A 72,089-nucleotide genomic window follows, 5' to 3' on the forward strand; every position below is an offset into this window, starting at 1 on the left:
TAAAAGTTAGCGAGGAAGTATAAGAAAAATAAACTTCATTTTGGTATTTAATTATAAGAGAGTCTCATGAGTATAATATAAAGAAACAAAAATAAAATTTTTAAATAAATATGAAAGAATAATGTCACGAGGAGAATTAATCTAGAACTTTTAAGTTATCATACGATGACATGTGTCGCTTCCTAAGACCTTTTTTTTTCTCGGAAAACCTCACTTCTTTTATAAGTAAATAAGAAATAAGAAATCTCATGAAAATGAAACTAGTGAAATGAAATGTTGACTTCCCTACTTAAATTTACCATTTGCTCCTCCAACTCTCTTTTAGAAAATGCCAAAAATTATATATAATAGATGTGATACAAAATAAACAAAAAAAAGAAGAAAAAGAAAGAAAAAAAAATTGGACGGCCAGAGTGAAGCCTCGAATAGTTTTCGTCGTGAATTCCTTCATCTGCAGTCTCTCCTCTCTCTCGATTTTCTCATGTCTTTAAGAGAGAGAGAGAGAGAGAGAGAGAGAGAGAGAGAGAGAGAGAGAGAGAGAGAGAGAGAGAGAGAGAGAGAGAGAGAGGCTTCACCCCCAAAGATTAAATTCTTTTATTTTACACCCAATACTTCACAAATATGTCAATCTGCAGCGTAGGTTTACTACAGCATCCGATTGCTTTTGAGGCAATTTCGGCTTTGGTTCCATAGATTAACTTCGCCAAATCACTACAGCATTTCCCATACCGTCCACTGGATTTCTATTTCACTTCATGTATAAGTTATACGTGGATCAATATGGTTTACAAAGTTTTTTTTTGAAAATTCAGAAATTTTACATTGCTTAATTAACATAAAATCTAAGAATTCAGATTAGCCGCATGATTTCAAGCTACAGGTTGCATAAAATGCGTATCACTAGATCCCGTAGAAAACGGCTCGCCTTGAATATCACTGGATGTGGTTAAAAATCGGGGTTACTCTACTCTCGTTCAGTGACTGATTTCTTCTTTATTTGACATCGACTTTTTTTTAGGCACAAAACCTTTTAGATACTTGAAAGAAGTACAAGACATTGTACTCGATTTAGAGGTACTCGGACCGTTGGCTGGACCGTCTATTGTCAAACAAGATAAAAGGAAGATGTAGATAACTCAAAACTCGCTCCGTTTGGTTTTACAATCACGTTTTTAAAATTTTAATTGTAACTTTAACTCTACTCACTACACAACAAAAATCAACAACACAATTATTACTTTTTTCTTTTTCTTCAATTTTTAACCATTTAATTCAATTTTTAATATTAAATTTTTTCAATTATCCATTACTTTTTTTCACAATTCAACAATACAATCATTACTTTTTTCAACTATTCATTAATTTTTTACACTTTTTCTCATAATTCAACAACATAATCATTACAACCCAATTAAAATCAAAACTCAACTCTACTTAACTCTAAAACCAAATGCACCATTTACATTTTGTTTGAATAATGGGATGAGATGGGTTATGGAGAAATGGGGAGAGGTGAGTTATGGAGGGATGGGATGGAGTGGTTTATGAGGGGATTCTCTTGACCATTCGTAATTCATATTTGGATAGCATCAAGAAATGATTTGGTGAAATAATATAGGCATATTATTTTATCATTATACTCATTTCATATAATGCAATAACAAAGATAAATAATAGATGTTATAATATTTACATTTATACATATAGGTATATATACGTATGTATAGTGTAAATGTGTAATGGATATATATATAAGAACCAATGTAAATGGAGGTGGACGAGCAATAGATATAAAAAAATATGGGGTAAAAAGTAGAAACCTCTCTCGAGGTTTGTTGAAATTTCACTCACCCCCATTTGTTAGATGAATATGCACAAAACCCCATTTGACCAGTTTGACCAAATGGAAGTTAAACAAACATTAGCCTCCCCTTCTTTTATTTAGTCTTTGGGAGTAAATTTCTTAGCAAAAAAATAAAAGTATTTCTTTTTGAGATCAACAAAATGCATTCATAACAAAAAAAAAATCATAACAAAAGTAACTTTTTTTACTTATAAAAAAATACAGTCATAATAAAAAATAACTTATTGAATACGAAATGCTAATCATAGAAATTCAATAGAAACATAAACTCCACCAAAGTGATCATTCTGAACATAATTAACACGAGATCAGCAAAATGCATTCATGACAAAAAATGCAGTCATAACAGACCCCTAAAATATCAAACATAAATTTGGAAACTATATCGAACAATGATCGATCAAAATACAGTCATAACAAAAGTTCATAATCCAAATTCCTAGCTTAGTAAGTACGATCATCTACAATTCCATTAACTTCCCAAAACATGACCCCCACTAACCCATGGGAGTTTTTTTTTATAGTTGGATTTCTATGATTAGCATTTCTCGTATCGACTTAGTTATTTTTTGTTATGACTATATTTTTTTATAAGTAAAAAAAATACTTTTGTTGTGACTATATATATTTTTTGTTATGGCAGCCATTTTGTTGATCTCAAGAAGATGTACTTTTGTTTTTTGTTAAGAAATTTACTCCCAGAGATTGAATAAAAGAAGAGGAGGCTAACGTTTTTTTTAACTTCCGTTTGGTTAGAATGGTCAAATGGGGTTTTATGAATATTTATCCAACAAATGTGGGTGACTGCAATTTCACCAAATCTCGAGGGAGATTTCTGTTTTTTACCCAAAAATATAATAGAGTTTAGACAATATATACACACATATATATTTATATAAAATTGAGGTGTGTATAGATAAAAGAAAATGATTTATAATATTTATATATATATATATATATACCTCTAGGTGCATATATATGAGCAAAGGTAATATAATTAGAGAGAGCATTATTGTAATTTTGTGAAAAGAGGAATATTAAAAATGACTTTTGATAACTTATTCTTTCATAACACTCCAAATTGATGGAATAAAAATATGAGTCTTTAGTGGATTATGGAGGGTTAAGTAAGCCTACTATAACCGTTCATAATCCTCTATCCTTTAATTGTCAGACACGGGTTGCTTTAATCTCTCCATAAAACTCCCATTCATAGCCTTCTATCCAAACATTAGTTCGCATTTGCAACCTGACTGATCTAAACTTTAGGTACCGGAGTAGAATAAAACTAAACCTTGGGGCAGTGAAAATTACTGTCTAAAGAAAAAAAAATTGGAAAAAGAAATGGAGAAACGATCCGACCTGAAGAAAATAAAACCAATGGAGAGATAGAGAGAAGACAACGAGAGAAGTCTCCGTTTCGATCCAAATCACAGACGAGGAAGAAGAAGAAGAGAGCTTCGCTTGGTTGCTTGCTTGCTACGGACGGTGGCTATGGCGAGAGGTTCTCTTCTCGCGTTTCAGTTATGGATCTCCGCCTGCCTGCTTCTCGTTCTCCGAGCTTCCTCCTTCTACCTCCCCGGAGTCGCTCCTCAGGACTTCCAGAAGGTTAGCCAGGCCTTCCACTCTTTCCTCCTCCTCTCGCGCTGCATCCTCAGCTCGCCTGATCGGCTGCCCCTCCTGATACTTCCAACATTTGAATTTGATGTAGCTTGCTGAAAGAAAGGAGCGGTTATGGTTGAATGTCAGAGTTGAATCGTTTCGATTTGTTTCTTCCTTGTATTTGTTGGAAGCGTATGATGAGAAGGAAATTTGATTATGCGGTTTGTTCAGCTCAAATTATTGCAGCCGATCTGTTATGATATTTCCGTCGAATTGGTCTATCAGTGAAGATTGTTGCAAAATTAATTCATCATTTGGTCACATCTGGCGATGTATGCGCAATTTTTTTTTTTTTTTTATAATTTTCTGTCAAAGCGTGTCGATTGTCTGTATATTGTTCCAATGCAATCTTGGTTGAATATTGTTCTTGGAGATCCAATACCGATTTTTCATGTGCATGCAGAAGCTTATGATCTCACCAAAAATGTGTCTTTTCATATGTATGAACGCTGCAGCTTAGTTGGAGACTGGCATTTTACTTGTACTGTTGTGATTCTGCACTCTACTTTCTGTTTCTGAAGTTGACTGTTGCTTATGTGACCATTTCTTACTCGAGTCTCTTTTGGAAAATATATGTCATGATTACATTTGAATACCTACGAGATTTGTAATATGATATTGTATTCGTTTCTGTTACTTACGAACAATTTCTAATTTGTATGACTTTATAGAGATAAAGTTTATAATTTGCTGTTTCATTAGTTGAAATGGGAAATTATTACCATGAGTCCTACTTCTTTGGCTATGAACTGCATTAGTATCTTTCAGTTTATGATGGAGGTAGCCTATGGACTCCTCGATTTTCTTGTATTATATATATATATATATATATATATATATATATTTTTTTTTTTTTGTTTTTTTTATTCCGGCACTGTTTGGAGTGAGTATCCCCCTTTTTCTTTATTTATGGTTGTTGTGTATGGACTGTGTTAAGATGCTCTGATTGGTGATGTGCAGGGTGATGAACTGAAGGTGAAAGTGAACAAACTAACGTCCATAAAGACACAGTTGCCTTACACCTACTATTCTGTTGATTATTGCAAGCCAGATAAGATAGTTGACAGCGCTGAAAATCTAGGAGAGGTTCTTCGGGGTGACCGCATTGAAAACTCTCCTTATGTGGTGAGTGATATTTAATTCAGCTTCCTGGTCTTTCTATATTCAAATACGTATTGGCTTTCATGGTGGGTTTCTGTATTGCAGTTTAAAATGAGAGAGCCACAAATGTGTAACATTGTATGCCGAAAGACCCTAAATGCAAAAACTGCAAAAGACTTCAAGGAAAAGATAGATGATGAATACCGTGTAAACATGTAAGCACCCTGATAAAGTGCGTGTACACTGCTTACAGAAACTCCCATATGATTTGCCTGATAGTTTATGGTGCATTTGTTAGGATATTGGACAACCTCCCTTTGGTTCTTCCTGTAGCAAGGCCTGATCAGGGAACTCACACGGTGTATCAGCATGGCTTTCCTATCGGTTTTAAGGGACAGTATTCAGCAGTGAGTACCAGTCAAATAACCCTTCTTCAGTATGGTTATAAAAGGAGGACAAAAGCTTTGCTCTTTGCTCCTTGAAGCAATGCTGATTAATATTAATGTTTGATCATTTGCAGAGCAAGGAAGAAAAACATTTTATCTACAATCACTTAGTGTTCACTGTTAAGTTTCATCGAGATACTGTAACTGAGGCAGCAAGAATTGTGGGGTTTGAGGTCAAACCATTCAGGTGACAATTTATCGTTAAGCTACCTTTGTTTGGTGACATGTCTGCCCCAGTAGTAACATTGAGTTCTCTTGATATGTCCAGTGTGAAGCATACATATGAAGGCGATTGGAATGAGAAGACCCGTCTGACAACCTGCGATCCCCATGCAAAACGCACAGTTACCAACTCTGAGACTCCTCAAGAGGTTGAAGATAAAAAAGAAATCATCTTCACGTACGACGTTGATTTCCAGGTGGGGCTCCTTACAGAGAACTTCTTGGAATTGCACTGTGCTTGTTCGAGTTTAAAAGTTATTTTCTTCTGTAATAATGCTTACATGTACCTTGTCCATTCTTTACCCAGGAGAGTGATGTCAAGTGGGCATCTCGGTGGGACACTTATCTTCTGATGGCTGATGATCAGATCCACTGGTTCTCAATTGTGAACTCTCTTATGATCGTATTATTCCTCTCGGGTATGGTAGCTATGATAATGTTACGAACTCTCTATCGCGACATCTCAAAGTACAACCAACTTGAGACCCAAGAAGAGGCCCAGGAAGAGACAGGCTGGAAACTGGTACATGGAGATGTCTTCAGGCCCCCAGCATACTCAGACCTGCTTTGTGTCTATGTTGGAACGGGTGTCCAGTTCTTTGGGATGACCCTTGTCATGATGGTCTTTGCTGTCCTAGGTTTCCTTTCCCCCTCGAACCGAGGCGCGCTTATGACGGCTATGCTTCTCCTCTGGGTCTTCATGGGAATCTTGGCGGGCTACTCCTCTGCCCGTCTTTACAAAATGTTCAAGGGTACGGAATGGAAGAAGATCACTCTCAAGACTGCCTTTACCTTCCCTGCCACTGCATTTGCTATATTCTTCGTCCTAAATGCCCTTATCTGGGGTGAGAAGTCGTCTGGGGCTGTTCCATTCGGGACCATGTTTGCTCTTGTACTATTGTGGTTTGGTATCTCTCTTCCTCTCGTCTTCGTGGGAAGCTACGCTGGGTTCAAGAAGCCACCAATTGAAGATCCTGTGAAGACCAACAAGATCCCCAGACAGATTCCGGAGCAACCTTGGTACATGACTCCTGTTTTCTCTATCCTAATTGGAGGAATCCTCCCATTCGGGGCAGTCTTCATCGAGCTCTTCTTCATCCTGACCTCGATTTGGCTCCATCAGTTCTACTACATATTTGGGTTCCTCTTCATAGTCTTCCTCATCCTCATCGTGACCTGTGCTGAGATCACGATCGTCCTCTGCTACTTCCAACTATGCAGCGAGGACTACCATTGGTGGTGGAGGTCTTACTTGACTTCAGGCTCTTCCGCCCTCTACCTCTTTCTCTATGCGACCTTCTACTTCTTCACAAAGCTCGAGATCACAAAGCTAGTCTCAGGGGCACTCTACTTCGGGTACATGCTCATCATCTCATATGCCTTCTTCGTGGTCACTGGCACGATTGGGTTCTACGCATGCTTCTGGTTCACAAGGCTGATCTACTCCTCAGTGAAGATTGACTGAACGAAGTTCAGGAACTTGAACCCGATCAAGGGGATCCGCTCGTCCCTGCTTTGACCAGGTAAGAACGTTCTATTAGAGGCTGGGCAAATCTTTTGTAACGAGTTCTCGAATTAGATCATACGATGTGTTGTGATTAGGGTTCTCCATACAGGTCTTTTTCTATATTTGGCAGCTTTTAGTTCCATTTTTCCTTTGTGATCTGTCATTTTTGTATCACTATGTGTTGTCATCCAAAACGGCTCTGTTTAGAAACTTCAACTATTAAAAGTGCACTACTTAGTAATTCAAAATCGAAACTTCGCAATTCATTACCACTGCTTTACGGGTTTCTCGGTGTTGTTTCTGAGATTTAGTTATTCCGATGTAATGGGGCCAAATTTCCTTCTGAGATCAACTGTGGGCCGTTGGAGATGTTGGAACCACATTGATCGGTGATCCTTGTCAATGCTGTACATGTTAGATTTGTATGACATAGGACTTGACCTTTTTCGACGCTGTACGTGTTAGATTTGTTTGACATAGGACATGACGTTAACAGTGGGAGCAGGAAGCTCTGAAATAAAGGACATCTGAAGGTACAATGAGATGGATTTAGTCAGTGTGATGCTATTTTGAAATAAAGGACTTAAACGTGAGCGTCTGAATGTAAAAGTTGGTACCTCTCTACCAGGATTTTGGTCAAGGGGAGGCGAGTCCTTAGGAGGTGCAAAGGGGAAAGTAATTTTGTCGGTTAGGGAGCGAATATAAGTAATTTTACTAAAAATAGAAGAATAATTATGGTTTTTTATATAATATCAAAATTTTAAGGGAGTGACTGTCATTCTTTTGCCCATTGAATTCATCCCTACTCTCTACTCGTTTGTTTTGTTTTTATCCAAATGAATTCTGTACCTGTCTGAATTATAGAAATCTCATAGTGTCTAAATGCAAAGATGTTCACGATTCCGAAATTAGTATTGCTGGATGGAAGATTATGGAATCAACTACCCGTAAACTCATCTGACTTGTTGAATTTTAGCCCTTACATGTCTTGTTGGAACTCACTTGGTCATGTAACATGATAAAACTCCTGTACTTATCAATGGCATACGGATGAATGCTATTTATTTGCATGCATACGGTAAATGTGCGAATTTCAATAGAATCTCGTTGCATAAGATTGTCTCAAATCATTTAATTAAATTCAGCTATATTTAGAGAGAAAACTAGTTTAAAAAAAAAAATCTTTGTTTGGAGTACCATGTCCATATTGCTCAAATTGAGGCATTACCGTTAGCCTATTTTTACTCCGCAAGTATACGGGTCGCAATAAGTAATATAAAAGTGAATCGAGTATCGTCCCGCAAAGATTACTCTTAAAAATTCTACTAGCAGGCAAAATTATAGTAATCTAATTGAAGTCAAGCAGTCGATTAATTGATGGGAATTTTGAGAAAAGTAAAAAAGCAACTAAAAGCAAATAATTTAAATTATACCGTAAATTCACTCAATGACGACTATCTAAGACTGGGATTTTCCCCTAGTGCTTCACTAATTGAATTAATTCTTCCTATCACTAACTTGCCTAAGACTCAATTCATTAACCTATTTCGAATCACTCAAGAAAATAACCTAATACTAATTGATCCCCTATATGTCTATGGTTACCGAATTAGTGTAAGCTTATTAAGAATCAACCCTAATTTGGTTACGTGAATAAGTATATATTATTTCTATCATACCCACAAATCAACTGTAAACCTAAATCTACCGTCGAAACGATCTATCAAAGTTAATCTTAGGATATCTTTACCTCGATCTAGACCTAAAATTCCCCTTTCGAGTTCAAATAGATTATTCGATCAATTCAATTAGTGGCTAAATAACTGAAAGCATTAAGCACAGGTAAAGATAAATGAATCAAAATCAAAGACTTAATAGATCAAGAGGGAACAATAACTTAATTATGTGCTAGCTTCCATCACAATCCTAGAATAAAAATTTAGCCCATATGGACTAAAAGACCCATTGAAGAATTCATAGTATTCTTTAAAACAAATTAAAGGAGTTCACAAGGGAAGAAGAAGAAATCGGCAAAGCCCGCGCTCCCCTCCGTCTTCGTGCTCTCAAAAGTGGCCGCCGCCTCTCTGACTTCGTGTTTTCGTCTGCCTCTGTATCTATCTATGTGGCAGCCCTATATATACATACATACATATATATATATATATATATATATACACTACGGATATGGCTCGTGCAACGCATGGTCATCAACACCCGCTAATTATAGATTGTAAAATATAAATATGAATGATATTTTTTAATTATTATTAAGTAATGACAGGTTATCAAAGTTTGTATAGAAATTCATATAATTGATATATATTCATTGAAATAGTAATTACATTTTATATTTAAAAAAGGAAGAAATATTTATTTTGTTAATTTGATTTTGACATACCGTAATAGTTCTTTGAATTGCATTACTTTCTTTCTGTATACGATTGTAGTTTGTTTCAAACTCCTAGAGATTTTTTTCCATAAATCACTATGTAGAAGGAACACCGTTGTTCATGGCCTATGAGAGAAAATTATGTTGTCAGGAAAAAATAGTAATGAAAATGGATAAAGAAAAAATTTTCTACAAAACATAAAAGAATAAAGCATATGTGGTTGTGAGGCCTATAAATAGAGGTGTAAAATGGTAAAGATTATATATGTTAAAAAAATATTGGGTTGCTCACGTATGAATATACAATTAGTTGCATGATAATAGCTTCATGCATATTGACAGGTATATTTTGTTAAGAAAAAATACATATCCAACTCGGAATAGAAGATGGTCCATCTTGTAGATAATTTTATTTTAAATATTATATATTCTATTTCACCTTATAATTTAAAATCTATACATTACTTAACTATAAATTAAGTAAATGCGACTAAATTAATTCAAATTTATTATTTTATACGTAACATTTTGACAAAAAATGAACGTATGTATTAATATTGTTTACTTTACAATTAAGTAAATACATATATTATTATATATTTTATTATTTACTTTCTCGTTAAGTAATATATATATTTTTATGTAAAAAAATTTAGGGGAAATTTATTAATTATATATTTTAAAATAAAAAATTATTTGCATAATAAAAAGAAATAGGCAATGTGAACACATTTATTTCTTCCTTTCTTTATTCATAGAAAGCCGAATATAATATATTATTTTATACGGTAAGATTTTGAGAAAAATGAAAGCATATATTAATATTATTTACTTTACAATTACGTAAACACATATATTATTATTTACTTCCTTGTTAAGTGATGTATATATTTTTCTATAAAAAATTAGTAATTATATATTGTAAAATGAAAAATTATAATTTGTATAATAAAACGAAATAGCAATGTGACCGCATTTATTTTCTCCTTTCTTTATTCATCAAAAGGCGAATATAATATATTATAAGTAATATAAATTTATTAAAATATACTAAAAATAAATGAAAATGTAATTGTAGTCTAATGTGAACCCATTTATTAATTTCATTTGTTTATTTATCGAAAATCGAATATAATATATATTATAATTAAAATATATTAATAAATAAACTAAAACGAATCATAGTTGCACGAATATGAATTTCGAATCGTACTCCCCCCAATATCGTACGAAATAGCTCAATTAATGAAGCTGATAATCATTCTCTTTGAATAATGTTAGAGTTAATATGTGCTTGGTAAGTAGAAAAATGAAACACATTTGCGTAAAATAATTGAAAATTTATACATTACTTAACTTTCAACTAAGTAAATGTGACAAAATCAATTAAAGTTTATTATTTTATCCAGTGAAATATATATAAAAAAATGAAAGTATGGGTAATATAAAATCCGTGGTACCCATACTACCGAAGACCCACCCTAAATTCCTAAAACACTATGTCATAATAGATCTGAACACTTGCCCTGGAATATGTGATCCGTAGTATGCTAGAAAATCACTCGCTTGATCGAGTATGCTACCAATCAATTTTACGATAAAATTCATGAAGATTAATTTGTTGTAAAACTTATAGAAAAATAAACACTGATATTAATATATTATTATTGTTGAGTAAACGTATATATTAATATATTATTTTATAATATTATTATTTACTTCATCTTAGCAACGTATTTGTTATTGTATTATTTTATAATATTATTATTTACTTTATTGTTAAGAAATTTGTTTACTTAATAAAACGAAATAACAATGTGAATGCACTTATTATTTTTCATTCGTTTATTCATCGAAAATCGAATAGAATATATTATAAGTAAAATCAATTTATTAAAAATATAATAAAAATAAATGAAAACGAATAACAGTAGCGAGAGGACGCAATTCGAATTGTACTCTTATTACATATTAATATATTATTTACTTCATCGTTAAGTAAGCGTATATATTAATATATTATTTATAATCTTATTATTTACTTCATCGTTAAGCAACGTATTTATTATTGTATTATTTATAATATTATTACTTACTTCAGCGTTAAGAAACTTATTTGCCTAATAAAACGAAATAACAATTTGAACGCATTTATTGTTTTCGTTCCTTTATTCATTGAAAATCAAATAAAATATATTATAAGTAAAATCAATTTATTAAAAATATAATAAAAAATAAACGAAAATGAATCATAGCGAGAATAGAAAATCGAAATTGTATTCTCCCTAGCGTACTCCTAAAATGGCAAAGTTTCATACATATATATATGTATGATGCTTTAATCTATAAAATTCTAGATATAATCTTAGAATATCTCTTGCGATTCAAAATTCCTATAATTAAGCAACAAGAGATATTTATGGCAATCTTCTCTTCCAAAATTATATCTTCAAGAAATTTCCTCCTTGACATCCAATCAAATCGAGTACACATTCGGAAACTTCTAGAAATAAACTCCATGGCTCTTCATGAATAGGCCAAAGCCCGAATAAGTCCACGCGATCCCTTGATAATTCCATGCAATAAGCTTGAACCCTCGAGCACACCAAAGCCTCAAACACCTATCAAAATAGAACTCGATTAAATAGCAAACAATTCATAGAAAATAATCGAAGAATATTTTGGAAAAGAAATAAAAAAAAACTAGACAACCTATAAAATAAAACTAAAACTAATAATGACCTAAAAACAACCTAAAACTCGACTATCTCAAGGTCCTAGCTCGATTGACAGCTCAATAATGCCTAACTTAATTCGATTTCATCGAGTTATCAATGACATCTCTACTTACTAGTTATTAGTTAATAATTGGATATAATTTACTCATTCTCCAAGTAATTTACTCTTATTTCAAGTGGTTTATGTGAAATATTAGTATGTTAGTTGAGATTAAGTAAGTTTATGAAAATAGCTTAAGTAATTTACTTAAAGAAATTCTACTTTAATTTTCAATTCATTATACTTTGGACCAGTCCGATCTCGAAAGAACTCTATCGCTATGCATCTTCGTCTCTATTTTTCTCGCCACAACTTCTCTTCCCAGCCTTTTTATTTCTTTCTGTCTCATTTTCACCCACGATCGATTTTTTATTTTTCACATTTGATCCATTCACTAAAATTACTAGGCTTATTGGATCTCTTTCATTATTCATATCTCTATATCTATTTTCATTATCTCTCAGCTGATGAAAACTGAAACAGTCGATGTATAAACTTGAAATATAGTTAGGAGAGAGGCTAGAAAAAGATATGATAAATTATGCCATATAATTCTTTGAGCGTCCAAAAATATTCTTCCGAGGGGAATATAGTTGTTCTTGCCAACGGTGGGGGACAAAAGTTTTTATGGGGGAATATGTCCCAAAATATTAAAGGAGAATATAGTTAGCCTCTAATGGATTCATTAAGTATCTATCACATACTTAGCAAAAAGTTATCTATCACATGTCAAATCATCATTTCACCAAATATAACATTAAGAATTGTACTTCGTGCTATTCAATGTGTTTAACATATTTATTTTTTTAGGTAGATTTTTACGTATTTGTTTTCCTTTGCATTAGTTTTGGGTGGATCTACTGATTTTCCTACTCTTGTAATGATCTCTTGGGCGTTTTCCCTTTATATCTATTTTTGTTACGGACGAATGAACGATCCTCATTACCATTTCGAGAAAAAAAGGGGGTTAATTACATAAAAAAATGACATTTACACTTTTTTTTTAAATATAGCATGACTTTTAGAATTTTTTTTCTAAATATAACATGAGCTTTGCAGAATAGCATATAAATGCACGACATTTGCACTTTTTCTTAAATATATTACAATATTTAAAAAATAGCACCGAAATACACAATTTTCAGGTTAAACTACGATTCTAGCACGACGTCAATTATTCCGTCAAATGTAAAGATAACAGCTTGTGGGAATTAACAATGCAATGTGGCACAACATGATTGAACGAGTGGCACCTGGCACCATTAGTTCCATGTTAGCTGTTATTGTCTAATTATGTGGGATCTACTTGTCCAATCAAGTTCTGTCACGTGACACCGTTAGCTGCACGTTAGCTGTTATTGTTACTATTTGACTGAATAATTTACATTATGCTAAATGCGAAACTAAATATAAATGTCGTGTTATATTTAGGAAAAAGTGCAAAAGCTGCATCTTCATATGCTATTCTCCAAATGTCGTGTTACATTTAGGAAAAAATGCAAATGTCATGTATTTCTGTGTTATTTTTCAAAGATCATGTTTATATTTAGGAAAAAGTGTAAATATTGTGTTTTTTTGAGTAATTAAGCCAAAGAAAAGGTATAGCATTATTAAGGATTCCCGAAATATAATATTCTCCATGCACTCATTATGGATTCCCTAAATATTAGGGAATCATTATGGATAAGTATAACATTCTCCGTGCACTCATGTCACCAAAACATTATCGTCTAATGTTCCGATTCGTCTATAAATAGGAGCATCCTCGGACCAGTTCTAGCAACCTAATCGACGAACTTGAACTAAGAAGAGAACATAGTTCCAAAAAAAATGGGCGGGCACGGGCACCATCACGGAGGGCATGGTGGTTGTGGAGGCGGAGGCCACGGTCATGGCGGTCATCACCATGGGGCCACGGTCATGGGGGCCATGGCCATGGAGACCACCATGGCAGCCATGGTCATGGAGGCCATGGTGGCTATGGTCCAGGCCATGGCTACGGAGGCCACAGTGGTTACGGCTGGGCAACATGCCCTCCGCCACCTTGCCCCCCCCCCCCCCCCCCCCCCCCCCCCCCCCCCCCCCCCCCCCCCCCCTCCTCCTGCTCCTCACTGTCCTCCATAATACTCCAGGCCGTTCTAGAGGCGAAGCCTCCCTCATCCACCCGACAAGTTCATCTGCGGCCGCCTCCAATAATATACCACCGCTCAGTTAACCTCCATAGCCTGTGGGCGTTTGCTTTATATACTTTTGTGTGCTAAAAGCATAAGATGTCCGTGGTGTGTGATTGCATATGTAACTCGTGAAATAAAATGACTGCATATTGCCACAAATTCTCCCCCTCTATCTTTCTATCTGTGTCTCTCTGCTCATTCCATAAGAAATTCAAAAATATTTAACTCTTTTGGAGCTTTAGAACTGTCAAACTCCATACCAGGAGGTTGATCGAATTAGAAACTATACCATGGAAGTATCGTATTCAATTAAACTCCATCAAAACTTCCCGAGTCATCTGAATTCGATCGGATACTAAGCCATACCAGACACCCCGAGCACTGGCACTGCCTGCTTGAGTGGATGTATCAATGCGATGGCTCAAATTTGGGGCCAACCAGCCCCGAAGAAAGCAGAATACATATACATGGAAGCCGTTTACACAAATATAGGCTAAACGCGTATTTGCTTATTATTATCATTTCTCATGTCAGAAGTAGTCGATGACGTTAGAGCTTGAGCCGAACCCTCATTGCAACATATAGGGTCAATTAATTAGCAGTAATTATATATAATTGCTGCCAACTAATCTACTAGGGAAGTTTGATCTGGTTGATTCACAATGTGAACATGGAGTAGTGCACGTGATTCTTATACTCAATGCTTAATAGCAAACATGCAAGTGACCTTCACAGGTGATAATTATTCTACAATTACTCATATGTAGATGGAAAATTCAATTCACACTTGAACAAGGTTTCAGCAGCTGGTCCAATATAGTTATTCTTATGCATAATCTTTATTTTATTCTCTTATTGAGCTCGCACTTGCTTTATTTTTTTTTTACTCATCACCCGACGTAAGTTTGTCTAGATCGTATCGGGGGTCTTCGGTCTGTTTATGTCACATGGATTGTCTGCCATTGTGAAAGCTTTGACTTGTAATTAGTGTTAATCATTATGTCCATTTGCAAATTCTGCAAATATACTGTAAAATCAATAGTTACGAGAAATTGAAAATATTGCTGTAAATATAGTAGAGATGTTATAAGAAGCGGTAAGCGGCGATTCTAGTAACTTTTGGTCGTAATTGTAAAAGCCACTAAAGATGGTTGATTTAGTAAAATTTATAATTGCTGTAAATCTAGCCGTTAAAAGTATGAATTTTTAATAGCGACTGTCGTCTTCACCAGCAATTATATAAATTGCTTTTATGACTTTTAGCGACAATGAATTTAGAGGGAATTGACCAATTCCTTGTGAATTTTTTTGCATAAATTATAATAATTGCTACTAAATGTAACACTAATCGCTACTAATATGAATTTATGTAGTAGTGCTTAATATATTACTACAAGTAGATAGTCATCGATATGAGATGGAAAATCCTAGATTTTGGATTACATAGTGTTTAAATATGTCAGTTATCTAAAAAATTGATGTTATATCAGAATTTACAACTCCTATGGAGAATATATACAACTGAGCTAAGACTTAAACAAAGGAAGGAAGATTTGACTATTTGAACCGACCCAAAATAAATTTAAAATAAATTGGGTCCAATTTAATCTATAAATGAAATTCCTGCACCTAAGGGTCCCGATTGGACGTCCAGCGCAGAGCCACCTCCAGCCCAATACAAATTCAAAATTTAGAATTTCCCATTTACTCTTCCTAATTTTTGGGGGAAGCTATAGGTGGCCTGGTAATTTTTCCAATTACGAGAGTCGCAGTCGATGATTTACTTAAGAATAACAAGCATCGACTCGCCTAAAATCAATCCACGTTGATAAAAAAATCTATTTTAATTTTGTCGACAATTTAATTAGTCTCTTTTTATTTGTGATTTTTTCGGTGTGTTTCACTGGATATACACTAGGTCCAATTAAAATTAGTTTGAGCAAGATTGATCTATTAAGGGATAAACTTTTATTAATCGTAAATTTTCTTCAATGACAAGACTCATACTCGAGACCTTACCAACAGATAACAAGTGTTGACTCACCTAAAACCAACCCACCTTGATTAAAAAGAACTTATTTTAATTTGTTGACAATTTAAGTAGTCTCTATTTATTTATGATTTTTCGGCGCGTTTCACTTGATATACACTAGGTTCGATTGAAATTGGTTTGAGTAAGGTCCATCCATTAAGTGATAAACTTTTATTGATCGAGAATTTTTTCCAATGACAAACACTCAATACCTTACCTAAGGATAATAAGTATCGACTCACCTAAAACAACCTACGTTTATAAAAAGCCTATTTTAACTTCTCATCAATTTAAGTTATCTCTTTTAATATGTGACACTAGAAATGACATTGACCAATTAAAATATCAAACATACTGCAAGAAATTTCTTCCGTTTAAAATTACCATACCACTTAAAGACTATTATAATGCGGTCACGATATCTAATTAGAAATACTGAATATTCAAATTAAAATTATCAAAGAAAAATGTTAACTTTTATACAATATGAAATATTAATTTGTACAATCTTATGAAAATTATGGATCATTTACTTTTAATCGAGTGTCCCTCATTTTTACATATAAATTAATTTTAGTTATACTATATATTAATTATTACAGAAATAAAAAAATAAAAAACTTGATGAAAAATTGTTTGAACCAACTAACAGGAGAAGAAAAAGAGAATAAGAAATTAATAAATATTAAAAAAGGACCGTGAGAGATGACAAGTGAGAAGAAAGGGAAAACGAAGAAGATAAAGGAAAAATAGACAAACAGACAAATGGAGCACAGCTGAGAGACGGAGCATATGGAGCATGAACGTGCTTAATTGCATGTAATCGCAATTCGATTACCGATATGTAATTTCCTAAGTCGATTGTTTCCATCCGTAATCGAAATAAAAATGAGATTCTAATATGTAATGGATTTTGACAACCCTACCACGAGCCCGGCCATGGGCTTGGGAGCCTTGCATGTGGCTCGAGGCTCGTGCTAAGGCAAGGGTCTACGTGGCCAGAGTCAGATCTAGCTTGGTGAGGTCAAATTTGATATCACCGAGGCCATATATGGTCTTGATGGCTCAAGAGCAGCTGGGAGGGTGTCGTGGAGTCGCCGGAAGGTGGAATCCATAGCCCTGGTCAGACATTGTGTTACGAAAGTCAATAAAAAGAATTTTAAAACGTTGCCTGTTGTGCTGATCCACTTGATGCCAGCTCATTTATTATATATACTATATGATAATCCACGTTACGTGTCATCCCTTCTCCTTCTGGGAAGGAGCCCAACTAGTGCCATTTGTCAGAGAGGTCGGTGGCAGTTGAGTTACGCGTTTTCTCCTTTCTTTTTTTCTTTTTTTTTCTTTTCTTTGCTCTTTCTTTTATTAAAAGAAAAAGCATGACCTGCAGCAGGTCAACAGAGAGGACAAAAAAGCAGTTGTTAAGGTTGCGTAACGTTCAAATTCCTCTATAAATATGAGCATCCTCCTTGCTAAGTAAGGTAACCTACGAACTCGAACTTAAGAAAGAGAACAAAGTTCAAAACAATGGGCGGGCACGGGCACCACCACCATCACGGGGGCCACGGAGGACACCACGGGGGCCACGGAGGCCACCACGGGGGCCACGGTGGCCACCACGGAGGCCACGATCACGGAGGCCACGGTCACGGAGGCCACGGCCACGGCCACGGCCACGGTGGACAACACGGGGGCCACGGCCAAGGAGGCCACCAGGGTGGCCATGGTTATGGAGGCTGCCACGGGGGCTACGGTTGGGCACCTCCTCCTCCTCCTCCAATTTGTCCTCCTCCTCCTCCTCCTCCTCCTCCGCCTTGTCCTCCTCCTCCTCAATTTTTCGTTTGTCGTCCGTATTACTACAGAACGTGCTAGAGGGGGGAGCCTCTCTCGTCCACCCGACTCGATCATCTGCAGCTGCCTTCCGTACCTCCTGTCAGTTAACCTCCGTAGCCTGTGGTTCTCTGCTTTATATACGTTCTTGTGTGCTAAAAGTATTAAGATGTCTGTGGTGTGAGATTGCATAATGTCATTTGTGGAATGAATTGGCTGCGCGTATTGCTACAAGCTCTGTCTCGTCTCCTCTCTATCTTTCCATCTCTCTCCCCTCATTGATCAAACTATAAACCATACCCTGGAATATCGTATTCTATCGAAACTCGATCGCAACTTCCCGAATCATCTGAATCACTTGAACCACTGAGACAACTCAATTGGAAGCCGCACCAGACACCACGAGCAATGACATTAAACAAACTCGCACGACTTGTAATGTGTGAGTCGCTCCACTGCTATGCCTGCTTGAGTGGACGAACCGTTACAATGGCTCAAATTCGGGGCCATCTAGCCACTTCTACAAAGTATAATATATACATGGAAGCTCTCAACACAACTATAGGCTAAAAGACATATTTGCTTATTATCATTTCTCACATCAGATCTCATGTTAGAGCTTACCTTAAGCTACTACACGTCGATAGCCCTCTGTACAACATCAAAAAATCCTAGATTTTGGATAACATACAGTGTCTAAGCATGCCAGCTATCTAAGATTAATGCGATGCCAGAATTTACAACTCCTGTGGAGGATATATACAGCAGACCTAAAGATTGATTAATTTGAACTGACCCAGAATAAATTTAAAATGGATTGGGACCTAGGGTCCAACTTTCCTGACCTACAAACGGATCTCCTGGCATCGAAGGATCCCAGCTGCACCTCCAGAGCAAAGCCACCTCTCGCTCCCCTTATTCGGGTTCCATCTGACTCTGTGCATTGCCACAATCTTTGGAGGAAGAGTCTCTGTGCCCGTATCAGTGGCTCTCCGGCCATCCAGCCCTACTTGCTTCTCTTCGTCTCTGCCGCATAGCAACAACTCTTGGTCATCATCTCTTGCCACAGCCTTCTTGCCACTTGCAGATTCTCGGGGTCTATGTCCTTTGCTCTTTAGAGACTCTGCTGCTGGTTTCTCGGATTGAATCTCCCCACTATCATAAGAAAGTGCTGCAAGAATAAGGCCACATCAGTAGCAAGCTTCACTTTTCAAGCTGTAGCTCTCATATAAAATGAAAAGATGGCGCAACGGTACTGTAGCAACAATATTACCTAATGGCGCATCATCAGAGTCTAGGCCTTTCGACTTCTCCCTCCTGTTAACCTTCTCTTCTGGGTCAACAACATTGTTTGTCTTCTTTAATGTAATTGGAGTGCTTGATGGAGCACTGTTCAGAATTATTGTGGAATCATCCTCGGCAACAGTGACGGAAACACACAGTAAGTGTGGGGACCGATATCGCGAATGACTTTTGTGCACTGCCTTGGACGTGAGCTGCAAAACCAACCAAATCAACAAAAAGGAAACCTCGTGTTAGCCTTCATCCGCTATAAATCATAATTTGGTCTTCGATAAAAAGAGGGAAAAAAAATAAGAAAAAGAAAGGCTAAATAACGAAGATGATGTCTGCCCAGAAACAGTAGTAAGATTATGAGCTTCGAACTATTGATTATCCTATCCCACAATCACCATCAACTAGGAATAAATGATAATATTTCATATCCAAAAACACCCCACATACTTCCCATTAGATATTTGTATATGGTGGATTTGAGGTGCTCGCTACAAACTATTCAGAACAATACTAAATTACACAATTATGGAAGGTCAATATGAACCATTACTGACTATAGCATATTCAGAAATTGACTCAAGAAAACAAGACTGACCTCGAAATGATGAACAGTACCATCAGCACTGCAATATGCAACCATCCCTGAGAATTTGCACCACATCAATCAACCATTCTTAACAACAAAACTGCCTGAGTCAATTATGACTTTCAAGAGGAACATAATGGGATGGGAAGTTGGTGAAAAACATGACGCTTCCAAAATGCAACCTTATATCATTAAAAAAATTAGCAAACTCAGATAAATCTTGATAGTTTCAGATTATCCGTGGTTCCATGCCTAATTATAATCCCACAAGAAAATTTCATGGCTCGCAACTCTGAGCCTTCTACCTAAAAGATGATATGTGTAGCAACAAGTGACGTACCATTAGATCGTGAAACATGAACGCTCCATGTGGGGAAGGATGAACACTCGAAACTATGCAGCCCTTGTTGCTTTGTCCCAACAAATGGTTTGCCGGTGACAGGAAGATCGTTCACAGATCTCAACAAACTCATAAATTTTAGTGTTCCGTCATCATATGAGAAAATAATGCACCTGCAAGCACATAAAAAGAAACTACTGATCTACAATTTCAGTGGATGGTAGACATGCATAAGAGAGATCGAGCAATACCTAGGATCCTGTGGCCAATCGAGACTGTATATCTTTGACGCAGAATGAAGGTCCCACAAAGGACGGAATGGGTCTCTGCTAACAAATGAGTACAGTACTTTTCTTACTGTTAACTCCAATTTCAAATTCAACATCTTGCCAATTAAACAAGCAAAAATGGAGAAGGTTATGAAATGTTCTATGTCCATACATAGGCCCATAATTGTTAAGACTTCTTGGTCAGAAGCTCACTATCATTTTTATGATATATGCAGGAATGCATATCTGACCAAAGAACAAACCAAATTAAGGACTTGAATTTACAGCAAAAGCATCACTTATAGAACCCATTCTTAGAATCAGAATGACAGTGAACAATTTGAAACAAACTTATGTTCCAATGCCATTTCTTCAGCATGCCAAATAGTTTACAATTATGAAAGTTCTACTGCCGCAATTTTACATTAGCCAAGTGCAAAGAAGATTTAGTGGCTATTGGCCATCTAGGCAGAACCTCACATGTATAACATTCTGAATCACTTTTTCAATCCAACATACAGAAAATGGTCCCATCATTAAAGCATGGAAATGCAGCTTAACAGACACACCAAAGAAACTTTAAGCATTTCATCCCCACAGTTAGAATTTGCTTTCAAGGATAATCATGTTCTATATTCTTCCCGGACGTAAGAAAGGAAGGAATATCATGACTCCATCGTTAGGACATCATATAAATCCCCACATCAAGCTTAGAGCCTTTACCTGGTTAAACTTCTGACATAATGTTTCTAAGGAATAAATCATTTTCAGGATTGAATGAGATTTTATTAGCATAAAAGGAACGATAGACCTAAAGGGCAGAGAGAACCATTATTACATACCGAATATCCCAAAACTTAATGCCTCCATCTCCACCAGTAGCTACGACACTTGCACATTCTCGATCACTGAAAACAGATTATAGACTTTTTATCATTATTTAATCTTGAGAAAGGTACAACGTCAGTGCTAATAAAAAAATCGCTCTTGGCAAAAATTCAATTTATGATCCCAGCACTGATAAATCACTAGTATAATAAACTAATAAAAGGTGAAAATTGGCTTTGACATGAGACAATTTTGATGCACTTCATGCCCGAGATTCATTGATTTAGTTCATCCATTAAAGTACGTGCAGAATATTCATCAATGATTAGGATGAAGTATAACAAGAACTTCATGTTCAATGATATTAATGAATGGTGATGATTATATTAACCTTCCATGAGGGGCCCAGGCAAGCGCTCTAATGGGAACTGTATCTGCACTAAAACAAAGCAGAGGCCTCGTATCTGCAGACAAAGAGCAGAAATTTAAAGTCAAGTTAAGCAATAACTCAGTGATTTTAAAAACGTGAGGCCATAGCTGCAGATCACTATTATTATTAAACTTGAAGCAGATAGACTAACACAAGTAGCTCCAAAGCCAATTTCGCAACATTTATGACATTAGCAATTTGCAATTGTATATCCTATTACCTTTAGGTGAATCACTTGCAGAGAACTTCCACAAAGCTACCTGAACAGACAAATGAAACTAGTTAAGATCATGTACCAAAACAGTGCTAAGTGGGACGTATCAGAATAATAGTTGACAAGAGCAAGCACACAAGTGTGTAAAGGTTAAAATGCAAACAGGACAGACAGTAACAATTTCATAGATTAAGAATGCAAGAAAATTGATTACCGTCCCATCATGGCAACCAGCCATTAAGTACTGCTGCGGTGAAGGTGACCACTCTACAGTAAGAGGTATGCTGTACCAAGCAAGGAAATTGTAACTAATTAATATAGTCGAAATTATTAGCAAGAAAATTGTAAGAGTCAGATCATTGGTTGTACAAGAAGAGTCAGATCAATAGGGCGCATGACTGGGTTTATCCAGAATATCATATATACACAAAAATTACATTTGTAACTAAAGATTCTCAGTCATGAAAAGTCCACCCACTTCTAAGTAGATTTTAAACCAGATGCATAGCCTTACCTTTGCATGCCACCAGATGTTAACTTGGAGCACCTGAATACAGGTTCCACTTTCACAAAACGAGGATCAGTGCCCTCTTTCTTCATGCAAGAATAAATAAGATTCATGGTACTAGGCATCAGAATCTCCCACCTGCAGATGGCTTAGTAGATCATGAAATAATTCGAAGCAAATTGCTGTTTGAAACAATAGAGGCAAAAACACTGCAGATATCACATATCGATGCAAGATGTTGAATGTTGGAAAAACTGAAACAGGTGAAACTTTCATCGAAAATTAGGAAGATCTAAAAGCCAGCAGCATACTTCCGAACAATGCCGAACAGCTAACTCATGTTCCCACTATGGCTCAGCCAATTTCAGCATTCTTACTGTCACACTGTTCCCACATATATTGTAAGCATTTCTGGGCAGAGTCGTTACAACATCCCTCATCCTTCTTTATGACTATGTCTAAATGCTACTTACAGAGGAACAGGAAACAAAGAATCCCTCTCTGGAATATTAAAATGGAAGTAAGAGCATGAAGCGATACAAACAAAACATAAATTAGTCAACTAGTTCATGAGAGGCTTACACTTCCAAAGATCCATTTCCCAGCACCACTGCAAGATATCCCATCCGATATTTGCATTTTGATTCCTCTGAATTATAAGTTGGGCACCACTTAACATCCCATGCAACTTTTCCATTATGAGCGAGGCAAAGGACCAATCTTGGTAAGGCAACGTCCTTTGGGAAATAACTAACAACTGGGCTAATGTCCAAGGAAGTATCATCCATAGCCATCTCCTGAGTGGCAAAGTCCATTCTGGAGTTACGATGATTCATATACGAACATATATTTCTCTCACTTTCTTCTATTGATTGTGGACATTTACTATCCTCCACAGACGCTGCTGCATCCTTTGGGAAATAACTAACAACTGGGTTAATGTCCAAGGAAGTGTCCTCAATAGCCATCTCCTGAGTTGCCGAGTCAGTTCTAGAGCTACAATGATTCATAGAGGAAAATCCATTTTTCTCACTTTCTTCTGTTGACGGTACACGCTTACTATTCTCCACAGATGCTGCCACTTTACTGGAACTTCTCCGTTTTCTCCTGAAATAAGTTTTTATAATAGGTGGCTGAGCAGTCTCAGAAACCTCAGCTATACTGTTAGTCAATACCAAAGCTTTCTCGGGGCACTGAATTGTGAGAGCCTGGACAAATTGAATATTGTTAGGGTTATTATCACTAGGACATTCTATCGTTGCTTCCTTTCTGGGTCTTCCTCTAGGTCGCTTTGGCTGAGTCGATTTCTCTATCGTGGCTTCCTTTCTGGGTCTTCCTCTAGGTCGCTTTGGCTCAGTTGATTTCTCTCTCATGGCTTCAGCAGTTTTACGCCTCTGTTTTGGTTTTCGAACTGAAGGTGCCCGTTCATCATTTCCCACGATATTAAGAAGAGACCATATCTGAACAATCCCTCTTCCAGTGAGTGGGCAACCTAATTTGTGATATGATGATCCTGGAGGATGAGCAGCAACAGCAATAAACTGAAAAGGTAGGATAACAATGAAAAAAGCAATTACAAATAAGATCATTGGGACATCTAGATAACTTAAAAAATTCAGTCACTCAAAAGAGTGGTGAATAAGTAGTCCAGGAATTTGCTCTTTGGTTGAACAAAGAGCAAATCAAAATCTGTTACTCTGAATCTAGTCTAAGTAAGGCTACAGCATGTGTCCCAACATATTGATAATTGGGCATGGGCCTAATAATAGAAGACAATCCTCAGTAAAATAGGGCCAAAAAGAACTTGAAATTGTGAAGTAAAAGGATGGATCTAAATTGACCATGGGAATAATGGATAAGAAACCCCATATGAACTTCGACTTGTAGCTATGTCAATTGCAACTGAAGGGAAGACTGAACCTTTTAAAGCATAAGAGAGGCAATTTCGAGAGGTTTTTTTGTGAAGTATTGAAAATGCAGTCCATATTCGAAGGAAACCACCCAATTTGATGGTTCTAAAAGGATTCATTCTAGTTTACAAGAAGATTTTATGCGCGCGCGCGCACGCAGACATGGAGAGAGAGAGAGAGAGAGAGAGAGAGAGAGGGAGGGAGGGAGGGAGGGAGGGAGAGAGAGAAGGTTTAAACAATAAGAAACATTAATGAGCCAAAACCAACAGTACCTCCTGTTTAATATGGCAGTCAGGCCTTCCATCAGCTCTAGGACACCAGTCCAATGCCCAGACAGGACCTCCAACATACATAAGAAAGTCTTTCCTGCATAAAAATTCGATGATTGTCAATTGGACTACAACCACACAAACTAAACGATGGAACAAACATGAAAAAGACAAAAGATATACCATATATACTGAAATATGAATGGCACCACTATGAGATTATCCAAAGATGTTGCAGAATAAAAACATGAGAATATCATAAATTCCATGTATGGTCTGTTATGTCCTCGAGTCACAATTTGCTCCTTAGTTTCATAATGATAACAAAGGTTAAAATACCAAATTATTTATTATAAACATAATACATAGTTCCCTCTATAATAGAATTCTATCTTTAATTAGGACCAACACTAATAAATAGGGTCCATCAGCAACAATTAGATCATCGAGTACTTCACACATTAGACGTACATATTCAACTGACTAACACTGAGAATACATAAGACTGCACCAGACTTTATGCACGAGAAAGAATTTCTAAATAGTACACTTCTATTGGCTAAAGAGTAGCTCCTTCCGCTGGAAACTCGTCTCTTATAAACAAAGGAAAAAGAGCATGTCCATTAAGCAAAGATTCACATAAGCAGAGGTTTAATTTAAGATAAGATTCTGGGAAGAGTTGTCAGAAATTACTGCAAGTACCTGACAAGCCTGCTAGAGAAAGAAAAATTTTCAAGGTAATAACTTTAATAGCTTACTGAGAATTCCTCAAAGAAAGATCCAAACTTGCATCATAGTTTCCTAAGGATTTCACAAAAAGGAAGCCACAGTTTGCATTCTTTAGTCAATGGATTATTTTTTTCCCCTGATAATTAGTAAATGGATATTGGGCTAGAAGGGGAAGCAAGAATCCGAAACCATTATGTAACAAAGGCAACTTAGTCAATGCAGTGCATATTAGAACAGCTTGTATTTTCATGTAACATTTCACGCGGAGCAAAAGTGCAGCAACATTACCTTTGTTCTGCAGTTGCACTTCCCTCATCTTTTTTATCCTGCATCTGATTGAAAAAGGCGAAGGCCGAGATGAGTTGCGATTGTAAATGGAGCAAATGAAACTTCGGGCCAGAACAGGTAATTCACAATTATAACAAGGATTATGTCATAGTGAAAACAAAAGGCACACATCCCCTTGCTGTTTATACCTTGGGAAGAGTTGATGACGAGAACTGTGGTAGACTTACGGACCCGAGAGCATGACCGTCTGCCGCAACACCCGTTTGGGACGAAAACTTGACAACCCGAGGTTCATAGTTAAAGAATCTCCATTCCCTGAACACACAGAAAGAATCAAGTAAGACTTACGAGTCCTCATCATCAGTCATTCCTCTGCAGCCAACAATGCGAGGAAGTGCGCATTGATACTTCCAGAATCGGAGAATGATCAACAAGGAACGAAGCCAATTCCTAAGAAACAGCTCAAATCTTAAGGCAATACCTTAAGAATTTCATGGATGACGACAACCTCGCGATCTCTCCGTCCTCAACGGTGCTGCCCTCCTCCCCGCAGAGCCTAGCGACCATGTCCGTCGCTTTGACGTGGTTCTCGACCGAGAAATCAAACGGCAGGACCTCAACTTCGGCAGTGCCACCATCGAGATTTTGGGGTTCCATTGCAACAGCAAGTGCCGCTCTTCCAGCTCAGACTATCAAATTCCGGCGGCAACTGCAAGTCAGTTGATTCATTGATGAGGCCAATGCGAAATCTGCGGATTGCATCAAACCCTAGAATGAGAAGCGTCACCTCTTTCACTTCAGCAGAGCAGAAGAAGCTGCTCCGCTGATCGCCGACCGTAACGAGAGGCAGAAGAAGCAGTGAAAGGTCGGCTGCGGAGTGGCGATTTCCCTATGAAGAAACCAAAAAGATTGGATACTGGATTGCAATTTCCCAAATTAAATTGTCTCGAGCGGGGAAGGAAAGGTATAATTATGATTTGGCCCTCATAGTCTAAGGGAAGTCTCAGAAAGACCCATGGATAAGTCCCAAATGATGTGTTCGCAAAGCCGTCTCAATTTACCCCAACATTGCTACGTACTGTTTAATGTTCAGTGCTCAGATGTTAACATAATATTTGATTGTCGAACATGTAACCTTCATGTGATCCTCATATAAGGACTTGAGGGTGGCTCGGCCGGACAATGGACTTTGTTTAAAATTTGGGCGCGAATATCCTAACCCGCTGCTTGGCAACCTAAATGCAGACATCAATGGTCTCCATCGAGAGCCAGCCTGGCATTGGATAACGGAGTAATTCGGAAACAATGGCAGATTACTGTACCTCGTCCTGGTCGATTGCTGATTTCCTGTTACTCAAGGGTGATGAACGGCCAATATTAGAAGCTGTTGTCACGCCGGCAGGTTATCAAGGTCGTTTATTACTGTTATCTGATTGTATTTCTCGACTCGGCCACAATGGGGACATTGAGTTGGCTCCAGAGTCCGGTGACGGCTGCCTGGCTGAAGCAATACTTATTCGAGGAGAAGACAGTGATTCATAGTAGGTCAGGCGAGGCCGGCTTTCTCGGGCCAACCCGGTGTCATCCAGACTGCTTCCTAATATGATTTTGCACCTAATTGTGTATTGTGTTTATAGCATAGGAATGGAGATATAGGGCAGAGAGAGAAACTACACTGATGGAGATCTATTCTTTATTTGAACTTTAAAAAACATAACAAGGTAACACAAGGACTAGTAAAGTATACGTTCGATACATAACACGAGTCTATCATTCGGGCAAGACGGGCAAGAATTCCCCCGTTATGCGTGCGGAAAGATCTACTTGCGAGGATGGGTGTTCTCTGGACCCGCAATCCCGGCTGTAACCTTTGCCACATCGACTGCGGAAGCCTCAGGCTTCTTCTTGGTGTAGAGGGTCAGGTAACCGATAACCGCTGCGAACATGACCCCTCCGACCGCCAGTTTCAAGGGACACTTTGGCATTGTCCGGCGCTGGTGAAGCACCTCGTTCGCTGCATCCGCCTGGTTGGTTCCTGCCATTGCTCGGAATCCGTCTCCCGCTCTCACTAACAACTCTTTATTAGGTCGTCTTCTCTTCTAGATTTGATCTTCGAGTTACTCTTGATGGCTTGCTTGCTTCCTCTCTCGAATTGCGTTTTTGTGTTTGGTTTCTTCAAAGGTGGGATGGAGTGTGTCTGTGCTTTGTGACTTTTGGGAGTTTAATTAATGGAATCGGGGAAGGGAATGTGAGGATGGGATGAGAGGTCGGGGGCGGAATTCAATGGACGGATGCCAAATGACATAACAAGGTTTGACTTCGACTAACAAAACAAAAATTGGGTCATTTTGGGCATCATGGAGTGAAATTAGGCTTTCCTCAGGATTTGGTCTTTCGCAAACGGGTTTGGTTCAACTATGTGTGGAGGATGGTGATTTTGGTTGCAAGTCGAGAAAATGAGAATCGAGCATACAGAGAAGCACAAGATTCCCATTACTCAAAACCATATCGAAATCAAACAATCGAACAATTATGGTATTTTGGATCATTGAATTCGCTATAATAGTCATTTAAAGGTTGGTGATCAATATACATTGAGTTAAGAGAATGGTATCGAACGGGTTATTTGAGCTTGTTTGTGGTTTAGGATGTGCTTGTTTGTACCTGAGTAAGCCTAAGCTATATTGAACAAAAACGTCATGCTTAATGACGTTCATGTAGATGTTAATTTACCTAACTATAGTAAACAATAAGGTGTTATTAGATGGGTTACGATTCTTTTACTTATAGATCGATTGAAATCAATGTACTATCATATTTCTTTTAGAAGTACATTGTATCCATTGCTAAGTATGTATGTAAATACTTTTCTCCGTCGGAATATCATCGTGTATAATTGCCAACGGTGTAGAAAAAGAATTGATAGAGAATCATATGATAAAAACGGAAACCTGAAAGGGAAACCTCAAATACTTTTTTCGTGGAGGACAAGACCACGGCCACAGGTGCCCTGTGGCGCCTTATGTTCCTCCACCCTGTCCTCCGCGTGTTTATGGCCCTTATTAGAGGCCAACACGATCTTCTGCAGCGCAGCCTTCCCTGACAATGGCCACCTCAGTTAGCCTCCATATCATATCATCTGCTTCAGTACCCTGTGCATCTATCAGTAAACTAATAAAGCGTCAGACTGTGATTGCATACTTGTAAAATAAAATGGTGGCATAAAGCAGCATAAGCCTTGTCTTCACAGTTCACTCAACAAATAGCATCACCTGGACAGTTCGGTCAGCTAGATCTCAGTGCCCATACGAAACATCACAATTAAATAATATGATGAACCAATAAGTCAAGTGACCTTTGTATGATATGCACGTAAACCACGAAACTTTGCCAACACTAATAATAATGTTGAACAAAACAATCAAAACCAACCAAACCTTCACATTACTTTCACTTCTTTTTTTTTCCTTTTTCCATTTGAAACAAGTAGAGAAAGGATTGGCTAAATCCTAAACTAAGGAGAAAGAAGAAGCTTCTCCCGAACTAAGAAACAAAAAAGAAATGATAAGAAAAGGAGTAGAAAGAACAAGAAGAAAAGCAAAGAATGCACACGAACTTCCCTACAAAATATTTGGGAGCTGGGAGTCTAATCTGTTCTGCAACTCCTTGATCTTCAAGGAGAGCTCTGCCTTCTGCTCCTTATAGCTCTGCAGCAAGTATTCCTTCCCTTCTATCACCTCCTTCAGGTCCCCAACTTCCTTCTTCAGCATGTCGATCCTCTCCAATGTATCAAACCCATTCTGATCTCCATTAACATACCCATTTGAGTGGCTCTGATGAACGGTCTCCTTCGATCCCATGCAGTGATCTGCGATCGCTTTCCTCAGCCGTTGGATCTCTCTCTCAGAATCAAACAGGTCCCCATTTGCAGCCTCAAGCTGGGCCTGCAAATGGGCTGAGTGCTCTAGCTGGGCATTAAGCGAGTTCTGGTATTCTGTGATTTGGTCCTGCATCTCGAGGATCATGTCGTCTCTCCTCTTCAACTGCTGCCTGAGTTTATGTATCACTTCCCGCTTGGTGAAGATGTCAGAGCCCGATTCTGAGACACAGGGGGAATCTGCCGAGCAATTTGAATGATGGAACGGCTTTGGGGGCAACTCGAGCTGGTCGGGGCTAAACTCGGCAGGAGGAACAGTGACCAACGGGAGGGCTACCTCAGGCTCGCTATTGGATGGCGGATGATTAGTTTCCACAATTCCTACATTAGAGCCATTAATTATTTGGCATATTTTATATTGATGAATCAAAAACAGATCAGAAGACAAAATGAACAACTTCCATTTCTAAATTTTTATGGAATCCTAAAAATTTTATATGGTTAATTGAACATGCTGAAGCTTGATGTGGTGCTCGATATGACCCTTAATTTACTATTTCAGGGCTCCAAAATTTCTGGACAAAACTAGAGGTGCCAGTAGATGCACAAGAGCGTTTGCAACCACATGTGCTGTACACTCTAGAGCTTATAAGCCCCATAGCTGGGGCTTGTTAAGTTGCAATAATTACAGAGAGAGTGCATCTGATCTTTTATTCATGGGTAGAAGAAAAGAAAAATGAAACAGAAAACTAAGTCATCTTCCAGATGACATGTAAACCTAAACATAGCAAGTTTACCCAAAATTTGGCAGCAGTATTGATCTTATAATCCAACTAATACCTTTGATCATTACTTTTTATGCTTTAACGTCCATGAAACTTTAAGAAATGTAGGATTATAGATTAGCAGGCCTAAAATACACAATGTAGACTATATATCCAGCTGCAAAGATAAAACAAACAAGCCGCACTAAACATTATGCAATGGACGGTTTCCAATCTCATTCTATGGATTTCACATTCGCTCCAACCAAGCAAAGACTGAGCTTGAGAGAAAAATAGCCTTAATCCCTGAATTAGAGAGTCGACAAAGGAAGCAAGGGAGAAGACAATTACTGACCAGGCACACAATTGAAACAGCCATCCTCCTCTTGCAAGTAGGAATACATACTCGAATGCAAATGCGGACCTGTCTGCTTCCTCGGTTTTCCGTTCCCTGGATTAAAATCATGTCAGAGAGTGATAGAGAAAAAGACAAAACGAAACTAGCAATAGACACAAGCACTGCAAGACCTTTCGAGGAGCTACCATGAGCATCGCCCTGCTGCTTTGAGTCCATCAACTGCTTCAGCTTGAAACCAAGACGAACGGACAGTGTACTCAATAAGGCACCGCCTGCTATGAGAACCCAATTCGGTCCCTGCCCCTCCCGCTGAAAATTATTTGACCTCTGAGGTCTATAACCCCCACTGGCTTTCGGTTTCATCTTATGAGCTAACAGAGCGTCGCGAGGAAAATTTTAGAAGCATCCGAATAGGACCTGCACAGGCCATTCACATTGCTTTCACATACACAAGAAGGGAAAAGAAAAAAGAAAAAAGAAAAAAGAAAAATGCAATAGAAGATTTATAGACTCCAATGGTTTCGCTTTCGGTTCGCATAAGTAATAATAAGGAACGAAATTTGCTTTGCCACATTTCTTTTCGATAATATATCTAATTTAAAGGCAGTCCAATACTTGAGTATCACTGTCAGTCAAGTAAGTTCTTCATTGCCATTCCTCACCACGAAAATTGTATTAACGACTTCAAACCAAAATCTATCAAAAAATTTGCGAAGCGTAACCAAAATCTGCACTTTCAATCTTCAACCGCTCGAAAATTCACCAACCGAACCGCGAAATGGGATTTTCATAATCATCTGGAACAGCCGCAAGAAGTATCACTTCACCGATGCTCTATAATACTCCAACAAGCAAATAGAATTGAACCAGCGCTATATCACGATTCAGAGCGGAGCTGAGCGGGAGAAAGACCAGGAGGAGAAAGCAAAGAAACGAGCTGGAAATGGGGAGGAGAAAGGCATCGGGGACTGGAAGGTGACGAACGTACCTCGGGGAGAGATGATGGAGACGCCATTGGAGGAGAGGACTCGGGGCATCAGTGGTGTATTCTCCTGCTGCTGCGACAAAATCGATGGGGAGGGGGGAAGGAATTTCCGATTGTTCTTGTGATGGTTTCGGGTTATAGTGGAAACAGGGAAAGAAGAAGAAAGAAGGAGAAGGAAAGAGAAGGAGAAATGCATGCCCTAATTATTGGGCTTCTCTCCGTAACAGACCCGCCCCCTTGACTCAGCCCAACACCCTCCTCAGGTCTGGTGGATAGATACGCTGAGTTGACTCAGGTGCTGCCAACTATTTTATCTATATATATATATATATAAACCTAAGCCTCCCCACGTAACAATATTATTATTCATCGCGATCCAGTCGTCTCCATCGACTACAACGGCGAATACCGATTGGGATTTGTATTGATTGTTAAATGATGGGAAACTATTATGTATGTATTAACTAATGGAATCACTGACGCGCTGAATTGGGCTCTTGTAGTTATTTATTTTCATTGTACAACAAAAGAGGTCTTTATGCCGAGGGAGGGAGGTTGGAGATTTGTTTTCTTCAGGCCGGCCATGCACTGATCCTATGTTTCATTTCCCAGTTTCTAAATAATTAAAGGGATTTATCAAGTACATGAGAACCAAAGTTAGACCTGATTTTATAAAACGAGATAAGAAACAAATTGTAAGCTCGCTCTTTACAGTTATTATTAGTATACAATCGTATGAGAAAAAAATCTCCCGAAATTATGATGAAAAACAAAATTCTAGAAACTCAACAAAAGCAAATGTGTAGGTTCCAATGCATTCAATTCCATTGAACATTCCAGAGGAATAGATACAACACAGTTTGAATAGAAAATCCTCAACAGTAAGTAACATACCGACTTTTTAACAACCATGTAACAGCTCACAAAGTTCGCTTTGCAACCCCTTGATTCTAATTTCCTGCATATACATAAAAGTACAAAATTCTTACTAACAAATATTATTGAGCAAAATACTACGATATATTAAATGATGGATGCTACATGACACTCTTATATGGGTAAAAAGCTTGGATGGGCCCAGCAATCATGTACACCTGTTAAATAGAAGCACTTAGGAATAATAATAAATGCAGACTATATTACTAAAATCTGTATTAGATCAACCATGAAGGATTCATTGATTTCATGTGTGTAATACTTGATTCCATTGCAAATCCGCCTTGAAGCACCCAATGAAGGACAAGCTCTCAAAATGTCAAATATAATAATATTTTGTTAAAAAAAAAAGTAGCGAGAGAGAATAACATGGAACAGTCACGTGATAAGAATCAACCAATCTCCAAGAATTTTGGATATACTTCAGCAAGCTAAAGAAAGGCCGAGCAAACCTTTAGAATTAGTAGAAGATATATCAAAGAAATCATGACATAGCTCAATACATCCCACGATAATCACAAGGCAAGGCATAAGATTTTAAATTCTTAATTTCTACTCAAAAGTAGCATTCACTCACTATGACATAAACAAGTATAAGAATATTCATCACATATCCTACGTCAATAGTTTTCCAACAAATAAGCTAAGTACATATATTAAGCAAATTACATAACCAATCACAATTATCATGAAGAAATAATTAGTGCAAAATGACAAAGTATCACATTCATGTTATTGATGTCCATGCTCCATCATATGGATATCAAAACTAGAAAGTTATACTAACCAATTTGCATATTTATCCAACCAAGTCATTCCTTAGATAAAACAATCCTTGAAGATATTGATCCATTGATGCACATAAAGTCTTATGTGCGGACATGAATTAGTTACACAAAATAATTAATCAATAGCATAAATCAAGAAAAGGAAATGAGCCAACCTAATAGATACAGGATGCTCACAGTAAGAATCAATCATATATATTGATTTATCAACACTAACGAAAGCCATCTCAAAAAGCTATGAGGTGACTAGAGAAACTGTACAAATAGAAGCCATATAATTATTAACTATAACAAAATCGAATATCTATGAGATACTTCTAAAATAGCTTCTAAAGTACAATGAAATATACATCAATAAACTTTCAAGTTGACCCATATTCAGACTTCCCTTACATTAATTATTCTTGAAAGGAGGGCATTGATAGGTCGTGTTGTTCGGTGAGGAGCACCATCTTTTGTGATACTTAAGTCGTAAGCATCTTGATCAAGCAATTATGGCATATCTTTGCAAATTTGTACCAAATTCAATGCCAACTATCACATTAAGTAAACCAACCAATTCACAACTTTTTTTACTCATCTAGAGAGAAACGCCATACAGAGCACGATATGAAGTTTCGGACCATTTAGAGAACCTTCAAAACTAAAAAATTATATATACTCGAATTAAAAATAGAGAACTCGACCAACCTAACACAAAGCTTCCATAGAACGTTCCATCTTGTTTAGGTCTTCATTGTCCAAACAAATAAACAACTTTGACAACAACTCGGGCCACCTCAAAAACTCTTATTTCTGAACAACCTCGCTGATAACACCTCCCACTGTAAACATGATTTCCATATGACCCTCTATTAGATACAAATTTTTTTTTGTGATTTTATGTACTTTTGATTATCATGATCCATGGATTTGTGAGTTTCTCTAAAGTTGTTCCTCAAGAGTGTTCATTCTCGGATAGTGAAACTCATATGTTAAACCATAAGGCGTAATGAGCAACAGCTTTAGAACTTGTAGATATGAACTACCTCAAAAGCATATAATAATATGAAAAAGTTTACTACGATGCCCACAAAATTAGCAGTAGATATAGCAAATTTACTCCTAAAAACATATAGCCAACGGTGAAACAAGATTGATAATGCAATATATTTATCTTCCGCATTTGCCTAGTTAGATGACAATTAATAAGTTTTTTGATGGTTGTGTCCTTCTACATTTACCTGGATAGATTACAATTGATATTTTAATATTATGTTAACCAATATGCTCGACTTTTGTACAATAGGTTGATTTGTCCTCTCTAATATGTTTACGGGATAGAATAAATACACTAGGGGCTTTAAGTTATCTTGATTCCATGCACAATGTCATCATAAGTTGGTATATAAGAATGTCGTGTAACATCAATTATTTAGTCGATCATACTATTTTTCTTGATAATACTTGTTAATAACAATTTTGTGTTTTTATGTAAATGTAGAAAATTAGAAACAAAGAGCTGCAAAATGAATTTCATGAGGTGCTACATGGTTGTAAGAAGGTCGGTATATTGTTTACTATTGAGGATTTTGTGTTCAAACATATTGTTGTGTTATAGTCATTCCTTTGGATTGTCCAAAGGAATTGAACGCAGTGGAACATGAACATTTGCTTTTTGCTAGGTATTTAGAATTTTTGTTTTTCGTCATAATCTCATGAAACCTTTTACTAGTATGATTTTATGCTTATAATATCTAGTAAATAGCGAGTATACATTTTAATTCGCATCTTGTTTTATAAAATTGGGTCTAACTTTGCTTCTTATGTACTTGGTAAATCCTTTTAATCGTTCAAAAATTGAGAAATGAAACATAGGATCAGTGTAAATCTGCCATGAAGCACCCAACAAAGGACAAGCTCTCAAAGTACCAAATTGGATAAAATTTTCAACTGTACATGTATTTGCACATAATTCATGCAAATGATTGGATCTTCCCAAGAAATTCACATATAAATACAAATATATACTCATATAACAAGAGATAAATAAATCTAAATAAAAAGTTATTATTTCTTAATATCATTTTTTAATGGATAATTTCTCTTAATAGCTATAAATCAATTTGGGTCTTCAAGGTTAATGCGAACTCAATTATGGTAATTTCACATTTTATAGTGAGTTGATTGAATTCAATGACCAAAATGCATTAACTCTTAGAGTAAGAGTTTAAGAGTTAACTCGAGATTCCACTGAGTTTATGAGAGTTTTCGAATCCATAGCGAGTTCACTCAATTCAATGACTTTAAAATGTAAACTTGTAAGGGTTTAAGACTTAACTTGAGAGTTTAACAATTATAATGTTGTCATTTCAATCTGTATGTTTTAATGTCGAATAACTAATTAGGCTTGCACATAACACAAAAATGATCATGCGAAAGTGTGATTAGCTCAGGGTAAGCAACCCCTCTTTGGATTTCGGTTATTAGCTCAATTTTCTATGAGAAAAATGAGGGTATATATATAATTTGTTAAATCCATCAACTTAAACTTTTAACTGGGAGAGGGCAATAGATTTTAGTCAGTAAATGCTTGATATTGTCTTTTATGATTTTTTTTCTTTAGGCATGCCTACCCTTTTCCATCATTGTGTGCCTGGATACCTTGGTAATGCAACAAAGCAATTGCTAAATAAAATTTACCTTTTCTATTCCTCGTTGAATAATAACTAGCATTATTGCTTTATTAATTGCCACGTCTTATGCATGAATCTTTAGAAATGACGTAGTTTATCTTAATTGCAATTGATGCCTGTTGGGCCGTGTTTGTTCACCAATTATGTTGGATTTTGTAGGTGCTCCCGTATAGTTGTATTTTTACATTTCTTGATTTGGTTTCAATCAAAAGTCTTTCTATAAGTCAAGTAGTTATGTTATGTTTAGTCTGTACTATTTATGCTGAGATAATTACCCCCTTTCTCTATATATTGATTTTGTGATACTCTACGGGTTATGTTCATTTTAGCTTTTTCTCTTATAGCTAATAATAAATAGGAGCTTAGCAATACATTTTGTAGTGCATACACAGTAGGTCAACTAGCACAAGTTTGTATCTTTACTAATGAAGCAGATCATTCAATCGTGTTATGTTCTAACAATTTAAATATTAATTTGCACATGTTACAATCAGGATTTGGTATCTTTGCCTTGTCATTTCCCAATTGCTTGACATTGATGTGAGCATATGGTGGGTTTTTTTAACTAATCTAGAATCTATTAGTCTATTTGTTTGCAAATGAGAATTGGGTACAATGAAAACAAATCACTAATATGGATTGAAAATGATAATTTGTTATTTAAGGTTCTACATGAATATAGCAAATTCTTGAACAGAAGGGGACATTGACACAACTTGCATATCTTTATGTGGGCGGCTTTTCATTTTAAGGTTTTGATGAGAACTTGCATTTATTTTAGGATCTAGATGACATCCAAAAGGAGGAGACTACATGGGGTTTATATTCTCTAGTATGCTTATTTTGTTTTCGATAATCTTTTAATATTATGTGAAACAAAATGAATCAAAAACAAAAGAGGAAATTGATAAGTCACATAATGTCGAGGGCTGCTAATAACCATTCCACCATTTCTAACCAACAAGAATAGAGCATCAAAATATTGAAACTGAGGATACTATGAAATTAAGGTTTCTTTTATACCTGCCAGTGAAAAAATCATGAGATAATTTGATCTTCTATGTATAACCTGACAATTTTAAAAAATAGAGCATCATTTAATTATGAGTTTCTTGACCTTTTCCTTGGTTTTGGTGGCTTCAATATCGGCACCAATGCCGAATAAAGGGGTCTTCTTCTTTTGTTGCTTGGTAAGGAGGACTCCATGCAGATTTTTTCATAAAGATTAATTCCCCACTTTGTTCTCCAACTATTCTTGACCCACCAAAAATAGATTTGTACGTCTTTGTTCATATCACTTCTCTTCCACTTACTCCCCTCTTATGCGCTTTTGTCCGTGCTTTCACCAGTTCACTATCGTATGCAGTAATTTGCAAAGCATGTCTTCCTGTAATTTTTGTCGAAATCCTTGGCCCAATGTATAGCTTTTGCAATGAAATTCAAACAACAAAAGTGATCGAATTCTCAAGATCTATCAGAGAATCCACATTTAATGGAAGAGTAAACCCAACGAAGACCATTGAAAAGGTACAAGAAGCTCCTACTAAAAAAGGGGATGAGCTAGTAATAAGGGCAGGTCAAGAGTCTTACAACTACTATAATTGGGAAAGAGTTCCAATAGGTGTAATATTAAATAAGCAATTGAAGCCATTGTCAAGACCAGGAAGATATAATAGATGAATCGAAACACAAAAAAATAGGTCTAGGAACAACATAGTACTAAAATGTTGAGACATAGGTTCTTAAGCATTTATCCTATGCATTCTTCAATTCTAGGAGTAATATGAGAATTGGATTTGGAATATCTTTAGAACTAAGAACTTTGGTGGCTCGAAATCTGGACAATAATTTTACCATATAAATTTTTGTATGTCGTGACAAAATATATTGCTACGAAAGAAATTTTTTCACATAAAAAATATAATGTGATAAGAATGTTAAATTACACTAAATAAAGCCTCATAATGCATATACTTAATATGTACGTATATACACATATCTTTAATATTGTGTGAGCGTCGAAAACCAAGTATTCCCATAATAACTAACATATATGTAAAAACATTCTTACTATGCATGTATATATATACTAAATCTGTATATTGTGATAAGAATGTTAAATTATACTAAATAAAGTCTCATAATGCACCTGTATAATATGTATGTAGATACATATATATTTATATGTATAGACATATCTTCAATATCGTGTGAGCGCCACAAATCAAGTATTCCAATAATAACTAACATATATGTATATAACTAACATATATGTATATACATATTTTCATATATTTTCACACACATTATATAACGTTTTCATCGCGAAAATAAATTTATCGCCATAAGTTACAAAATATTTTGACCAAATGTTATAAGACCTGTAACAAGTTGTCCGCTATTTTCGTGGCAAGAAATCTTATATGTTATTGTGTTGGTATAGTTTATATGAATCGACTGAGAACAAAAGATAAGAGAATCACCATAAACTCAAACATGGAAAAAAATCAATAGTAACAGATCTTCGAAATGGACATTGATGGATAGAATTACGACTAGTAGTGAGCTTGGTAATGAGAAGTGAGTTATAGAAGCTACTAAAAGGGAAGCTCATTTTATAAAAAACTTAACATTATAAAAAAATTGAAATTATTAAAAAAAAGAACAGAAAACGAAATTGCAAAATTTACTTACGTCTCCCATAATTTCAAAATCTTCACAAAGCTTAAGTTCGGCTGCAACTGGTTGTTCATCCATCGCTTTCGTCAATGCTTATTCTTCAAGTGAAACATTCTTGTATAAATCGATAAAATACTTTTCACCCTTCCAAGAACAAACTCATAATTGAAGTATAGATTTTTACTCCATTAATTAATCGACCACAAAATTTAACAAGTTAAATTTTGGTTTACCTTGAGGGGTTCTGGAGGATTATGCCTCCTCCCGATAAACGGGTAATTTTCTTTCAAGCAAACCCTGTTTCGAGAGATATATTAAAATGCACCCCTCCTATGTGAAACGAAACAACCAATTTCATCATATGATTTATCTTGTGAATCCATATAATTCATAAATTTCTAGGGCGCCAATTGCACATGCTTTTGCCGGGATATTCCGTGAGCATATTCTACCACTCCGGTAGAGGCTGTAGTCTTGCAAAAGCCTACAATATTCAATAATATTTTCAAGTTATATATGCATTTCTCAAAGTGTAAATATACATATATCAACAATAAAATATACTTACCACATTTTCCTGTTTCGAGAGATATATTCAAATGCATCCCTCATATGCAAAACAAAACAACCAACTTCATCATATGATTTATCTTGTGAATCCATATAATCGATAAATTTCTAGGGCGCCAATTGCACATGCTTTTGCTGGGACATTCCGTGAGCATATTCTATCACTCGGTAGCGGCTGTAGTCTTGTAAAAGCCTACAATATTCAATAATATTTTCAAGTTATATATGTGTTTCTAAAAGTGTAAATATACATATATCAATAATAAAATATACTCACCACATTTTCCTTAGTCATAGACTAGGTTTTCGTATATGTCAACTCCCCAATCCATTTTATGTAGCACCTCCACGTAGAAGATTCAACCATATGAGGTTTCATCAAAGCCTTTTTACTTTTAAAAACTACTCAAACTCTCTTTACATATATTCTAGAGAATATATAAAAGTTAAAATGGTCGAAAAGGGATTCAAATCAATTATTCCGTATGTCGAGGCCACATTATCAATACTAAAGAAACTTTTAGAGTTTTTAAAGGTTTGGAAAAGAAAAGAAAACCAAAAGCCACATTATCATCAGCTTTCACCTAGGGGATAAAACACTCTTTTCAAAACTTACAAAAAAAAAAAACAAAGCGTATCATAATCGTCATATCATCATCATCATTAATCATAACTGAAAGAATAATATGGAGATGGTTGGTTTATTGTATTAAAGAAACCGGTAGGATTTTCAAGGGTTTAAGGGAAAAAAGAAAAAGAAAAAAAGAAGCCACATTCATCTTAGCTTTCACCGAGGGGGGAAAAGAACAATTTTTTTTTACCATATCATCATCATCCATCACAACAGAAAGGATAATATGGAGATGGTTGATTTCTACAGGGGCTGGCAGATTGTCAGTTGGTTTGCTTGCCTTGCCTTATTGTTCCCGACTAAACCGTTACTCACATAATGATTAACTGGTGTTTTGTTTTTCAAAATTATCAGGTTATACTAAGCATATCAAATTACCTCATGATTTCTTCACTAGCAGGTATAAAAGAAACCTTAATTTCATAGTATCATCGGTTTCAATAATTTGATGCTCCGTTCTTGTTGGGTAGAAATGGTGAAATGATTGTTAGCAGCCCTCGACAATATGTGACTTATCAATTTCCTTTTTTGTTTTTCATTCATTCATTGATTGATTTATTTATTTTGAATTCTTGCGTGAACTTTAAAAACCAAACGAAGGTTAAATGCTACAGATTGGGAAATGTAGAATTTGTGGTGTGTCGAGATGATAATGGAAAAGTCCATGGCTTCCACAATGTCTGTCGCCACCATGCCTCACTTCTTGCGTCCGGAACCGACAACAAGTCTTGCTCAGTTTGCCCATATCGTGTTAGTTCACTCTTGCTATTCATGATGAATCTAAGACTCTTGTCTGGTTTTGTTTGCTTAGCAACATATACCGTTAGTAATATCTTAATGTTCAGAGAGAGTAATTGAGTTGTGTAATGAACTTATTTGGTGTCTTATTCTTAAAGTAATGTTCTCTGGTAGAACTCTGAATAAAAGATCTCAATATCATTCTCAAAGTATTCTCGTGATGCTGAACTTCCTTTTATGGACAACAAACTGCCTAGCGTGAGCAACTCTCTGATTACCTTAGAATATCCTTGTGCAGCGGTGGTATGGTCCACTGAAGTACTTGCTAAGTGGAGTTTCTTGACCTTTTTCTTGGTTTTGGTGGCTTCAATATCGGCACCAATGCCGAATAAAGGATTCTTTTTATTTTGTCCCTTGTTAAGGAGGACTTCATGCAGATTTTTCCATAGAGATTAATTCCCCACTTTGTTCCCCAACTATTCTTGACCCGCCAAAAATAGATTCGTACATCTTTGTCCATATCACTTCTCTTCAGCTTGCTCCCCCTCTTATGCGCTTTTGTCCGTGCTTTCACCAGTTCACTGTCGTATGCAGTAATTTGCAAAGCGTGTCTTCTTGTAATTTTTGTCGAAATCCTTGGCCCAATGTATATCTTTTGCAATGAAATTCAAACAACAAAAGTGATCGAATTCTCAAGATCTATCCGAGAATCCACATTTAATGGAAGAGTAAACCCAACGAGGACCATTGAAAAGGTACAATAAGCTCCTACTAAAAAAGGGGATGAGCTAGTAATAACGGCAGGTCAAGAGTCCTACAACTGCTATAATTGGGAAAGAGTTCCAATAGGTGTAATATTAAAGAAGCAATGGAAGCCATTGTCGGGACTAGGAAGATATAATAGATGAATCGAAACACTAAAAAATAGATCTAGGAACAACATAGTACTAAAATGTTGAGACATGGGTTCTTAAGCATTTATCCTATGCATTCTTCAATTCTAGGACTAATATGGGAATTGGATTTGGAATATCTTTAGAACTAAGAACTTTGGTGGGTCGAAATCTGGACAACAATTTTACTATAAAAAAATTTTTAGGTCGTGATAAATTCTATTGCTACGAAATAAATTTTATCACATAAAAAATATAATGTGATAAGAATGTTAAATTACACTAAATAAAGCCTCATAATGCATATACTTAATATGTATGTAGATACAAACATATTTATATGTATACACATATCTTTAATATTGTGTGAGCGTCGAAAACCAAGTATTCCCATAATAACTAACATATATGTAAATACATTCTTACTATGCATGTATATATATACTTAATCTGTATATTATGATAAGAATGTTAAATTATACTAAATAAAGTCTCATAATGCACTTGTATAATATGTATGTAGATACATATATATTTATATGTATAGACATATCTTCAATATCGTGTGAGCGCCACAAATCAAGTATTCCAATAATAACTAACATATATGTATATACATATTTTCATATATTTTCACACACATTATATAACGTTTTCATCGCGAAAATAAATTTATCGCCATAAGTTACAAAATATTTTGACCAAATGTTATATGACCTATAACAAGTTATCCGCTATTTTCGTGGCAAGAAATCTTATATGTTATTGTGTTTGTATAGTTTATATGAATCGACTGAGAACAAAAGATAAGAGAATCACCATAAACTCTAACATGGAAAAAAATCAATAGTAACAGATCTTCGAAATGGACGTTAATGGATAGAATTACAACTAGTAGTGAGCTTGGTAATGAGAAGTGAGTTATAGAAGCTACTAAAAGGGAAGCTCATTTTATAAAAAACTTAACATTAAAAAAAAATTGAAATTATTAAAAAAAGAATAGAAAACGAAATTGCAAAATTTACTTACGTCTCCCATAATTTCAAAATCTTCACAAAGCTTATGTTCGGCTGCAACTGGTTGTTCATCCATCGCTTTCATCAATGCTTATTCTTCAAGTGAAACATTCTTGTATAAATCGATAAAATACTTTTCACCCTTCCAAGAACAAACTCATAATTGAAATATAAATTTTTGCTCCATTAATTAATTAACCACAAAATTTAACAAGTTAAATTTTGGTTTACATTGAGGGGTTCTGGAGGATTATGCCTCCTCCCGATAAACGGGTAATTTGCTTCCAAGCAAACCCTGTTTCGAGAGATATATTAAAATGCATCCCTCCTATGTAAAACAAAACAACCAATTTCATCATATGATTTATCTTGTGAATCCATATAATCCATAAATTTCTAGGGCGCCAATTGCACATGCTTTTGCCGGGATATTCCGTGAGCATATTCTACCACTCCAGTAGAGGCTGTAGTCTTGCAAAAGCCTACAATATTCAATAATATTTTCAAGTTATATATGCATTTCTCAAAGTGTAAATATACATATATCAATAATAAAATATACTTACCACATTTTCTTGTTTCGAGAGATATATTCAAATGCATCCCTCATATGTAAAACAAAACAACCAACTTCATCATATGATTTATCTTGTGAATCCATATAATCTATAAATTTCTAGGGCGCCAATTGCACATGCTTTTGCCGGGACATTCCGTGAGCATATTCTATCACTCCGGTAGCGGCTGTAGTCTTGCAAAAGCCTACAATATTCAATAATATTTCCAAGTTATATAAGCATTTCTCAAAGTGTAAATATACATATATCAATAATAAAATATACTCACCACATTTTCCTTAGTCATAGACTAGGTTTTCGTATATGTCAACTCCCCAATCCATTTTATGCAGCACCTCCATGTAGAAGATTCAACCATACGAGGTTTCATCAAAGCCTTTTACTTTCAAAAACTACTCAAACTCTCTTTACATACATTCTAGAGAATATATAAAAGTTAAAATGGTCGGAAAGGGATTCAAATCAATTATTCCGTATGTCGAGGCCACATTGTCATTACTAAAGAAACTTTTAGAGTTTTTAAAGGTTTGGAAAAGAAAAGAAAACCAGAAGCCACATTATCATCAGCTTTCACCTAGGGTATAAAACACTCTTTCAAAACTTACGCAAAAAAAAACAAAGCATATCATAATCGTCATATCATCATCATCATTGGTCATAACTGAAAGAATAATATGGAGATGGTTGGTTTATTGTATTAAAGAAACCGGTAGGATTTTCAAGGGTTTAAGGGAAAAAAGAAAAGGAAAAAAAGAAGCCACATTCATCTTAGCTTTCACCGAGGGGGGAAAAGAACAATTTTTTTTACCATATCATCATCATCCATCACAACAGAAAGGATAATATGGAGATGGTTGATTTCTACAGGGGCTGGCAGATTGTCAGTTGGTTTGCTTGCCTTACCTTATTGTTCCCGACATAACCGTTACTCACATAATGATTAACTGGTGTTTTATTTTTCAAAATTATCAGGTTATACTAAGCATATCAAATTACCTCATGATTTCTTCACTAGCAAGTATAAAAGAAACCTTAATTTTATAGTATCATCGGTTTCAATAATTTGATGCTCCGTTCTTGTTGGGTAGAAATGGTGAAATGATTGTTAGCAGCCCTCGACAGTATGTGACTTATCAATTTCCTTTTTTGTTTTTCATTCATTCATTGATTGATTTATTTATTTTGAATTCTTGCGTGAACTTTAAAAACCAAACGAAGGTTAAATGCTACAGATTGGGAAATGTAGAATTTGTGGTGTGTCGAGATGATAATGGAAAAGTCCATGGCTTCCACAATGTCTGTCGCCACCATGCCTCACTTCTTGCGTCCGGAACCGACAACAAGTCTTGCTCAGTTTGCCCATATCGTGTTAGTTCACTCTTGCTATTCATGATGAATCTAAGACTCTTGTCTGGTTTTGTTTGCTTAGCAACATATACCGTTAGTAATATCTTAATGTTCAGAGAGAGTAATTGAGTTGTGTAATTGTGTGCACCCGAATTTCATCTCCTCGGGGCACGCATGCGTGCGCCTAAATGCAACGCGGCTTGGGAGTGTCCACCTTCTTGGGGACGCGCGACGGACCCACGTAAGAAGGAGTCGCCATTTGCCATTTTACTACCCGAAGGTCGAGGGCCGACAAGTTACCCGAGTCTAGGGGTACGGGGTACACCTAAAATGCTAAGGCAATGGTCCATACGGAACCGAAAATTCTGAATGCAGGGGTTCTATTACGTGTGGGCCTATATCCCACACGCCTTTTCGGTACTCTAGCTTGTCTAGGCTTGCCATTTTAATTTAATTACCGCTTAACTAAGTTCCGCTCATCTTATTCGTTTTGACACAATAAATTCGAAGAAACACTCTGACCGTCCACTCCCCGACCGGGATTTTACATGAATATATGTATAATATAAAACCTTACATTGTTCTCTCAAATAAATAAAAGACAAGCTACGATGACTAAATCTCGGTCAGTTCACATTCAGCCACGATTTCACTCATACTCACCGTATAGTTTTGGAAAAGACCGAAAACTAAATTAAATGCGCACTCGGTGTATCGGGGTATTGGATCCCGTGATCGACGGTTATGGGCGTTGGACCCAGTGTGAATCGAGTCCTAAGGGATCAGGCTCGATCTGCATAACAATCAAGTGCAAAAGATGTAACAAGCAAGCTCAAATAAACGAACAATGGGGGTTTTGTTATCGCTGAATTTACGTGAATTAACTGATTATTACCCGAGGTATCTTGGCATACAAATCCTACCTTAAAACAAGCAAAAAGGGGTGATGGATAAGGTATGTAGTATCCGGCATTATTTTAACGGACCCGACAGACGTGATGTCCATAGTCAAGTCTCGAATGTGTGGGTTGTTTTTTAGATTATTCTGTATCGCGACAATATGACTTTTACAGATTAAAAGTATTTTCACCTAAAACCCAAAAACCTAACCCTCTATTTGACTATTGCCCATGTTTGATTTAAGACGAGTTTGTGATTAATTTGTTTTCCTATGTTTTGACCAATTCTATGCACAAACCTACGCTAGGATTACGGCAGGACAAGAACCGGTAAGCATGCCCTTGAATCTGTAAATATGTGTGTGCATGAAAATCAAGATTACGTTGTACGTATCTCGATGCTTTTGAAATTGTGAATTTTGAAAAGGGCATGACTTACAGTTCTTGAACTGTCGACGCGATTACAAATTATTAATCAATTCGTGCAATCCATTTAAAGAAATCAAGTGATTTAATTTAGCCAAATTTAACGTCCCAATTATCCCGTATGTAGAATTTTAGGTTAATTAAAAACTTGCCGAATGCTTTAGTCTATGGATTTTGAGCCGTCGAGATAGCCATTAGTTGACTGCCCGATAAACTCTAATTTCCGACATGGTCACATTGTATATAATTACAAAAATGAAATATTTAAATGGGACACATACATTGTCGGTGGGTGATCCAAGTAGAAAAGGGTCGGATATTTTTAGAAAATGTCCAGGGGACTGAATTGAACGATTTTAAAAGAGCCGGGACTGATTTGAAAATTCTAAAAAAATTGGGGGTTGATTCGAAAATTCTAAAAAATTGGGACTAATCTGAAAATTCTAAAAATGGGGACTGTGTAAAAAATTACTGAAACTGCCCTAGGACTTATTTGAAATGAATTTGAAAATCTGGACTAATCTAAAAAAACAAAAAAAATGGCCCTAGGACTAAATTGAAACAACTTGGAAAGTTCTTTGGGATTCTTGAAAAATTCTGGGAATTCCAGGACTGATTGGAAAATAGTAAAATGACTGGGATTTGATTGAAAAGAATTTTTGAAGTTCGGGGCAGATCTGAAAAGGGTGAAAATGGTCCTAGGACTAAACTGAAATAATTTGAAAAGTTCTTTGGGATTCTGAAAAAAAAAATTCTGAAAACTCCTTGGACTGATTGGACAATAGTAAAATGACCAGGACTTGATTGAAAATAATTTTGAAATTCGGGGCAGATCTTAAAAAAATAAAATAGGTCATCTGGACTGAATTGTGACAAAATAGAAAGTTCGTAAAATCGAGTTCGGGACAAATCCGATCACCCACGCGACCTAAGAACATTCATTTCACATTATATCCATCAAGCAAGCAATAATATTCAGGAAAGGAGTCCTAATCATGCCACTAAGTCGAGAATTTACCTAGTCCGGAAAGTTGAGGGGCTTCTCTGTAAAAAAAAATCTCCAGACGAATCTGGTCGGATCGGATTGGCCGGCCCGAAGGAGAAACCGCCCGGAAGAGAAGTTGGGCCGGACTGGAGTGTGTTGGGCCTGAATGGGCCGAGCCTGCAAAGAAAGAGAAATGGGCTGAGGCCCGTTAGCCGAAGGGCGGCCGGGATCGGGGGGAGCGGCGGCGACGAGGTTGGGGGCGGCGGTTCTCGCCCCTGGACGCTGCGATGACGACCAGAATGGACGCCGGTGACGGTTCTGGACACCGTCGACGCTTCTCCGTGGTCGATCTGGGCCTCACCGGAGTAAAAACCGTCGGGATCGGGGGAGTTTTTTTGATTTTCCGGCGACAGTTCCGCGAGTTCTTCAATCTCAAAATTCCCCGAAACGAGAGCCAATTTTCAATTTCTCTCACTGGGTCTTGTTCCTCCAGATCCGAATTCCATTTCTGTTTATTTAATTGCAATTTCTTCCTCTTTTCCGTTAAGATTTCGCCCGATTTGGAGAAAATCGCGGAAAATCGCGATTGGGGGGTTCCGGGCCGGCGGGGATCGCGGACAGCCGATGGGCGCTGCCTGAACCCTTTTTTTTTTTTTTTTTTAAATTAGGGCCGGCGGGTCACGGGCAATCGGTCAATGCTGCCCGGCCTGCCCGAGAATTTTTTTTTCTTTCTTTTATTATTATTATTATTATTATTATTATTATTAAATTAATTTTTTTAAAGAAAAGGTAATAAATTGAAAAAAATGACGATTTTGCCCCCCTGGAGCCGATGGACCGAAATTGGGTGCTGACAGCTTGTCCCTCTTTGGTTGTGTGCTCAGATAGAGGATGCAGCCAAAGACTATGAGAAGCACCTCGTTTGATCCTGACAATCGTCTAGCCTGTTGCAAAATAGTAAAAACCATAAATTAGTAAATGTAGACGCATACTTCAAGGACATTAAATGTGAACAAGAAATTTGGAAAGCGATATGGACACGAAGTCCGACAAGCAATAAAGGTGGATACGAAGTCCAAAATGCAGTAAATGCGGGCACGAAATCTGAAACGTAATAAATGTGGATATGAAGCCCGAAACGAAGTAGGTGTGGACACGAAGTCCTGGAAGTAGTAAGCGAGGACACGAAGTCCGAAGGTGGTAGATGAGGACACGAAGTCCAAAATGTAGTGGACACGGACACAAAGTCCGGAGTGTAGTAAGTGAGGACACGAAGTCCAAAAATAGTAAATGCGGACACGAAGTCCGGAAAGCAGTAAATGAGGACACGAAATCCGAAATGCAGTAGGTGCGGACACGAGTCCGGAAAGCAATAAATGTGGACACGAAGTCCAAAATGCAGTAGATGCGGACACGAAGTCCGGAATGCAGTGAATGCAGACACGAAGTCCGGAAAGCCGTAAATGAGGACACGAAATCCGGAAAAGCAGTAAATGAGGACACGAAGTCCGAAATGCAGTAGATGCGGACACGAAGTCCGGGAAGAAGTAAGTGCGGACACGAAGTCCGGAAAGAAGTAAGTGTGGACACGAAGTCCGAAAAGCAGTGAATGTGGACACGAAGTCCGAAAAGCAGTAAATGAGGACACAAAGTCCGAAATGCAGTAGGTGCGGACACGAAGTCCGGAAAGCAATAAATGAGGACACGAAGTCTGAAATGCAGTAGATGCGGACACGAAGTCCGAAGAACAATGAATGCGGACACGAAGTCCGAAATGCAATAGATGCGGACACGAAGTCCGAAGAACAATGAATGCGAACACGAAGTCCGAAATGAAGTAAATGCGGACATGAAGTCCGGAAGCAGTAAATGAGGATACGAAGTCCGAAATGCAGTACCGGACACGAAGTCTGGAAAGCAATAAACGAGGACACGAAGTCCGAAATGCAGTAGATGCGGACACGAAGTCCGAAGAACCATGAATGCGGACACGAAGTCCGAAATGCAGTGAATGCAGACACGAAGTCTGGAAAGCAGTAAATGAGGACACGAAGTCCGAAGAACAGTGAATGCGGACACGAAGTCCGAAATGCAGTAGATAGGGACACGAAGTCCGGAAAGCAGTAAATGAGGACATGAAGTCCGAAATGTAGTAAATGCGGACAGGAAGTCCGAAATGCAATAGATGCGGACACGAAGTCCGGAATGCAGTGAATGCAGACACGAAGTCCGGAATGCAGTGAATGCAGACACGAAGTCTGGAAAGCAGTAAATGAGGACACGAAGTCCGAAAAGCAGTAGATGCGGACACGAAGTTCGGAATGCAGTAAATGCGGACACGAAGTCCGTAAAACAGTAAATGAGGATACGAAGTCCGAAGAACTGTGAATGCGAGAGTAAGAATCATTGTTATGGGATAGTGTAGGCCTATCTGTTCGGTGTTAAGCCGGTATTGTGCTGAAATAATGAAGTGATAACCGCGCCCTGTCGCTGGTCGTGCGCCTATGGGTTTGTTTGGCGAAGTTGACGTGTGCTCCTTTTCGGGTCCTTCATCCGGGTAGGGACTGCGACTTGTCGAATGAGACAGACATACGCCCGCTTGGGGGGGACGCCTCCCGGGACCTGTACACTCAGACCTGTATGCAGGAAAATGATAACCAACGATCGTTGTCAGTCGCGCAGAACTTGCTGAAATTGCGATATGTAAAGAAATCTATGTAATGATATTCCGGGAATTTAAATTCAGTGGCCGTTTGACGGGTGGCCGTGTCCCCGAGTATGACATGTATTTTACTTAAAGGAATGGCCTTTGCAAGGCGGGCATGACCCGCAGAGTTTTTGTATGAAGGTAAAAGGAAGAATCTTTGGGGATCCTCTAAATCAAGGATACGACGATTCGAACTCATTTCGAGGCATGTCTTGAACCCGAAGAGTCGAAGAGAGTTTACTTGCGTTGAAAACCGCTAAACCACTACTTGTCATAGCCCCACACGAGGTGTCACAGCTCTTTCGTGTTTGAGCTGACAATTCCCCTAATTTTTGCCCAGGTCGCAAAACGCGTGACGACCTGAAGGGGTATTTTATTTTGACTTTTCTCTCATGAATGCTCTCCTTTTGCTACGACCGCCCAAGATAGGGTTCGATCGTACCTCTCGGTTCCTTTAACTTTTGCCTAGACCGCCCTTTGTGGGTTTTCAGCCTAGCAAGGATATAATTCATGCTCTCCTTTTGCCACGGCTCCCCTTTGCGGGATTTTAAGTTGTGCCCCTCGTTCCCTAATTTTTGTCTAGGTCGCCTTGAGGAGGTTTTCGACCTAGCGGGAAAATTATTCTTTTTCTCTCAGAGATGTCCTTATATGGAAGGATTGGATGGAAATGGCATAAATGCTGATAACAGAAAATGCGCTGAAGTAAAACGGGCGCGGAGCCTGAAGAATACGGAAGAAGACAAGTGTTGGAAGTGTGAGTTGTAGCTGCGGGGACATGCAACGGCTGTAGAACGACGAAGCACCCAATCAGGGATAGTACTTCTTAAGGGCATCGACGTTGACTGGGAGCGCATTTTCGGTCCCGTCCATGTCGCTTAAGATAATTGCCCCTCCGGAGAAGACTTCCTTGACGACAAAAGGCTCGTCGTACTTGTATGCGAACTTGCCTCGAGAATCAGGTGTAATATGTAGGACTTTCCGCAGGACGAGGTCACCGGGTTTGAACTCGCGGTGACGGACTCTCGCATTGAACGCTCGGGCCATTCTCTGCTGGTAGCATTGGTCGTGACAGAGTGTTGTTAGCCGTTTCTCGTCAATGAGATTGAGCTGTTCACAGCGTTGCTTCGCCCATTCTGCTTCTTCAAGTTCGGTCTCGGCGAGGACCCTCATGGAAGGAATCTCCACTTCGATCGGGAGGACAGCCTCCATGCCGTAGACTAAAGAATACGGGGTTGCCCCGGTTGAAGAGTGGATAGATGTTCGGTATGCCAAGAGCGCGAAAGGGAGCATCTCGTGCCAATCTTTGTAAGTCACCGTCATTTTCTCGATGATCTTCTTGATATTTTTGTTTGCAGCCTCCACTGCACCGTTCATTTGGGGACGGTATGGAGTGGAGTTGCGATGATGCACTTTGAATCGCTCACAAAGCTCGTCGATGATCCTGTTGTTCAGGTTCTTGGCATTGTCAGTGATGATCGTCTCGGGGACTCCGTATCGGGCGATGATGTCACGCTTGAGAAAACGTGCCACCGCATTTGTAGTGACTGCAGCAAGCGTTACGGCCTCGATCCACTTGGTGAAGCAGTCTATCGCCACCAAAATGAATTGGTGTCCGTTGGATGCTTTGGGGTTGATAGGGCCGATCACGTCGATAACCCACATTGAAAAGGGCCATGGAGCTGCCATCGGGCGCAACTCGTTAGGCGGTGCTTTGAGCTGGTCGGCGTATACCCGGCACAAGTGGCAATGCTTGACGTGTTTGACGCAATCGGCTTCCGTGGCGGACCAAAAGTAACCCAAACGCATGAGTTTCTTGGCAAGCATAAGCTCGCTCATGTGGGGTCCGCAGCTCCTTTCTTGTATCTCTCCCATGAGACGTTGAAAGAACGGCGATAGAGAGTTTCTCCACTCAGGAAATAATGTGCTGCGAGTCGCCGAAGTGTTTTTCGATCACGACGGTTAGCGAATGTAGGGTATTGATCGGTTTGCAAGAAATGCTTAATGTCTTCGTACCATGGCTGCTCATCAGTTGCCTCGATTGCGTCGCAGTGAGCAGGGCCTTTAGCGATCTCGATCTCGAGTGGTTCAATAAGGTTTTCTTTCGTGATGCTCACCATGGATGCGAGCGTTGCGAGTGCATTTGCAAATTGGTTCTTAATGCGCGGTGTGTATGTGAATGAGATTTTCTCGAAGTTCTCCGCTAACTCCTCAAGATACTCGTGATATGGCACTAGCTTTGCGTCTTTCGTCTTCCATTGCCCCAGTGTCTGGAAGATTGTAAGCATAGAATCTCCGAGCACTTCCAATTCCTTCACCTTGAAGTCGATCGCCGCTTGCAGGCCAAGGATGCATGCCTCGTATTCGGCCATGTTGTTGGTGCAGGGAAAATCGACTTTTGCTGCAATCGATTAATAACGTCTATCGGGGGATATCAGCACTGCGTCGATACCAGAACCGATGGAATTCACTGCGCCGTCGAAATACATCTTCCATGCGAATTTGTTCTCATCACTATCTACTTGGAGGATCCCTTCGTTCGGAAAATTAGAGTTGATCGGCGTATCGTTTTCGATTGGGAACTCCGCTAAGTGATCTGCAATTGCCTGCCCCTTAACTGATGTGCGGGGCATATATTCAATGTCGTACTCCGTCAGCTGACATTGCCACTTTGAAATGTTCTTCATGGAAGATGGATTATCGAGCAAGTACTTCAGGGGATCCGCTTTTGACAATAAGCGGATAGTGTGGTAGAGCGTGTATTGTCGAAGTCTCTGCATAACCCATACTAGCGCGCAACATATCTTCTCAATCTTCGAGTAGTTAGCCTCCCTTTCGGTAAAATTCTTGCTCAAATAATAAATGGCGTGTTCTGCGCGCGTGGACTCGTCTTCCTGCCCTTACATGCATCCTAGGGATTGCTGGCGCATTGTCAAGTAAAGGATCAGCGGACAATCTGGTGTCGGCGGAACTAGCACTGGTGACTGAGCCAAATATGCCTTGATAGTATCGAAGGCCTTCTGACATTCCTTGTCCCACTCAATTGCCGCATTTTTACGAAGTAGACGAAAGAGTGGTTGACATTTGTCTGTCAGGTTTGCGATAAATCTTGCAATGTAGTTCAGCCGTCCCAAGAAACCTCGTACTTCGCGGGCCGTCGATGGTGGACGTAGCTCCCTGATTGCCTTTACCTTGTCCGGATCGACCTCAATGCCTCGCTCACTGACCACAAATCCTAACAGTTTCCTTGACTTAGCGCCGAATGTGCACTTCGTCGGGTTGAGTTTGAGCTTGTACTTCTTGAGGTGGTCAAAAAGGCGCTTTAAATTAACCAGGTGGTCCTCTCCTTCTTTGGATTTGGCAATCATGTCGTCAACGTAGACCTCGATCTCTTTGTGCATCATGTCGTGGAATAGTGTGATCATCGCCTTTTGATATGTTGCCCCGGCGTTTTTGAGGCCGAAGGGCATGACTCGGTAACAGAAAGTGCCCCACATTGTGATGAACGTTGTCTTGATCTCGTCCTCTTCGGCCATCTGAATCTGGTTGTACCCGGAGAAGCCATCCATGAAGGAGAACAACATGTGGCGTGCTGTGTTGTCGACTAAGACGTCAATGTGAGGCAGGGGGAAGTTATCTTTGGGGCTGGCTTTGTTGAGGTCTCGGTAGTCGACACAGACTCTAACTCTTCCATCCTTCTTAGAATAATTGTAAACCTCCAGGAACCCTGCGTTGATCTGTTTGATAATCTCCTCTTTGATGCGGAGGAGAAGGCCGGCACGTTGCCCCCGTAAGTGCTGTCGCTTGGGTGGAAACCTCTCTGTATCAAGCGGTAGGAAGTGCTTGACTATCGATGAATCTAAGCCCGGCATGTCAGCGTAGGACCAAGTAAAGACCTCTTGGTAGTCTGTTAGAAATTCGATCATCCTGACTCGTTGTGTAGGGTCGAGACCCATCCCAATCTTTAGAATGCGAGGTTCTTCTTCGGTACCCACATTGATGTCCTATGTCGGCTCCACGGAAGTGAGTTGGCGGTTCTCAAGGCGGCGCAAACTCTCTTCTATCTCGGGCACTCGACCATCCTCGTCGAGTCATTCCCCGAAGTATATGGGTCGGGACTCTTCAAGGAGTTCCTCAGATGGGTTCGAATCGACGCGTCGAAGACTCAGATTCGAGTGGAGCCTGGCGTTTTAAATAAATTGTCTTAGAAAATTTAAAGTGCTACGAATAAGTGAGAGAGAAAAAGAAAGTAGACGCAAGAATTCTGAAAAATGCATGTAGGGATTTTATTAATGATGAGGGCGCAATGCTATAACAAGAATCCCTCTTCCGTCGTGTGGCTTATGGCTATGCCGACACGCGGGGAATATCAAAACATAGATGGCCTTACACATCGGCGATTACAGCCGAGTAACGCGGGATTGAGGTCCAGTTGTTGAGTTCCTCATTTTCCCGCGCGAGGCGGATGTAAGCCCCTGGAGTAGTCTCTTTGGTGACGGCGCATATGTTTGGCAGGTCAACAGGCTCGCTGTCTGAATCCGAGGAGAGACCGTCAAGAGTACCTCCGACGATGTGTGGAGGCCCAGGAAAAAAGTAGGAGAGCGGATGAACCAGGATGCCCCTCTTGATCTTCCCATAGCATGCAGCGAGACGGTGAAGGTGCTTGCCCCTGCGAGCCTCAATAATCTCATGACAGGAAGGGCGAAAACCGAGTCCCCTCCTGTTCTTGTATTCTTCAATCTCAATGGGGCGACTGATCCCCTGATCATGTGCTCCGAGTCCGATGCCAGGGATGTAATTGTGGCGCAGCAAAATCTTCCCCACCATGCGGTCAGCGCGGGTTGGACCGATCTCTCCGTAGTCTCGAATGACGGAGATGGTTTCAAATGAATGGAAGGGGAGGTTTTGATCGTCCCCGATACTGATGTAGGAGACAGCTGTCTCCTTGTAAATGGCGTAGTCTCCTCACCCTTGACCGTGATAAGTCGATCTTCTGCGATGAATTTAATCCTTTGGTGTAGGGACGAAGGAACGGCGCCAGCCGCATGGATCCACAGTCTCCCGAGCAACAAGCTGAAAGCATTCGGAATGTCTAGGACTTGGAATGTAACAGCGAATGAGCAGGGACCCACCTCGATCACCAGGTCGATCTCTCCATTTACTTCTCTCCGCGAGCCGTCGAAGGCTCGAACCGCAGTCTTGCTCGGATGGATGCGGTTAAAGTCCACGTTCATCTGCTTCAGTGTGGAAACCGGGCAAACATTGAGTGCCGAGCCATTGTCGATCATGACCCGACCGATGATAAAGTTATTGCACTTGCAAACAATGTGTAGTGCCCGCGAGTGTGCCCACCCTTCTGAGGGATGTTCATCATCTGAGAATGAAATGTTGTTGGAGAAGATCGAACTGATAGTCTCTTCAATCCGCTCCAGAGCCGTCTCTTTGGGGATCTGCGCTGCTGTCAGGACCTTCAGAAGTGCTTCACGATGTGGCTCTGAACCCAAGAGGAAGGCGAGTAGTGAAATGTGGGCTGGAGATTTGCCCATTTGTTCAATGACCTTGTACTCGCTTGCCTTGATAATCTTCATGAAGGCCTCAGCTTCTTCTTCAGTCACATTCTTCTGGGGAATAGACGAGGCTTCCGGGGCGACTCTGGGCACTGCCAGGGCTTTCCCTTTGTTTGCGGCCTTCGGATTTTCGTAGACTCGACCCGAGCGCGTCACGCCCATGACGCTAAATTGACGCTCGAGGTTCCCAACACTTCCTTCGTAGGTCCACGGGACCTTGCTATCTTGATATGGCTCTCGTGCGGGGACTTCTATCACGAATGGGGTGGGCGTGGCATTGAACCCTGCTTACCCTACACCAGTTTCTGCAGGAACATATTCGATCACGAACGGGGCCGGTGCCTCCTGTCCGGTCTCGTACTCCCCTATAGCGCAAACACCGATCATGTTAATGCTGGGTCCCGAGCTTGACCCGTGATCGGGAAGAGGATTTGATTGCACGTTCGGGGGTTTGACGGCGTTGAATGTGAGTTGCTTGTCATCAATCATTTGTTGGATCTTCTCCAGTAGCTTCCAACAATTGTCGGTGGTGTGACCGGGTACGCCCTGATAGTACTCGCAACGCTGACTCTGATCCTGGATGGTTGGGTCGAAATCAGGGTTAGGTGCTATCGATCGGATCTTGTTACCCGTGAGGAGTTGCCGGTATATGTGGGAGAGCGAAGTCGGCAGAGGTGTGAACTGTTTACGCCGCATTTGTGTTGCGATGCCCTGTTGGTCCTGCGGAGCCGGAGCTCGTTGCACCGGCTGAGGAGTTCTTGAAGCCGGGGGCCTACTTTGTTGAATCGGAGGAGGAGCAGGGCATAATTATGGGCGTATTGCTGCGGGACCGGCGACGAAAAGGAAGCTGGCGGGGCCGAATAGTAAACTTGCTGCGCTGGGAGTTGTTGTTGATAATGCATCGAAGGTGGGGCATACGCTTGAGTGGCTGGTGGCGCAGGCGTGTAGCTTACGGAATATTGCTGGGGGGCTTGGCGCCCTGAGTTGACAGCATTGACGGACGTGTCTTTCCCTCTGCTGTTCCTGCTGTCCCAGTGGCGGCCCTCTTCGAGGACTCTCCTTCCTTTTTCTCGGCTGGACCTTTTATCTTGCCGAGCTTAATGCTGATGTTGAGCTTCTTTCCGGCGTCGATAAGGTTGGAGAATGAAGACGTGTGGGCCAACAAGTGCAAGTAGTAGGCTCCTTTAAGGGTGGAGTGGAATAATTGGATCTGCTGTGCCTCACTGATCGGAGGGACGTGCTTCGCCGCTCTAGCCCGCCACTTCACTGCATAGGCCTCGAAGCCCTGGTCATCAGTCATCTCCATCGTGCTGAGCTCCAGCAGAGTCGGGGGCGTCTCCGCACAGTACCTATACTGGTCGATGAATTTACTTGAGAGATCTGCCCACGTGGGGATATCCGTAGCTTTCAGTGACATGTACCAATCCAGAGCCGCTCCTGCCAAACTATCCTAGAACGTATGGATGACGAACTCTTCGTAGTCCCAATACTGCAGCATTTTTCCCCGATAGTGACGGAGATGGTGACGAGGGTCAATCGTGCCGTAGTACCTCTGGAATTCAGGCACCTTAATCTTTGGGGGTAGCTGCATACTTGGGAAAAAACTCCAATCGCCATCACCGGCATTGAGGCGGGAGCCGCCTGATTGTAGGGCTCGGATATTCTCTTCCAACTTCTTCAATCTCTGTTCTTGTTCAGTCCCCGTTTCCGGGAGAAAATTTGTAGGTGGAGCTCTAGGGGCCGCGTGGTTCGGCGTGCCCGGTTCAGAGTAAACTATATTTATGGGAGGTGGAGCTTGGTAAGAAAGGCCGATATGGGGTTGTGGAGCTTGGTACGGGGGAGGTTCAGCAGTGTGAGCAGGAGCCTGGGCAGTTGTAGGCAGGAATATGATCGGCGGTGGGACAGCGGAAGTCGGAGCTGGGACCGACGCAGAGACCGGAACCGGGACTGACGTGGAGATCGGTGGAGGTACGAACATAGGCGGTTCCAACATTGTCGCTGAAGCAGGTGGTGCTGGAAGATTGTTAACCGGATGGGCCGTCGGCGCGTTCACTATCGTTGGGGCGGACGTATCTCTTTTATCAGGAATCAAGGTCGGCTGGGCCCATGGGCTTGGATCGACCGCTGGCCCGTACCCAGGAGGTGGGGTGAAGCTCGAAGAAGCACGATTTGGGCCTTTGAGCAGGGCCATGAGCTCGGCCATATTGGTAGCCATGGTGGCAGCCAGTTGATTGACCGTGCTCTCGAGTACTGCAATACGTGCACGATCATCAGCTGCAGAAGATGGCTGCCCTCCAGAATATGCCGGGTGTGGGTCCGAAGATGCAGGTGGTGGAAGATGAGTCGGGGAAGCTCCCCGATGTGCTGGTGACACGCCTGCAGGGGACACATGTGGTGGTGGCGCATGCACAGTCGGTGCTTGAGAATGAATTGGGGTGGGTGGCGTATCCTCCTCAAAGACAGCTAGTTGATTTTCCTCTGCCATTCTTTGCTGGAAACGAGTGGGATATCGGTGAGGGGCCGCCAGTTGTTAACACCTGGATTCCATAAGTGCATGAGTTTAATGCAAGAAAATTATCTTTAAAATAAATATGCAAAGTAATGAATAAAAGAAGAAATGCATGAGATGCATGAATTTTCAAAAACTAATGCTGTCATTCATATTAACTCTGAATGGTTCAAAGTGCAATACAAATTTTGAAAAGATAGGTCTAAGTCGGTCTTCCAATGTGCCCGAGGTGTAAGCGACCGTCGCCATGGAAAGCACCGGTTCCAGGTGAGGGCTTGGTAGAGGTGTCTATCCTAGGATATGCGTGGACCTCCACGGGCCCTCTTCCTGGACCTTTCCAAAGCAGCGTTCGCTTGCGCCAACTCCTGATCACGCCTCTGGAGTTGGGCGCGGGTCTGGGCAAGTTCCTTCTGTAGTTGGTGCTGATCGCCCAGCTGCTCATTCTTCTCGGCGATCTCTCGGCGGAGGCGATCCCTTTCAGCCCTGAGATTGGTGAGCTCGGCTTGGATGGTCATGTTCGGTACCGGTGCCCCGGATGATGCGCTACTCTCGACCGGAGGGGAGTCTGTGAAATCATCATTCTCCGATGGACCCCATCGATAAAAGCGGAGGATATATTCCTCCGTGGCTTGAAAGTCCCGTTCATCTTGGGTCGAGTGCTTGGGGAAGTAAAGATGCTCGATGACCGTAGTCTGCCACGCGGTCATAACCCGTTCGATTTCACTTAGGCGATCTATGGACGTCTGGTCCTCCCGCCAAGTGTGTTCGAACTCGGTTCGCGCCGTACCTTTGGGAACCGTTTGTAAGCCACCTAACTGCCTCACTACTCGCGCCGAAAAATAGGTGGTGGAACCCTCATGGCTCACGAGTGGTACTCCGTTAAAATCAGGACATTTAAGGGTCATGGGTCCGAGTGGCATCCACGCGGCGAGCTATTTAAAGCCCTTTGGTGCTATTTTGCGAATAATTTTGATCCACTCGGAGACCTTGCATTCCTCCACACGCAACAAAGGTAGTAACCGCGAAATGATAGACTCCGGACATGTGAAAAACATAACCGGACGAACAAGGCCAAAGGGGTTTGCATGGCTTTGGAGCCAAATTTGCAAAAGGATTGGGGACCCTCTCAACCTTCGATCGGTCTTTCTTGTAACGCGATCGAGGGACAGTATGGTCTCGGCCGACAAGGCCACCTCGTACTCGCGGCCACCAACCACTTGGAGGACAACGCTAGCTAAGGCTGCGTCAATTTGACCGGCCGAGCGAGGGAATAATAGAGTCCCAAAAATTAAGAATAAGATCGCATGACAATTTTTTTTTTTGTAAAAGATCCCCTTGAACCTCGCGCGCTCGTATTTCAATAAAATGGAGGAGTTTCGCGGTGACTATCTCTGTGCCACCGGAATATGCAAGTTCGGCTTGTAGCTGAGACCTATGCACCCCGAGTAGACGCGATACCAAAACAAGTCGGGTGGTGTGGAAGTTAGGTTCCACAATGCTGCGGGTGGCTGCAATTCTTCTGACGAGAGTGCGATATTCCTCGATGGTAGGTGTGAGCTTGGTACCTTGGATGTTGAAGGCGGCGTGGACTGGGTCCCAAAACGTCACCGCTGCTCCTAAGAAGTTCCAATCCACTCGGCACATGTCTAGCATTGGTATATCCCCAACAAAGGTCCTGATGTAATCGCGGTCGACTTGACGTAGATGAGCCCAAATGTGACTGATTTCCTCGAGTGGTGGCGTGACCCTGTCGAGGTGTGGAAAGGAGACCGAGCGCGCCATCTCTTACCAAGAGGAAAGGAAAACCGATTTAGGATTAGTTAATACAAATGACGCCTAATTTTGAAATTAGATGATGCATGGATACAGAAAATAAATGCCCACGGCTTAATGTATACAACGTACATCTCTCTTAAAAACAAAAAAAGACTCAAATGGCGCGCAGGTCGACTCGATGGACTGTTACTGAAGTCGGGTTGGAAGATGGCATGGAGCTCCTGCAGTATGCATGGTTTCGGCACTACAAGGACCGTGCTACCTAGGGATGGGGGCCCCCGACTCAAGGGTGTCAATTCCTTGAAATCGAGCGGGATTCTTTTCAGGGCCTAAGCGACAGTCGAACTGCGCGCCGTACCCCTACTTCGAACCCCTATCTAACCTTTGCTCCTATTTCTGGTCGTGGGACGCGACCCATAGGTACCTAGAGTTATCATGATATGCAATGCGAGTGCATAAATGAAAGTGCGTAAAGTAAATAAGCGGGAAATTACGGAAAGCGGTAAATAAACAAGCAAACAAAGCAAGCGAGAACGAGCCCGAACCCTCTAAATATCCCCAGCGGAGTCGCCAAGCTGTGCGCACCCAAATTTCGTCTCGTCGGGGCACGCATGCGCGCACCTAAATGCAACGCGGCTTGGGAGTGTCCACCTTCCTGGGGACGCGCGACGGACGCACGTGAGAAGGAGTCGCCACTTGTCATTTTATGAGAAGGAGTCGCCACTTGTTGTTGAGCAGAATACAAAAAAACGACTTAACAGAGCAGAAAATCACTATTCATCCTCAAGTCGGCGAAATCGGGCAAATGACACATGCATATGACAGAAGGACTCTAGGAGTCATCAAGGAGCAACAGAGTGACAAGAGAGCTCAACAATGTCCAAAACCGGCATTTTCAGTATATCACACGGACGGTTCTATTTTCCGATAGTTCGCTCGATCATCGGAAGATAGCCAATATTGGACTCCAAAAATCCACTCCAATGCCAAACAGATGAAAAGTGTCCCCAAAGGCATTTTGCAAATCATCTGCTTTATATAGAACAACTTTCTGTATACAGACAACTTTTCAGTGGAAGTCCAAAAATGCCGGTTTCTCGGAGAAAAGTTAATTCCAAATATCAAATGCGGCCATGCGCCACAGTCATATGGAGCATGAGCAGTGCTTCAGCTTGTCTTTTGGAAGCCATACAGACACCCTGAATGACTTCCGAGCGACAAAACGGGCATACCCCTCTTCGTAAGAGCGTAACCGGAGACTGGTCTGATGGAATTACGGCAAACGAAGTTCACACTATGTTGCCCTAAAAAACTCTAGCGGACATTCGCAATTGGGCAAAACAGACAGCAAGGCCCTTCTCGGTTTCCCAAGTAACCTCCGAAAAGCACAAAAGACCATTTTCAGAGGAAATCCATACCCGGAGGTCCTCTTTGAGGAAACTTGACGACGGATGCTTACCTTACACAATGCTAGCCTTCTCAAGGCTCAATGTGGAATCGTCGGAATGAATCACACAACTTATCTAGACCCCTCGAGCAATGCTTTAAGGGTCTCAGATGCACTTTTCATATCCTTAGAGGCCCAATCTCGACAAACAGAGATCACAGTGATCTCCGGATCCCCTAAGAAACTCAGAAAGCAATCTAAGAAATCCAGTTTTGGCCTCCTAGGACATCTCCGGCTCCATATTTGCATTATCGGCTTAAGGGTCAAGTGCCCAAGTAATTTGACAATTTATGTCAAAATGACCGACTTGGGATGCATATACAAGATATGCTGTCAGAAGTGGGTAACCTGGCTCTGAATGCATAAAAGGAGCAAAATTGGCTTCCGAGCCTCATACAGACATTTGGCAATTCCTCACGGAAAATGCCAATCTCGGACTCATTAAATCCGTTTCCTCGTGTATATCGATAATTCAACATTCGATTCGAACCACGAGCCTCGAATGCGCGATCAATTGAGACCCGAGCTTTTTCCCGGTTTCTCCTCTTCGGTCGTGGGACCGACGGAATGCCCAAGATGAGTCACCCTTGCTCTAGAGGCTTCTTTTTCTTCTTTAATGCAAGAAGCCAACTTGCACTCTGGCATGAAAATATCCAAGAAGTTTGAAGACAACACTCAAGCCTTCATCAATGCTCATTAATGCTTTTGGCTCTTCCACATGAAGAACACTTGGTCCAGATTCATCCTCATCCTCATTAGGCAAACCGAAATTTGCTAATGGGAGGGTTAAGAGTGCTTGCTTTTGCTTAATTGCTCATTAGCTTTGTCTATAAATGGCCCAAAAGTGATTAAGTTAATCACTTCTCCTCTTGCACACTCTCTCCAAGCTTTCTCCCTCAAGAAAAGCTCTCAACTCCATAGCCAAAACCAGCAAGCTTCAACACTTCAAAAACCAAGAGAGAAAAACCGAAGAAAACCCGAAGAAAGCTTTCAGTTCTTAAGTCGGAAGCCGATGTTCATCATCCCGACTTAAGTTCAAAATTTCTCAAACTCCATGGACCACATGTTTTGGACCCAAGGAGTTCATTTATGAACTTAGATTTTTGATTTGAAGTCATTTGCTCATCATTTCAGGTCATTTAGGTGATTTCGGGTGAAGGACGTGCTCTCGGGTGAACAGTGCACCCGTAGCCGCACGCTCCCGCGCGCCTACCGTGCACTCCAGCCGCACGCCTCGAGCGCCTAGCTCCCCGAACGTGCATGCCCTTGTACCCGAGCACTCTTCCAAGCGTTCTACCGAGTCACCCGACTCTCGAACACTTCCCCGACTCTTTCCTCGTATCCCGAGGCTAGGTAAATCACTCTTGACTTAGAGGAGTTAGGGCTTTTCACATTATTTGCATGGCTATGGAGTAATATGGCGTTTTATGCATGTTTAACTTGCAAGGCTTAATTTTCATACACTTTCATGTTATATTATGCATGCTCGTCATCATATAACATGTTAGCATGTCGGGAAACGTGTGGATCGACCCTCGGAAGACCTTCCCGACCCGAAATAAGCAAAAGAGCTCTCGGGTTTGCCTCAAGAAGTGGTAACCGAGACTTGGCTCGCTTTCCTCGGGTTAAGAACGACCTTCTTAGCTCGATCTAAGTTCGATTCCCGAGTTTTCTCGTGTTTTCTTACATGCATGAAGTCGGTATTGTTTTATCGATTCCTTAAATAACTTGTTTGTGCATGTTTGCATGTTCGAATGCGTTATTCAAATCATGGCAATACTGACTTTAGTTAATCGTGTCATTTATCGTGTTTGACGTTTGAGCATGCGAGAAATGATTCAAAACAAGACGGGGAAACCTCGTGGAACCCCATTCGGGCCATGGGACCTCTCGGTTATCTCCAAGGAGAAGTGACCGAGAGCCTCTTAGACTCGTACGGGTTGCATGAGGCTTCCTCTTCCCGTTTTGAGTTCGTTCTCGGCTTTCATGTAATTTGCAATTTACATTATCGTCGCAATATCGCATGAAAATGTCTTTTCAAAACAAAGCATGCATGGATTTGGGTATCGATGACTCATTCGGGTGGATTCGGTTACGAGGGTAGTTTCGGTCATTGGACCAAATTATCCTCGATCCTTATGGAATCGTCTTGGTCGTCGAGTCACGAATCGTTTTCACAATTAATGCATTCGGCACAACCGTTAAGCATTAATTCCACGAACGAGTTAATTGGGACGTTCACATGGTTAATTCATTCATTTTAAACTACTTTGCACGAATTGGACATTAATTTGTAACTCGTGTCGACGAATTACAAAACGATGTTAATGCCCTTTTCAAAACCCCCACACTTTCAAATCCATATTGTGTTGTTTCCCTTTTCTGAAAACAAATTTTCAAATCAAGGGCAAGAACATCATTTTGTGATTTGGCGTCATCTTAGCATTGTTTAGGGTGCTAGTCGGGTATTCTGTATCGAAAATACAATTACCTGACTAATCATTTCACTCGACTTAACCAAAATGCTAGAAAATGGTTAGGTGGAACTCTAGGTTCCAAATCTAGAGTCAAAACACGAGTTTGGCTAATTCAGTGGAAATTCAGTGTCACAACACCAAATCACTGTAAAAGCAATCCACACACACGAAACTTGACTACGGACACCCGATATGTCAGGTTCTCAAACCAAAGCCGAATGCTAAAACATTGGCACACGTTTGTTTGTCTAGGGTAGGATTTGCATGCCAAAATACCCCGGATTAATAAACTTGCTAATCCACGTACATTCGGTGAATACAAACACATTGTCTGTTATTTACTTGCTGCTTGTTATCTTTCCACACTTATTTGCCATGAGAGTCGAGCCTGATCCCTAGGCCGAATAATATTAGGGTTCAACACCCTAATCATCGAGCACAGGGTCCAACACCCTAATCATCACTCACAGGGTCCAACGCCCTATTCAGTGAGAGCGTCCATTGAATTTCAGTTTTTCGGTGTTTCCCTAAACTCACGGTGAGTTAGAGCGGAATAATAATCGAACGCGAGTCGACTGGAATTCGGCCATTTGTAATTTGTATTTATTGTTTTTCGAGAGCATTGTAAGGATTTTATTTTGTACATTCATTCTGTAAGAATTCCAGTCGGTGAGCGAACGGTCCGAAAGTCGAATTAATCGAATCGGTCTAATGCTTGCCCAGATACAAGTAAATCCAAGAACTTGCGGTTCTGGTTCACGCAGGGATTCAACCACCATGGTTCGATGAACTGTAACGCAAGATTGTGAACCAATTCCCCGACACACGGGTTTACTTCTCTCTCGGCTTCTCCACCGACATCGTTTAATTCATCGAAGTTACGGTGTCAAAACGTGTGAGTCGAGTGCACCCTAATTCATGCGGTAAATAAAACAAAATGCAAGCCTAGCAAACCAAAGTACCGAAAGGGCGTGCGGGATATAGGCCCGCACGTAACATGAACCCTCGAACTCGGATTTTCTGATTCCGCACAGACCAAAGTCTTAACAACAAACTAGGTGTTACATAACCCTCCTATGTAAAACGAAACAACCAATTTCATCATATGATTTATCTTGTGAATCCATATAATCCATAAATTTCTAGGGCGCCAATTGCACATGCTTTTGCCGGGATATTCCGTTAGCATATTCTACCACTCCAGTAGAGGCTGGAGTCTTGCAAAAGCCTACAATATTCAATAATATTTTCAAGTTATATATGCATTTCTCAAAGTGTAAATATACATATATCAATAATAAAATATACTTACCACATTTTCCTGTTTCGAGAGATATATTCAAAAGCATCCCTCATATGTAAAACAAAACAACCAACTTCATCATATGATTTATCTTGTGAATCCATATAATCGATAAATTTCTAGGGCGCCAATTACACATGCTTTTGCCGGGACATTCCGTGAGCATATTCGATCACTCCGGTAGCGGTTGTAGTCTTGCAAAAGCCTACAATATTCAATAATATTTCCAAGTTATATATGCATTTCTCAAAGTGTAAATATACATATATCAATAATAAAATATACTCACCACATTTTCCTTAGTCATAGACTAGGTTTTCGTATATGTCAACTCCCTAATCCATTTTATGCAGCACCTCCATGTAGAAGATTCAACCATACGAGGTTTCATCAAAGCCTTTTTACTTTCAAAAACTACTCAAACTCTCTTTACATATATTCTAGAGAATATATAAAAGTTAAAATGGTCGGAAAGGGATTCAAATCAATTATTCCGTATGTCGATGCCACATTATCAATACTAAAGAAACTTTTAGAGTTTTTAAAGGTTTGGAAAAGAAAAGAAAACTAGAAGCCACATTATCATCAGCTGTCACCTAGGGGATAAAACACTCTTTTCAAAACTTACGAAAAAAAAAACAAAGCATATCATAATCGTCATATCATCATCATCATTGATCACCACTGAAAGAATAATATGGAGATGGTTGGTTTATTGTATTAAAGAAACCGGTAGGATTTTCAAGGGTTTAAGGGAAAAAAGAAAAAGAAAAAAAGAAGCCACATTCATCTTAGCTTTCACCGAGGGGGAAAAGAACAATTTTTTTTACCATATCATCATCATCATCCATCACAACATAAAGGATAATATGGAGATGGTTGATTTCTACAAGGGCTGGCAGATTTTCAGTTGGTTTGCTTGCCTTACCTTATTGTTCCCGACATAACCGTTACTCACATAATGATTAACTGGTGTTTTCTTTTTCAAAATTATCAGGTTACACTAAGCATATCAAATTACCTCATGATTTCTTCACTAGCAGATATAAAAGAAACCTTAATTTCATAGTATCCTCGGTTTCAATAATTTGATGCTCCGTTCTTGTTGGGTAGAAATGGTGAAATGATTGTTAGCAGCCCTCGACAATATGTGACTTATCAATTTCCTTTTTTGTTTTTCATTCATTCATTGATTGATTTATTTATTTTGAATTCTTGCGTGAACTTTAAAAACCAAACGAAGGTTAAATGCTACAGATTGGGAAATGTAGAATTTGTGGTGTGTCGACATGATAATGGAAAAGTCCATGGCTTCCACAATGTCTGTCGCCACCATGCCACACTTCTTGCGTCCGGAACCGACAACAAGTCTTGCTCAGTTTGCCCATATCGTGTTAGGTCACTCTTGCTATTCATGATGAATCTAAGACTCTTGTCTGGTTTTGTTTGCTTAGCAACATATACCGTTAGTAATATCTTAATGTTCAGAGAGAGTAATTGAGTTGTGTAATGAACTTATTTGGTGTCTTATTCTTAAAGTAATGTTCTCTGGTAGAACTCTGAATAAAAGATCTCAATATCATCTAAAAGTATTCTCGTGATGCTGAACTTCCTTTTATGGACAACAAACTACCTAGCGTGAGCAACTCTCTGATGACCTTAGAATATCCTTGTGCAGCGGTGGTATGGTCCACTGAAGTACTTGGTAAGTGGAGTTTCTTGACCATTTTCTTGATTTTGGTGGCTTCAATATCGGCACCAATGCCGAATAAAGGAGTCTTCTTATTTTGTCGCTTGTTAAGGAGGACTTCATGCAGATTTTTCCATAAAGATTAATTCCCCACTTTGTTCCCCAACTATTCTTGACCCACCAAAAATAGATTCGTACATCTTTGTCCATATCACTTCTCTTCAGCTTGCTCCCCCTCTTATGCGCTTTTGTCCGTGCTTTCACCAGTTCACTATCGTATCCAGTAATTTGCAAAGCATGTCTTCCTGTAATTTTTGTCGAAATCCTTGGCCCAATGTATATCTTTTGCAATGAAATTCAAACAACAAAAGTGATCGAATTCTCAAGATCTATCAGAGTATCCACATTTAATGGAAGAGTAAACCCAACGTGGACCATTGAAAAGGTACAATAAGCTCCTACTAAAAAAGGGGATGAGCTAGTAATAAGGGCAGGTCAAGAGTCCTACAACCGCTATAATTGGGAAAGAGTTCCAATAGGTGTAACATTAAAGAAGCAATGGAAGCCATTGTCAGGACCAGGAAGATATAATAGATGAATCGAAACACTAAAAAATAGATCTAGGAACAACATAGTACTAAAATGTTGAGACATGGGTTCTTAAGCATTTATCCTAAGCATTCTTCAATTCTAGGAGTAATATGGGAATTGGATTTGGAATATCTTTAGAACTAAGAACTTTGGTGGGTCGAAATCTGGACAACAATTTTACTATAAAAAAATTTTTAGGTCGTGATAAATTCTATTGCTACGAAAGAAATTTTATCACATAAAAAATATAATGTGATAAGAATGTTAAATTACACTAAATAAAGTCTCATAATGCATATACTTAATATGTATGTAGATACATACATATTTATATGTATACACATATCTTTAATATTGTGTGAGCGTCGAAAACCAAGTATTCCCATAATAACTAACATATATGTAAATACATTCTTACTATGCATGTATATATATACTTAATCTGTATATTGTGATAAGAATGTTAAATTATACTAAATAAAGTCTCATAATGCACCTGTATAATATGTATGTAGATACATATATCTTTATATGTATAGACATATCTTAATATCGTGTGAGTGCCACAAATCAAGTATTCCCATAATAACTAACATATATGTATATACATATTTTCATATATTTTCACACACATTATATAACGTTTTCATCGTGAAAATAAGTTTATCGCCATAAGTTATAAAATATTTTGACCAAATGTTATAAAACCTGTAACAAGTTATCCGCTATTTTCGTGGCAAGAAATCTTATATGTTATTGTGTTTGTATAGTTTATATGAATCGACTTAGAACAAAAGATAAGAGAATCACCATAAACTATAACATGGAAAATAATCAATAGTAACAGATCTTCGAAATGGACGTTGATGGATAGAATTACAACTAGTAGTGAGCTTGGTAATGAGAAGTGAGTTATAGAAGCTACTAAAAGGAAAGCTCATTTTATAAAAAACTTAACATTATAAAAAAATTGAAATTATTAAAAAAAAGAATAGAAAACAAAATTACAAAATTTACTTACGTCTCCCATAATTTCAAAATCTTCACAAAGCTTAAGTTCGGCTGCAACTGGCTATTCATCCATCGCTTTCATCAATGCTTATTCTTCAAGTGAAACATTCTTGTATAAATCGATAAAATACTTTTCACCTTTCCAAGAACAAACTCATAATTGAAATATAAATTTTTGCTCCATTAATTTATCAACCACAAAATTTAACAAGTTAAATTTGGGTTTACCTTGAGGGGTTCTGGAGGGTTATGCCTCCTCCCGATAAACGGGTAATTTTCTTCTTAGCAAACCCTGTTTCGAGAGATATATTAAAATGCATCCCTCCTATGTAAAACGAAACAACCAATTTCATCATATGATTTATCTTGTGAATCCATATAATCCATAAATTTCTATGGCGCCAATTGCACATGCTTTTGCCGAGATATTTCGTGAGCATATTCTACCACTCCGGTCGAGGCTGTAGTCTTGCAAAAGCCTACAATATTAAATAATATTTTCAAGTTATATATGCATTTCTCAAAGTGTAAATATACATATATCAATAATAAAATATACTTACCACATTTTCCTATTTCGAGAGATATATTCAAATGCATCCCTCATATGTAAAATGAAACAACCAACTTCATAATATGATTTATCTTGTGAATCCATATAATCGATAAATTTCTAGGGCGCCAATTGCACATGCTTTTGCCGGGACATTCCGTGAGTGTCAGCACCCCATTTTGGCTCACCATTCCAAACAACGATATTAGCAATGATCCAAGCCACGACTTGAGCAGAATACAGAAAACGGCACGGCGGAGCAAGAAATCACTATTCATCCTCAAGTCGGCAAAATTGAGCAAATGACCCATGGATGTGACAGAAGGACTCCAGGGGTCACCAAAAGGCAACAGAGCGACCAGAGAGTTCAACAATGTCCAAAACCGGCATTTTCAGTATATCACACGGACGGTACTATTTTCCGATAGTTCGCTCGGTCGTCGGAAGATAGCCAATATTGGACTCCAAAAATCCACATTAGTGCCAAACAGATGAAAAGTGTCTTCAAAGGCATTTTGCAAATCATCTGCTCTATACAGAACAACTTTCTGTATACAGTCAACTTTTCAGTGGAAGTCCAAAAATGCCGGTTTCCTGGAGAAAAGTTAATGCCAAATATCAGACGCGGCCATGCCCCACCAGCACACAGAGCATGAACAATGCTTCAGATTGTCTCTTGGAAGTCACACAGACACTTCAAATGACTTCCGAACGGCAAAACAAGCATATCCCTCTTTGGAAGAGCATAGCCGGAGAATGGTCTGATGGAATTACGGCAAACGAAGTTCATACCGCATTACTCTAAAAACTCTAGCGGACATTCACAATTGGGCAAAACAGACAGCAAAACGCCTATCAGTTTCCCGAGTAACCTCCGAGGAGCGGAAATGGCCATTTTCAGTGGAAATGCATATCCGGAGGTCCTATTTACAGAAACTTGATGCCGGGTGTCTATCCTACACCATGCTAGCCTTCTCAGGGCTCAACGTGGAATCGTCGGAATAAATCACACGACTCATCTAGACCTCCCGAACAATCCTTTAGAGGGCTCTGATACACTTTTCAAGTCCTTGGAGGTCTGATCTCGACAAACAGAGATTACAGTAATCCCCGGAGTGCCCAAGCAACTCAGAAATCATCCTGAGAAATCCAGTTTCGGCCTCCTAGGACGTCTCCGGCCCCACGTTAGCATTACCGGCTTAAGGGATGATTGTTCACGTTGTCTGACAATTTATGTCAAAATGACCAACGTGAGATGCAGATACAAGATGTGCTGTCAGAAGCGGACAACTTCGCTCTGGTCACCTGCAATGAGCAAAAACGGCTTCCGAGCCTCGTATGCTTCCGGGACATTTCCCCATGGAAAATGCCAATCTTAAGCTCGTTAAAACCGTTTTCTCGCGCAGATCGACAATTCGACGTTCAATTCGAACCACGAACTTCGAATGCGCGACCAATCGAGACTCAAGCTTTGACCGGTTTCTCCTCATGGGCCATGGGACCCACGGGCTGCCTAAGGGCAACCGCCCTTTACCCCAACAATTTCGGCATCATCCTCTCCCTCTCATGCACTCTAAGCCCAAAATATCTTTAGTCTTTCTAGTCAACACTCAAGCCATTAACTCCATCTCCATTAATGCTTCTTGGCTCTTCCTCATCAAGATACATGGATGACATTCATCCTCATCTCCATTAGGGCAGCCGACTTTTGCTAATGAGGCCATTAATGGTGCTTTGTTTTGCTTAATTGCTCATTAGCTTCACATATATATTGCATATTTGTCATTAAGTTAATCACTTATCATGCACACATGATCTTTCTAGTTTCTCCCTCTAGAAAATACTCTCAACTTCTTAGCAACCAGCAGTAAGCAAATCACTCCATGAAAACTGAAAACCAAGCCAAAGATCCTTAGAGTTTAGGTCGGAATCCATAGCGGGCACTATTCCGACTTATGTTCAAAATTCCTCAAACTTCATGGACCACATGTTTCGGACCCAAGGATTCCAATTCTGAACTCAGTTTTTCAGTTTGAAGTCATTTTCTCATCGTTTTGGGTCGTTTTAGTCATTTCGGGTGAAATTCGAACTCTCAGGTGAACAGTAACCCGTCATCAGCGTCACCGAGCACACCAGCGTCCGTCATCGAGCACGCCCGTGCCTGTCACCAGCGCCTGTCACCATACACGCGCGCACCCGTCTTCAGCGCCCGTCACCAGCGCCACCAGCGCCCGTCACCAGCGCCACCAGTGCTCGTCATCGAGCACATCAGCGCCCGTCACCATACACACGCGCGCCTGTCTCTAGCGCCCGTCATCAGTGCCACCAGCGCCACCAGCGCCCGTCACCAGCGCCACCAGCGCCTGTCACCGTGCCCGCCAACACTCGTCATCGTGCCCGACGCCCGTCACCGCGCTTGACCGTGCTCGTGCACGTCCACCCTTGCACTTGAATACTTTTTCAAGGGTTCCACTGAGTCACCCGACTCTCAAACACTTCCCCGACTCTTTCCTCGTATCCCGAGGCTAGCATGTCGGAAAAAGGTTTGGATCGTCGTAAGGAAGACTATCCCGACCCGGGAATGGCAAACTAACTCTCGGCCAAGTCTCTAAATGAGAGGGTTGAGACCTAAATTGCTCTTTTCGGGTTAAGATCGGTCTCCTTAGCCGATCCAAGTTAGTTTCCGAGGTTGTTTTGTTGTTCTTGCACGCATGAAGCCGGTGTTATTTTATCTATTCCCTAACTAACATGTTTGTGAATGTTTGTATGCTTAAATGAGTTAAGCAAATCATGATAACACCGGCTTTTTTGGTTAAAAAGAAGTGTTATTCATCATGGTTGATGCTTGAGCATGCGAAAAATAATTAAACCGCGGCTAGGAAATCATTTGTGACTCGAATTGAGCCATGAGAACTTTCGGCCACCTTTGATAAGATGAAGCCGAGGGCTTCTTGGCCTTCCTTGGATCAAGAATGATTTCATTATCTCGAGTTTAATTCGTTTATCGGATTGTGTGAATTTTTAATTTCAATGTCTTTACGATTCCTATGTTAAAGTATCGTTTAAAGACTCTTTTAAAATAAACGTGCATGGATTCATGTATCGAGGACTCATTCGGATCCATTCGGTTATAAGGATATTGTCGGTTATTCAACCGAATTATCCTTGATCATCATGGATTCATTTTGGTCGTCGAATCACGAATCGTTTTCTTAATTAATGCATTCGGCAATAACCTTAAGCATTAATTCTACGAATGGGTTAATCGGGACGTTCACACGGTTAATTCATTCAATCTGATAAAGTTTACACGAATTGGCCATTAACTGATAACTCGCGTCGACGAGTTGTCAAATGACGTTGGTGCCCTTTTCAAACTTATCAATTTCAAAACCTGAAACGCGCGGTCCGATGTAGCATGGACGTCTGAAAAGGGCTTCTGTGTCTCAACTTGAGTTTTTACCTGATCCAGGTAGCTCAAGTCAGGATACAGAAGATCTTTCTAGATCACTTCCGGGCAGATCGACCGGTTCTTTGGCTTTTTCGGGGTTCTTGCACAACCCTGGACGATCCATGGATTTGGTTGACACCGGCTACAGGCCGAGGTAGCCCGCACTGCGATGTTTTCCCTTTTCTGAAAACAA

The 72,089-nt window shown here is 39.6% G+C and overlaps 3 protein-coding genes across 6 annotated transcripts; 1 reads left to right on the plus strand and 2 right to left on the minus strand.

Annotated features, from left to right (window-relative positions):
• Positions 1–3,194: 3,194 nt before the first annotated feature.
• Positions 3,195–7,074, plus strand: LOC116196731 (transmembrane 9 superfamily member 8-like). Its single transcript, XM_031526601.1, has 7 exons — positions 3,195–3,472; positions 4,487–4,651; positions 4,733–4,842; positions 4,926–5,034; positions 5,148–5,260; positions 5,342–5,492; positions 5,603–7,074. Exons 1-7 carry the CDS (start codon positions 3,359–3,361, stop codon positions 6,758–6,760), a joined length of 1,920 nt encoding a protein of 639 aa, XP_031382461.1. The 5' UTR covers positions 3,195–3,358; the 3' UTR covers positions 6,761–7,074.
• An 11,493-nt stretch (positions 7,075–18,567) lies between these two features.
• Positions 18,568–26,622, minus strand: LOC116195821. 3 transcript variants are annotated; one of them, XM_031525193.1, is made up of 16 exons: positions 26,460–26,621; positions 26,154–26,381; positions 25,861–25,987; positions 25,673–25,716; positions 24,659–24,752; positions 23,059–24,017; positions 22,483–22,614; positions 22,183–22,252; positions 21,975–22,014; positions 21,716–21,788; positions 21,339–21,404; positions 20,479–20,553; positions 20,228–20,400; positions 19,897–19,943; positions 19,279–19,501; positions 18,568–19,176 (listed from the first exon to the last, which is right to left on the minus strand). In XM_031525193.1, exons 2-16 carry the CDS (start codon positions 26,327–26,329, stop codon positions 18,851–18,853), a joined length of 2,625 nt encoding a protein of 874 aa, XP_031381053.1. In that variant the 5' UTR covers positions 26,330–26,381; positions 26,460–26,621; the 3' UTR covers positions 18,568–18,850. The 3 variants fall into 3 exon arrangements, with proteins under 3 accessions (XP_031381053.1, XP_031381052.1, XP_031381054.1); XM_031525192.1 differs by having other exon boundaries at positions 26,154–26,622; XM_031525194.1 differs by lacking the exons at positions 26,154–26,381; positions 26,460–26,621 and having other exon boundaries at positions 24,659–24,747.
• A 2,381-nt stretch (positions 26,623–29,003) lies between these two features.
• On the minus strand, positions 29,004–31,891 carry LOC116197393. 2 transcript variants are annotated; one of them, XM_031527536.1, is made up of 4 exons: positions 31,660–31,891; positions 30,857–31,088; positions 30,669–30,764; positions 29,004–29,930 (listed from the first exon to the last, which is right to left on the minus strand). In XM_031527536.1, the coding sequence occupies exons 2-4, from the start codon at positions 31,032–31,034 to the stop codon at positions 29,293–29,295; spliced, it is 912 nt and encodes a 303-aa protein (XP_031383396.1). In that variant the 5' UTR covers positions 31,035–31,088; positions 31,660–31,891; the 3' UTR covers positions 29,004–29,292. The 2 variants fall into 2 exon arrangements, with proteins under 2 accessions (XP_031383396.1, XP_031383395.1); XM_031527535.1 differs by having other exon boundaries at positions 30,842–31,088; positions 31,660–31,887.
• Between the last annotated feature and the right edge of the window lie 40,198 nt (positions 31,892–72,089).

The sequence above is a fragment of the Punica granatum genome, chromosome 2, assembly GCF_007655135.1.
Source record: "Punica granatum isolate Tunisia-2019 chromosome 2, ASM765513v2, whole genome shotgun sequence".
Classification (NCBI taxonomy): domain Eukaryota; kingdom Viridiplantae; phylum Streptophyta; class Magnoliopsida; order Myrtales; family Lythraceae; genus Punica; species Punica granatum.

Coding starts and splice junctions, on each gene's coding strand:
- LOC116197393 (XM_031527535.1), bottom strand. CDS start 31,034: ATGAAACCGAAAGCCAGTGGGGGTTATAGACCTCAGAGGTCAAATAAT. Junction 30,765..30,841: donor TCATGGTAGCTCCTCGAAAG/GTCTTGCAGTGC, acceptor ATTTTAATCCAG/GGAACGGAAAACCGAGGAAG. Junction 29,931..30,668: donor CTGTTTCAATTGTGTGCCTG/GTCAGTAATTGT, acceptor GCTCTAATGTAG/GAATTGTGGAAACTAATCAT.
- LOC116196731 (XM_031526601.1), top strand. CDS start 3,359: ATGGCGAGAGGTTCTCTTCTCGCGTTTCAGTTATGGATCTCCGCCTGC. Junction 3,473..4,486: donor CTCCTCAGGACTTCCAGAAG/GTTAGCCAGGCC, acceptor GGTGATGTGCAG/GGTGATGAACTGAAGGTGAA. Junction 5,035..5,147: donor TTAAGGGACAGTATTCAGCA/GTGAGTACCAGT, acceptor GATCATTTGCAG/AGCAAGGAAGAAAAACATTT.
- LOC116195821 (XM_031525192.1), bottom strand. CDS start 26,329: ATGGAACCCCAAAATCTCGATGGTGGCACTGCCGAAGTTGAGGTCCTG. Junction 22,253..22,482: donor ACATCTGGTGGCATGCAAAG/GTAAGGCTATGC, acceptor TGCTTGGTACAG/CATACCTCTTACTGTAGAGT. Junction 19,944..20,227: donor TCATGTTTCACGATCTAATG/GTACGTCACTTG, acceptor GCAAATTCTCAG/GGATGGTTGCATATTGCAGT.